Source organism: Periplaneta americana, chromosome 1 (genome assembly GCF_040183065.1).
Source record: "Periplaneta americana isolate PAMFEO1 chromosome 1, P.americana_PAMFEO1_priV1, whole genome shotgun sequence".
Lineage (NCBI taxonomy): Eukaryota > Metazoa > Arthropoda > Insecta > Blattodea > Blattidae > Periplaneta > Periplaneta americana.
In genome coordinates, this window is record NC_091117.1 from 92,736,033 (window position 1) to 92,808,121 (window position 72,089).

A 72,089-nucleotide genomic window follows, 5' to 3' on the forward strand; every position below is an offset into this window, starting at 1 on the left:
CATAATAAATTAATACATAATAGTCACACAAACACAATCAAACTATAATTACGACATTGCGACGCAATCAAGCATCCCATAACTGACTCACATACATAAAAAATCAAGCATCCGTTGCAACACATACACTTAAACATAGTAACCACACTTTTAAAAGTTACAAATATGGCTCCAAGAAGAATAAATAGGACACTGTTACTAATTACTATTCTTCTACAATTTCTTAAATACATCTGTAATAAATCTGTGAAATTCCGATATGAATAATATTCACGTTTTTTATATTGTTATCGTTCTTTAGCGATATAAATAATATTCAAGTTATCATTTATATTGTTTTCCTTCATTAGCATTATAAAATAATATTCAAGTTATTTATATTGTTATTGTTCTTTCGCAATATAAATAATCTGTATTTTATGTAAGTAATTATTATAACACAAATAAACATCTTTCTTTGTAAAATAGGTTATTTTATTTAGATAATTAAATACGTATTATATAATATCTTATATTAATTAAACAAACCGATATTTATCATTTATATTCTGTTATCGTTCTTTAGTGATACTGTATAAATAATATTTAAGTTATTTATATTGTAATCGTTCTTTAACGATATACATAAATAACATAAATTTAATATTAGGTTTGGAAAAATCCAGTTGCATAATACTGGTATTAGTTTTTCTTTTTGTATTATTACATTATACTATCTTGAACCACAATAAAATGAAAAGGAGTAACGAGGAATTGAACCTGAGACGTTAACATCTAAATTCCGACGTTCGTCCGCTGAGCTACGAGGGCAAAAGTGTGGAAACATTTTCGGAAAAATTGGCCCAATCACACTCTAAGATTTTCTGATGATTCGTAGAAGCTAGTCCAGGATGCGGGGGGCAAAGGCTAATTGAGATTTCCCGATCTCTGATAGGGTCAAACATCCTGATAGAATTAATATTTAACCCTTGCCGTGACTTTCGGTGAAGTCCGGAGGGCCCAATTAGTCAAATCCACTCTCCTCATCTCCACGCTTGGGCCCCCTGGAATTTAATAAGATGCGAAAGAGATAGTGGTGTGCGGAAAGCAACGGGATGTTACCGCATTTAGGCCTATCCTTCCCAAGAAAAACTGCAAACATGAACAAAGGAAGCTTTAAATAGAAGAAGAAGGATCATCTGTGGACCTCTGGAAAAAGAACTAAGGAAGAGACTAGTGAAGTGCTTTGTGTGGAGTGTGGCATTGTATGTGGAAGGAACATGGACATTACGTGTAAATGAAGAGAAACGAATTGAAGCATTTGAAATGTGGATGTGGAGAAGAACGGTGCGTGTGAAGTGGACGATAGAATAAGAAATAAAATTGTGTTTGAAAAAGTGAGTGAAGAAAGAATGATGCTGAAACTGATTAGAAAGATAAAAAATAACTGGTTGGGTCTCTGGTTGAAAAGAATAATAGACGACATTAGGATATGTGGATCATATGCGGAGACTAATAGGAAGGCAGAAAATAGGAAAGATTGGAGATTGCTGGGTTTGCAAAGAAAGACCTGCCCATGGACAGAACACTTATGTATGTATGTTCAGAATGCCTGGAATATCGTGTCTAAAAACAGTCGCTATTTGCAAAGACTAGTCAATTCCATGCCCACTCGACTGCAAGATGATCGAGATAAGAGGAAGATAGACTAAATATTGAATTGTGGCTTTTTGTTTTGTTTTTTGAACGCTTAATTGTTTGAATGTTTTAAGGCCGACGCCAGTAAATTTCTTTTATTTATGCCACAAAAGATATTTTTATTGAGAATAAAATATTTTTTCTTTCCATTTGCAGCCACAATATCATAATGATAAAGTCATGGCATAATATATTAATGAACCTGATGTTAATTACTAAAATAATCGTAAAAGAGAAAGGAGCCATTATGTATAGTTTGTCTCTCTCAAAAACAGAACAAAAAGAACATAAAAAGCACGTGGTTGTAGTCGAACGCAGGACCTCATGAATAAGAGGCCTGAACGCTACCATTATGCTATCGATAACACACAGAATACTTCAATTATAACTGTAGATATCAGGCAACGTGGTCCAACAACATGTAACATCGCCTGTCTCCGAATTGTAGCGAAGATACCCGAAGGGAACTTTGTTTCAGGAGAGCGGCCACTTTTTCTTTTGACAGCTGTACATCATGCCATTGATGGTACTTGTTCCTCCAAGAACTTTTCCTCTTGGGAACGAACATCTCTGACCACCGCAGGATCTTTGCTGGGATTCTGCCGTGTAATCCCAGTCAATTGCACTTCCATAAAGATTTATAAAAAATGCTGGTATATCAGCTACGAAAGGTTCTCACCTCCCGCTTCCACGAGCAGAACCGAACAATTCGCTATTTCTGACAGCCTGGAACGTGACATAGAAAGGGAGAAAATCTCCTGACACTTAATCACTTAATGAGGCCCTTTTATATAAGTTATTTTAAACAGTTTTATAATATTACGTACACGTCCAATTCCTAACAGAAATTAATGTTTTCAGAAAAGAGCTAAGACAGCCAGCCACTGGTCTTTACAGAGGAGCAAGCAGAAGCAGGTGGGGGAAACCGGGATGCGACGTAGGCAAACGGACGACAGTACCTGTGCGAAAATATGATTCAATATTGAAAGCTCTTTCGTCACTGGAAAATGCGAACATATTTCTGGGACGTACAGTACTATACTCACTGATTCAGTACTGTTTACTACAACCGTAAGGCGACTTTGACTGCATACGCAGCATTGGTTCTGTGTGGACGGTTGGAAGTTTACTAGTAGAGGGGGTGGGAGTGAAGTACATTAAAAACTCAGGTACAATAAAAATTGAAGTAAAAATAAAATTATGTTCCTGTATAAATGAATTGGTACTGCATACATAGAAAACAAATAAACGCAAGCATGCATAAAATATAACGTCACGGAAATACCTGATATTAAAAAAAATTGTTTATACACTCAAATTATTAAATACATTTTCATGTGACGACAAATTTCAAGCGATAATTACTTTCATGCATTAAAATATATAAACTAAAATATATTTTTGTAAAATATAGGCCACCACACCTGTGGAGTAACGGTCAGCGCGTCTGGCCGCGAAACCAGGTGGCCCGGGTTCGAATTCCGGTCGGGGCAAGTTACCTGGTTGAGGTTTTTTCGGGGTTTTCCCTCAACCCAATACGAGCAAATGCTGGGTAACTTTCGGTGCTGGACCCCGGACTCATTTCACCAGTATTATCACTTTCATTTCATTCAGACGCTAAATAACCTGAGATGTTGATACAGCGTCGTAAAATAATCCAATAAAATTAAAAAAAAAAATCTGCTTATGAACGCATAAAAGTTCGTGGGAATGTTTGCAGTTAGAAGCTGAACTGTTGAAACGTTTATCATTACTACGTTTTTGAGGAAAGTTAAAATTTTGGCGGTAAGTTATTTTATTGAATATACATTGTGTTATTCCTCAATGTTATAAATATTAATGATATATATTCTTAAAGATAAATAATCTACATTTATAATAATGTATGTTTAGTTGATTTCGTTTTTAAATTATGAAATTTTTTGAGGTTATGACTTACAACATCACTGTGTCACAAAAACATGAAATACTAGTATTATTAGTATTTCATCTTTATAGTCTGGTATTCTGTTTCGTTACTAGTGTCGGCACCTGTAAGACGAGGGAAAATCCCACCTTCAAACAACGTAGAAAACAGTGGAATGAAAAGACAATGCAAGAAGCCATGAAACTAGTCCCAGAAAAGACGTGAGAGACGATTCTTCTGAATTCAGTAGGCTATTACAGTTGGGAAAACACCTTCTGATGAAGATGTCGAATGCTTGTTCTGTTAGGTAGAGGCTATTTTGATTTTTCAGTTTTGTTAATCTTGCAACTTTTTAATAGTATTCCATATTTTTATCTCCATTTTTATGAAGGGTATGTGTTAGATTTTGAGAATTTTTTTTTCAAACATTTTATAACATCTTAAGAACTTGTAAGTCCGGTGTACCATTCACAGAGACATTCAGCAATAAACAGGACGATATTTTACATTCAATATTCAAAACATGTAGGTTCCAAAACGAAGAAAAAGCATGGTATTCCATATTAAATTTGTACCTCTTCCTCTTTTCTGTATATTTAGTATGCACGGCGTTGTTATAATCACTACTTCAAGACATTCTGGCATTGAGTATATGAACCATTTGTTCGTTTCTGAGGTAACTTTCGCCCACCTCTCCAAGATCATTCTTTTAAATAAGGGTTTATTTTAAGTATGGAGCTTCTTATCTGTCGATGTGGATAAGCCACCACATTTTCTATATGGTTTAAATCTGGGCTCTGTGATGAAGTAGGCCTAGTAAACCTTATTCAGTCATTGTGAATATTCATACTGTCTATGTGTTATTATGCTCTGTTGAGACTGAATAATCTAACAAATGCTCGAATGATAGTCAGTACGAAACAAATCGTAGTAGCGATCCACATTTTTCAGTGAGGTGCGTGAAGTTATCATGACTAGATGGCAGTAGCTATCTCGACTAGATGATAGTATTATCGATGTACGCAAAAGCAAACAAATAAGCAACAATTGAAAGATGGCGACACCTCTGTACGAGTATACCATTGGCGACCTGATGCGAGCATTCATGCATACTTTTTCTTGGGATGCTAATGATTCACCCAGACATCCATCACCTGTGATTACCCGGGTTACCATATCGTCCCTTTCATCCTGTCTTCCTGAATTAAGTCCCCAACCTGTTGCACATTTGCGTCCGTGGCAATCTCCACTGAACGACCGAATCGGTGTTCGATACGTCTTGTCTACCCTTCAGAGAATTTCTGCACTAAACAATAGACAACTTACAGTGATAGGTAATGCTCACAATACACGAGCAGCATTTATTTATGAATAATTCCTTGATGCCAAACATGTTTTCCTGAAAAATTTCTCAACGAAGCGCTCCTCAACAACGATAAACTCACTCTCAGATTGACCGGTCTCGGAATTTGAACACAGACTCCCCTAATGCGAGTCCGAGAAGTTGTACGCTACACTCCAACCAATTCTCCACTTTCTTCATGAAATGTTAAGTGTGCATATTTCTGTACACATATCTCAAATTTTCCCAGGTAAAATCAAACTAAAATTACATTTTTTGGGTAGGTTTAAATAGCAAAATTGTTCATTTGAGATAGAGAACGAAACTATGTTGGATTCCCTTATAATTCCAAAATAATTTAGCTAATGGAACCTAACATAAATAACTAAAAAAAATACTGAAAATAGTCAAAATAAAAATGTATTTGGACGTATTGGATTGATGCAAAAGTTTATAGGGTTTTTTTTCTTCGCTGTGACATGTTTTTATTTGAGATGAATAGGGGACAGATATTAATCAGTAATATATTCTCCTACATTATGTATGACTCTCTGCCAACGCTGGGGTAGTTATCGAATCCGCGTCTGAAGAAATCTGCTGGTTTGGAGTTAAAGTCGTTGAGCTATGCTTTTTAATTATCTTCGTTATCAAAAGAGTTCCCTTGAAGATTGATAGAGAACGAAAAAGTTGAAATCAGGAGGCGGAAGATCGGGAGAATATGGAGGATGTGGAATCATCTCTCAGCCAGGCTTGTGCACAGCTGCTTTCGTCAAGGTAGCAGAGTGCGGACATGCACTATCGTGTTGAGCAGTACTTGTAGTCTTACCGGTCGCTTTTCATCAATGCGTCTGAGTTGTTGCAATAAATGTCATCAGTTGTGATTAAACACACAATTCCTTCTTTATCCCATAAGAAGCATAATATCATGTTCTGTGGACAGTCGTTAACTTTTGTACGGGGTGTTGCTTTTTTGTTAGGATCTGACATTTTTTTATATTGACATAAAGACGCCATTTTTTATCACTAGTAACAATTTTGGATGGAAATGGTCGATGTTGTTCACGAACTAATTGTCGACGAGCAAGCAGAAAAACACGAACGGCCACTCGCTAATTTCTGTCGCTTTCTCTTAAAGCGTGCGGTGCATATACACCAGATTTTTTAATCTTACCAGTGGAATTTAAATGTCGCACTATGGTTGACAGGTCACAATTCATCACATCTGGATCATGATTGATTAAAGCTTTCAGAAGGCCTTGATCAAAGTCCGATGGTCCTCATGAACGTGGCGAATCACTCAAGTCAAAGTAGCGCTCTTTGAAACGACAGAATCATTTTCTTGCAGTGCTTTCTCCGATGACATTCTCCCCGTAAACGCAATAATATTTAGAGCCATCTCCGCTGCCTTAGCTCCTCTATTAAATTCAAATAGAAGAATATGTCTGAAGAGTTCGTTTTCTTCCACTTGACACGCCATCTCCTTTAGCCCATAAATAGCACAAACGTTCAAATACATAAAATTCAAAGCGTATGTACAAGTCTAACATTCCAAATGAATGAAAAATCACAAACGATAAACAATCTCTTAACAACGCAATGTTGTGATGAAGAACAAAAACGCATCAACCTAATAGTGTGCGTTTATTATATTCGAATAGAGATAATGGCAATATGATTATTCATCGTTATACTATATAGTGTTAAGAAAAAATATAAATCGTGGAAAAAGCAATGCAGTGTGTTGTTTGTTGTCATGCTACTTTACTTGACTTTATTAAATATTAAGTAATTGTTGGTAACATTGTACGCATTGCATTGTATCATTCTGAAACTCCTTCTGAATCTGTAAAGTAATTAAGGAAATTAATATTAAGGAGGATCGAAACCACACATGGAACTTTAATACAATTTTATAGTTACAATTGTTTGTTTTTTTTTTTTTTAATTCTTTGCCTGTAGAATTTACGAAGCTGCTGTTGTTTGAATTTAAGCCCTTAAATGGAAACGATACTTTAATGTTTTTAACTTACGTGTAACCGGTTGCAGCAATCAGTGAACAATATTTTCAAGAGCATTCTCTCGATGATCCCTTTAACCGTAACACAACACTGCTAGCTTATCTCGACCTATATACTTCGTAGGTATGTATCGCTAACAAAGCTGTAACTCAATGGTATTTTATTTTACATTTTCACATAATTGTTATGCACGTCGCAATATATTTTTCAACGAATTGCTTTGTAACAATTTCATAACAACATTTAATTCAAACAACAATAACATTTAACATCTGAAATGGGACAAACAAATCAACCACCTTTGTAACAAATTACGTAAAAATATATTACTTTGTTCAGTTACGAAATTACTTACCAATGAATGTACTACGTACAGTTTACCTTGCCTTATTTTAGTCTACAGGGTTTAAAAAAATGCCGTCCAATAACAGCACTGTAGGATAGATTACATTATACTGATTAATTTAAGTATTAGGAAGCAACATTCCACGAAACATACTTTCGGAGCTATCGCAAAGAATCTGTCGGTCAAATGAGGCACATTGTCAAAACTACTGGAATCAATGAAAGAGATTTAATAGTGATTTTCATTTCTATGATACATACGGTAATACAGTATAGACGACATCAAAACATGCTCAAAATGTCAACATCCATCTTAGGACATCTCCTGTCTCGATGCACAACACCCTGGGTTGCCCTGCGCACCTCATCTCCTCTGATGCAGCCTCATGCAGGCGAGCGATGGGTTCTTCCTCGTCCTGCGATTTACCCTGTACACGAGCTCCTTGAGGTGACCCTAAAGGAAGTAGTCCAGTAAATTCGGGTATGGCGACCTCAGGGGCCAAGATACAGGCCCTCCGCGACCTATCCATCGTCTTGGATATTGCCTATTCAACTCCTCGCGGGACTTATTAGAGTAGTGAGGAGATGCACCATCATGCTGAAACCACATGTCAGATCGTATCGCGTAAGGGTATGTCTTCCAGGAGGACTGCCAGATTTTTCCTCAGAAACAGGGCATAGCTTCTACCATTCAGATATAATACATTCATTACCCCATTTAATCTGGCGTGAAAATTGCTAGTTAGAGATTTGGCTCCTATCCTTATTTTGTCTTGATCCCCTTTATCACGGCCTGTGATTATTGGACGGCATTTTTCGTACAACCTGTACAACCCAATATGGATTTTTTAATTTATTTTTTATTTTAGTAGGCTATTTTACGACGCTATATCAACATCTCTGGTTATTTAGCGTCTGAATGAGATGAAGGTGATAATACCGGTGAAATGAATCCGGGGTCCAACACCGAAAATTACCCAGCATTTGCTCATATTGGGTTGAGGGAAAACCCCGGAAAAACCTCAACCAGGTAACTTGCCTCGATCGGGAATCGAACCCGGGCCACCTGCTTTCTTGGCCAGACGCACTAACCGTTACTCCACAGGTGTGGACTCCAATATGGAATATTAGGATGGGATAGTGCTTATAAAACTAACCTCAATCAACTAGATTTATAACACAAAAATAATTAAAATATACATATTAATTACACAACTTTTAATACTATATCACTTAGGAATGAAAATATGTATATGATTTTCACGTGTTAACTTGAACTAAGTTTAAAAATATCTTAGTTGACTAGTTTCTGGTTGGAAGCATCTTCAAAACTGCATGGTCCTTGCGTCTTCCGGTGTCTTCGCCCCCCAGTGGGGGTGCTTTTGCGTTGTGTAGTGTGGAGTCAAATAGTGTGTGTGTTTTTAAATTCAGTTGTGTTGAGAATTTGTTGTGTGTTTTTGTGTATCTGTACATTTCGTATTGTTCTAGTCCGTTTAGTTTCTGGTTTTTCGATTGGATATGTAGAATTCCCATGTCTGTGTCTATGTTGTTGTAGGTGTGGTTGGCGTTTTTCTATTCCCTGTGTATGTGGAAGTGTTGTGTGATTTGTTTATGGCTGTGATGTGTTCTTTTAACATGCTTGAAAAATGATCTGCCTGTATGCCCGATAGAGAGTTGTTGCAGCTATTTATGTGAGTTTGTAATATACCTGTGAGGTTGTATTTGTTTGTGTTCAGATGCTTTTGTAGAGTGCTCTATGTTCTGTATGCGATGTTATAGTTTAATTTCTTGAATGAAGATGGGATCTTGTGTGTGTTTTTGTTTTCGTATGTTAGTGTGATGTATTGTTTGTGTTCTTGAGTTCGTGTTGTATTATGTGTCTGTTTTTGTTTATTGTGTTCTTTATTACGGTGTGGTAATGTGTTGTGTGGTCTTTTAGAAGTCTGTGATGTTGTACTCTTTAAAGTATGTTTCTATCTTATTCTTCATATTTTGTTTGTATATGATCCTGTGTAATTTGCTTTGTATACTTTGACCAAAGTTAGATTATGCCCTTCTTGTTTTGTTTTTAAGGTGCTTATTGTTTTGTGTCCTTGTTTGTTTATTGTGAGTTTGTTTATTTTCTTTGTGTTTCTTATTATGTCTTGTCTTATGTATTCGTGATGTTGATTTTGTGTATTTTGTATTGTTGTTTCTGTGTTTATGATTGTCTGTGTTCGTTGTCTTGTTCCTGTGTTGTTTTGGTTATGTTGTGTTTCATCCTTTTTCATAGGCATCCAACAAGGAAAACTCAGTGCGCAGAAACCAGCGGGCGTGACTGTCTCGCGCAGATGACATATGCTCCCGTTCCCAGCATGCTTTCCGCCTACTGTAGGGGAGTAAGAGGGATATAGCTTGCGCGTCGCGAGGAGTCCGAGCTGAGTTTTGTTTGTAGGATAGCTATAAGTAGTCTAGTTTCATTATGTTTGATTGTTATGTTGATGGTGTTGAATATTCTCTAGGAGAATGTTCGTTTCGTGCTGTATGTTGTTGTTGTTGTTGTGTCTTTAGCATTGCTAGTTTGTTGTTGTATCTTTTTTTATTTTGTGGATTATGTGTTATTATTCTGTTTGTGTGTGTTATAACCTCTTCAAGTTCCGTCTAGTGTAGTGTACATGCTAATTGTAAATGTAGTTTCTATGTATCTGTTGATTTTTTGTGTATTGTAGATGTTTAATGTTGTTTTGTATGTACGTTTTTTTCTACTATGTGAACGGGTTATTAAATGTTATAGGCTACTTAAAAGTCACACATATTTTAGATCATATACTCACAAACATTAAACCAAAGCTACAGATACAATACGTTTGTTTGAACCTGTTTAACGAGCACTGCTAGTACTAATATCGGCCCTAGAATTTATAACAAATTAATAAAGAAATACCCACATCTAGTCGGCCTAGGTGGCGCATTCGGTATAGCGCTGGCCTTCTGTGCCCGAGGTTGCGGGTTCGATATCGACCCAGGTCGATGATATTTAAGTGTGCTTAAATGAGACAGACTCATGCCAGCAGATTTACTGGCATGCAAAATAACTCCAGCGGGACAAAATTCCGCCACACAGGCGACGCTGATATACCATCGGCAGTTGCGAGCGTCGTTGAATAAAACATACTTTAAATTTAATTTTACCCACATCTATTTACGTCCAACAGTTTGAAATTTAAGGATGTATGTAAGCAATTTGCTATGAGTACTTATTAATTGTTAGATGTTATTTATTGTAATTTATTCATGTAAATGTATTATGTATCGAATCTTCCCCCGAGCACGAGAACAATCTGTTTCAGGGGAATGCTAGACTTTTTATTAATTTACTATTTCTTTGCATTGTTTTTCTGGAAACGCGAGTTGTGTGGATATAAAGGGAAAAGCTGAGACGGTGTCGGGTGGAGTTCCCGGGTAGCTCAGTGGTAGAGCGCTGGTACGTTCAACCAGAGGTCCCGGGATCGATACCCGGCCCCGGAACAATTTTTCCCTTGAAATTATTCAAATTATTCAGGATTATTATTATTATTATTATTATTATTATTATTATTATTACTCATGGGGGAAGAAATTTCCTCATGAAATTTCGGCCAGTATATGGGACCGGTGCCCATCCAGCATCGTGATGCACTTGGGGAGCTACGATTGGTAGCGAAATCCGGTTGCGAATGCCAGTTATAACGGCTGGGGGATCATCGTGCTAAATACACGATACCTCCATTCTGGTTGGATGATCGTCTACCTCTGCTCCGGCATGTGAGCGTGAGGCCGACTGGACAATCTAGGCCCTCCACGGGGTGTAGCGCCACGGATTATATTATTATTATTATTCCCCCCCCCCCGTCACTATGGAGAGCTCCTCAGAAACACCAAGCATCACTTGATATGAAGCGAAATATCTGACCGAGCGAGTCGGCGCAGTTGATAGCAATTTTGACTCGTATTCCGGAGGTCCCGGGTTGAAATCCCGTGGGCGGCCAATCTGACTGGGATTTTTCATAGTTTCCCTCGGTCACGAAGGCAAATACCGGATTGTAAATTTACATACCATGATTCATCACTACCTCAGTCATCAATATCATAAACATTAAACAAAACTAAAAAATCAGTTAGATGAACACAAGCTATCAACAAAACACAAGAGAAATAGGACCTCATCTATAGAGCATATTCCGAATCTGAGCGTTGAATAATGAGATGGCATCACGGTGTTCCGAATTTCAGCGATGACGTCTTTGATGCTCCAGCGTTATCACACCGCGTACTCCGAATCTCAGCGCTGAGCAATCTGATGGCATCACGGGGTTCAGAATTTCAATGATGACGTCACTGATGCTCCACCGGTGTCGCACCGGTGCCTGCGGTGCCATCAGCTTGCAGAGGTGGTGGCATACTCCATCAGCCGCCACCAGTGAATCTGATTGGTCCTTATATAGGGCGGGAATTAGCAGACGAATGACATCGTGCACTGTTGTGTCATGGCGGTGTGTTCTGCTTTGGTTCTGCTGTATTGTTTGTAATGAGCATAACGTAAAAACAATGTGTTAATGGCTTATGACCGAACATGTCAACGGACCAGTTATTACTACTGGTTCAAGAAATAAATTGTTTATGCTCCCTTTCCTTTGAGCGAGATGACAGCATAGAAATTTCATCAAATCTTGTTAGCGTAGTACAAGTTGTACAGCCGCCATAATAGCCATTAAACCTTACAGCACTTTTGTTCCTATTTCCCTTCAGCGTGACGTCATTGATGTCCACCGGTACGGTGAGATTCGGAATACTCTGATAGTAACAATAACTGCCCACTGGTGTACAAATGGATCGTAACACGCGATATGACCACTGATGTTAAAGCATGTATTTTTTTTTAATTTTATTTGGTTATTTCACGATGCTGTATCAACTACGAGGTTATTTGCGTCGATGGGTTTGGTGATAGCGAGATGATATTTGGCGAGATGAGGCCGAGGATTCGCCATAGATTACCTGACATTTGCCTTATGGTTTGGGAAAACTTCGGAAAAAACCCAGGTAATCAGCCCAAGCGGGAATCGAAACCGCTCCCGAACGCAACTCCGAATCGGCAGGCAAGCACCTTAGCCAACTGAGCTACGCCGGTGACTTTAAAGCATGTATAAATATAGGCTACTTTTATCTATTAAAAAAAACATTTTGGATCCCATCATACGATTTGAGGGTAATTATATATATTGTAAGTAGGTACTCGTTTTGGTATATTATGAAATTAATATTTCAAAACCTTACGATCATTATTTCTAATGTGGAAACAAATAGAAATAGTGAGCGGAAAACATTCGTAATTTAGATTTATGATATTTACTCACTTACGGATATCGCCCGATTGGAAGTGGTCCTCAGCCATTTTGTATTTGATGTTTATAACAGGACAGAAACCGTTTGACTCTGGCGCATGCGTTGACCTCTCATGCAATGTGGGCGTGATCCTTAAGTAAATTTATTTTCGTGGGTACTTTCCAGATCAAATCAAGCAGTTCCCTCATCCTCTGATTACACATCTGCATATACGGTTAGGTTTGGTTAGTTTAGGTTTTTATTAACCAAATCCGCGCAAGATCCTGTCGCGATCCGCACGTGTATAAATCGATGTTTGCTGACGTTACATTAATTCGATATTTGATTGTTGTCATTTTGTCTCTCACTTTGAGATTACTTTGAGATTAGTTCTGGTGATGAAAGAAGCGTGTAGTTCTATATCTCATGATGGTGGTTTGTTTGGAGGTTGTATTTACGGATGTCGGATATTTAGCACAGTTCATATTCAAGAAGGTATATCCATATCATCGTGAACGCATGCATTGTTTTTTTCATGGAAGTTGGAAAAATGTAGCCAAATCTTCATTAATGTGAGGTAAGTGATCGTAATTTGCTATTTACTGAAGTGTTTTGTCGTTGACATAAGTTAGTTTACGTTAGACTATATTAGCTTAGAAATGTTAAGTCGATCGTTGCCATAATTTTAAATGTAACTTTGAAGTTGTCTTTATTTAAAGTGTTTCGTTTTTGCAAATGTTTTGTGTTACGAATTTTTGTGCGAAAGTTGAGAGTTTTTAGTTTTTTTCTTGTTGAAGTTATTTCAAATTTTATTGCTTTCCGCTCATTTTTTTCTTACTGTTTTACTTTTGGAGCAAAAAGTGGGAATTTTAGAATGTATTTTTCTCGAAAGGACAGAACCAGTACTTACAGATATTTACCTATTTGAGAACTGCAGTGACCAGCGTTTGGAAATGGACAACGAGAAGAAGCAAATTTATGAACCTGCATCTGACTTCTTTAAAAATTGTTATCATCTGGAGAGAATTGAAATTATGAGCCTTTTCGTTGAAAGTCGGGGTACTATAAGAAATTAGGCTACTTTTTTAAATTTTATCTGTAAAGAAACTCCCTTCTGGCCCTTAATTATTCAACTCTTCAGATTTTGAAATATAATTTGTATAACAACAGCACATAATTTCAGTGCTTTATACTTTTTTATAAGTACTCTAAATTTGTGTTTTTGTTCTTATTGTATTATTTAATAGTATTACATTTTGTTAGGTATACTTTGTCATTTTAGGCAGGTCACTCTACAGTATACGCGTGTTTGGTAAATATTGCTTGTAGCAAAATTAATAGCAATAATAATAGTAATAATAATAATAATGATGATAACGATAATGATAATGATAATAATAAAATATGCTATATATCTATAATTGTATATACAACTATACATGTTTTCGAGATTACAATGCTTAGGACCGTACATATTTTTCCGGAACCCAGATCACAAACATTTTGGATTTTAAAATTTGTTTCCTAAGTTCTCGTCTATCTACCCACAAATTTTCATTAACATTCCATTTTCCCATTGTTGTGTTGTTGTGTTGAGTCGGCCTCGGTAGAGTAGTTGGTATAGCGCTGGCCTTCTATGCTCGAGGTTACGGTTTCGATTCCCGGCCCAGGTCGATGGAATTTAAGTATGTTTAAATTGCGAGAGGCTCATGTCAGTAGATTTACTGGGATTTAAAAGAATTCCTGCGAGACAAAATTCCTGTACACCGGCGACGCTGATATAACCTCTGCAGGTGCGAGCGTCGTTAAGTAAACCATAATTTTAATTTTTGTTGTGCTGATGTTCTGGATCCAAGTAACATGTGGTCTTCCTTTCCTTTGATTTCTATTCCACTATGTTTTCTGATTTCATTTCATTGTCTTCTTTTCAGTGTGTTCGTACCTTTCAAATTGTTTTTGTTTTATGTAATCTAAAATTGAATTCTGAACGTCATTTTTTTAGCCACCGGCTTTGCGCTCGGGCACGGATTCGATCCCCGCTTGAGCTGATTACATGGATGGATTTTTTCCGAGGATTTCCCTGAATGCCAGGTAATCTAAGACGAATTCTCGGCCTCATTTCACCAAATACCATCTCGCTATCACCAATTCCATCGACGATAAATACTCTAGTAGTTGATACGACGTCGTTAAATAACCAAGCACAAAAAGTCACTTTTTTTCTTATAATTTCGCTTTTCATTAAATTTTATCTTTCCATTATTTTGAATTGAGAGTTGGGATCCCATAATTGTGAGCCATCAGTCAGAATCGTAATACTTCGAACTAAGTTTTTAAAACTTTTAGTTTTTGTTTCTTTTGCAACACGCTTATCCTACAAAACCCAATTCAGATAGGTACAATCGATATTCTTGAATTGATTCTTGTTTAATCTCTTTGTCTTGTTCCCACAACTTTCACTGCAAATTATTTACATTCCTCTGCTTGTGCAATCGTACCCATTACTTCTAGTATTAAATCTTGATGAATATTTCCAGGGCCGGGTATTTATGGAGATCGCGAAAATCACGACATAATGGATATACAACAGATTTTTACTAATCGTTCCTAATTAAGTGATTCTGATTAATAATATGCGCATAAAACAATCGCGGCAAATCGCGAAACAGAGTTCTAATAACGAAAGATGAACACATTCGCGAATTATTACTATTGCGTCGTTTTATAGCGAATTTCATATTCTGAGTTTATTTTTCGTTTTTTTTTTCATTTGAATTGTTATATATATATATATATCCAAGTAGGTTACTTTGCATGGTATTTCTGGTGTTATGATTACATTAATGAACTCAAAAGACGGAGAACTCAACATTTTACTAATAATTTGAAAGTGTGAATTTGAGGGCTGCAAGTTTTTTTTTTTTTTTTTTTTTTTTTCGTTTTTAATGAATGTGTTTTAAATACAGTCTCAATCCAACAAATATTACCTATTGGCCATAACGCACCTTTACCAGATTCCAACGAACCTTTAATGTTAATTATTTGGAAAGTAATATTCATACTGAGTTAATAGTCCAATTCCAAAATAAAATTGTATTTTCCAAAATTTGCATTCATCTTCGCCAAAGGTACAAATCAATCTCCATAAATCTCCATAAATACCTGCTCCTGAATATCTCCAATAATATTCAAATAGTTTGTTTTCCGCATGTTCACATTTAGACCCAATTTTTATGCTTCTCTATCAACTTCCTAGTCGTATATTCTGTTCCTTCATATTCTTCAGCTAAAATGAGCTGATAATCAGCAAGTTGTAATGAATAATAAATATGGTTGTATTATCATCAATTTCAAATCCAGAGTTACTAAATTTCTTCTTCAGAATCTCTCAAGTGAATGAATATATTTGTCTTTAAGCAATATACCTTTCGGTGAGGCGGCACTTCACATTATTAGTATACAGTGCTGTCTGCCTGTTTTACAACGCCTCTCGTATAAGTCGTTTAGGTTGTTACTTCTTATAATTTATTGTTGCAATTCTTCCACTAGTCTTTCCTTGTCCGCCATCGATTCTTCCATTAACCTTACTGCTCACCCATTATTATACCAAAAATACTACACTTATAATTCTTGATCCCCGTTCTGTATGGAGCATTTCCCCTCACTCCACATCTCTAACTATTTACTCTTTTCACTGCTAAGTTTTCCACATTGCTACTTTATTTTAGGTCTTAGTTTCCTTTTCTCTCGGTTTATTTCCCCTCCACACCATTTCCTTAAGTCATACTGCTTTTTCACGTTGTTTCCCCTCTCCCTTCATCACTGCTTCCTCAACTATCTCCTACTCTACTTCTCATCAGCTTCGATTTGGATGTTAGTTCCTTCATCCGCTTCGGAATTGCTCCCATCTCATACCCACTATTGACCATCTATTGAACTGAGGTCAAATTGTGTTGTACTTGCTGAATACCAATTCGCGTCACTCTTATTACTTCTTCAGATTACGTCACTTCCTGTTTTCCGGGAATTTTCGCTGAGTTTAACACTTTCACATTTGCCTCGCTACTCTCGTGTACAATCACCATACTGTATCACAAACCTCGCCTTTAGATACAATATTCTTGATTTTTTCTTTCAAAATTTTTCTTTTCTTTCCTTTTCTTCTGAACCTACAATCGGGTCATTTAACGTTGCTAAACATTATTCTACAATAAAAACAAAATTGAATCTCTTAAGTTTCCTCTCTAAACAACATCCCTGGCATAATCCTTTTATGACTTGAAATCCATATTGTAGATATTTTTCGACTTTGATTTTTGGCATACAGTTACTGTAGAAGGAAAATTTTGAATTGTCGTTATTAAAATATGATTTATTCTAACAGATTTTAAATGTATTGCAATGTTTGTTATATACTAAATTGAATATCAGTAATTTCCCATTGAACTTGAATTTTTACGAACATCCTACGAAAAGTTGCAATGATATAAGACTTGATTTATACAGGTACAATACTACACAAAATAATTTTTATTTTATGTCTTTGAAGTTGTATAATAGGTTACCAAATTCAACCAGGAATTTAAATTACGTTTCACAACATCAGTCCAAAGTTCATTTGCTACATTTGACTGACTAGAATGGGGTAATGGGATGAAATTATAGGAGAATGGAGTTACACAACGCAGAACAGCACACACTGTATCCTTCACCTGACATAATTAGGAACATTAAATTCAGACGTTTGAGATGAGCAGGGCTTGTAGCACGTATGGGAGAATGCAGAAATGCATATCGATTGTTAGTTGGGAAGCCGGAGGAAAAAGACCTTTTGGGAGGCCGAGACGTATATGGTAGGATAATATAATCATGGATTTGAGGGTGGTGGAATATGATGCTAGAGACTTGAGTAATCTCGCTTAGAATAGGGAGCGATGGCGGGCTTATGCAAGGGCGGCAATGAACCTCCGGATTCTCTAAAAGTAATTTGTAATGAAGTACGATAATATAATATATAGTGTGTCCCATTTATCTTAACAACCCAAGATAACTTTATACGCAAGCACCAAATTAATAATAATAATAATAATAATAATAATAATAATAATAATAATAATAATAATATTAATAATAACAACAACAACAACAATCGTAATAATAGCAAGACGAAAATGTAGTGTTTAGATATATGTAATTCTATGAGTTAAACAATTACAATTTAGTGTTTAATATGATAATTTAGAACAATGGAATAATCAACAGAATGAAGAAAAATAAAATTGGTAAATAACAAATAAAAATCATATTCCAAGAAGTAATATTTGAAGAAAGGTCATATTCTTGAGACGAAAAGCAGTTTTTTGACAATCGGCTTTTGAAAGTAGTGTGATCAACGTATATATTGTACAGTGTATTTACAAATAAAATGGCTTAAATTCCAATACACAACACTGTACATAATAGCGTAAATATTGTGTGATCAATGTAGGCCTACATTTTTTACGATAGTGTAAATAGTAGAAATAGCATATTCTTGTGTACATAGTGTAAATAATTTAAATATTGTAAATATTAGTGTAAATTGTTAAAGCGGTCTATGTTTTGTTCTGCCCAACTTCACCATATAACAGTGGCGTAAGCAGCAGCTCAGGTGTACTTCGCTTGCATACGCATGCACGTCGTTCACTTAAATATAAAAGCTCCAATAATACTTAACCTTGCAGCCTCGTGGGACAAAATGCGGTTCCTGGTTATTACATTGATGATTTTGTTCACTTATTTAAAGACGCTGCATCAACATATAGGTTATTTAGCGTCGACAGAATTGGTGATAGCGAGATATTTGGCCAGATAAGCCAGGATAAGCCACTGGTGTGGCCGTTACATTATTACAATTTTTTATTCCACCAACGTTCCACGAATTTAACGTCGTTTATGTTATAACGTTTTATTGTGTGTTAATCTTAAGATAAACATAACCATAAGAATCTGAGAAGGAAATGTAACTTTTCTAAACATAAAAATTCTTTAAAATATTATTGCGATGAACCGAAATACGTATGATATTTCCGTGCAGGAATTCTGCGTTATCATATGACGAAGGATAGGTGGAGTGGAGAAAAATTTTCTCCGGCACCGGGATTCGAACCTGAATTTTTAGCTCTACGTGCTTATGTTCTATCCACTAAGCCACACCAGATTCCAATTCAGATTACTGATTGAATCCTCTCAGTTTAAGCTCCACCTCTTAGTTTCCCTTTAATGGCCAACCCTTATGCACAGTGTCACGGATGTGTCACAGTGGCACAATGTCTAACACACTAATGTGCAGAGGTGCACTCATTACGAGTGACTAAGTGACCGGGATCCGACGGAATGAGCGCCGTCTTAAATCACTAAGGGCCGTATTCATAGACATTCTTAGCGCGGGCTTCAGGTGAATGATCCGCGAATTACGTTTTTCATATTCATAAATCGGTGTTAGTGATATGATATGAATTCTGTACAAGTAACCAGTCGATAGCCGAGACTAGTTTAGCACGCTTGTAGCGCGGACTAGCGAAATGTTTATGAATAGCACCCTAAGTGATTATATACGCATATCATATTGTTGCGGTGTACCGAAGTACATACGATATTTCCGTGCAGGAATTCTGTGTTATCATACGATGAAGGATCGGTGGAGTGGAGAAAAATTCTCTCCAGCATCGAGATTCGAACCCGGGTTTTCAACTCTACGTGGTGACGCTCTATCCACTAAGATTAAAGTGAAAGGATTCAATCCGGCATCGGAATTGGAATACGGTGTGGCTTAGTGGTTAGAGCATCAGCACGTAGAGTTGAAAACCCGGGTTCGAATCCCGGTGCCGGAGAGAATTTTTCTCTATTCCACCGATCCTTCATCATTCTTTAACTCTTTGCAGCATAGTAGTTGTTCAGAAGAACCACCGTTTTCTTTCTTTCTAAATTTTATTGCACAGAATATTCCACTAAGGATCCACCTCTTGAGTATACTCGTACATAGAGGTGTCATCCATGTTTTGAAATTGTGTGCATAGCTAAAATGTTGAAAAAAATTGATCGAAGCTTTGTTATGATCCATGAAATGAAAAACATAAAAAATTAATTTGTGCTGCAAAGGGTTAAAAGAAAAGCTGAAAATAATATGTCAGTGATGATTAAATCGGGAAGAGACTCAAGTCTGAAACATTCATAGCATTCCAATGGAAGGTAGGTTTACAACATACAGGAATTGATAAGTTCAAGTTTTACAAAATGTAAAACTTAAAATTTTTAGTACAATACTTAAGAATAGTTCAATTTATTTTGGAAAATTTGCATGTTTTATCAAATTTTCCAATAAAAATGTGAGATCTCTCGCTGTAATACTTCTGCCACATCTGTATATTTTCATTAACCGTACTCAGGCTGCAACTATGTCCATAAATATTGTGAGTTTTCATATACACTTAACGGCAAAAAGAATGGGCCGGCCGACAATTTCTAAGTTCCAGAGACATAACATTGCGCATGCTCGTCTCGTAAAAGCCATAGTTCACTAGGTAACACACAATTAAACCATTTAAATTTGCTGTATTTTGTTTAAGAGTCTAAAATATGTAATAAAATCGAATGGCGGATTTATTCTAGATACATCAGGGCCTCTGAAGAGTAAAATAATAATAAAATTGATAAATATAAAATCAACCGGAGCGAATATGAACAGGAAAACCACGTATTATGCCGGACCGATATTAACAGTCACAGTAGCGTAAGTCGCTACGGCATTGGTCTATTGAACAAGTTGGTAGTTGTAGCTCAAGGTTCGAATCTTTCCTAATCTTTTTTTTTTTCTTTTGTTACACATTTGCCATCATATGTGTCTCGCAAAGCTATAATTATGTGGCGATATCTCTTAGAATATGCCCAAACTCTAATAAATAATAAACCTCCGTCTCTCTTTCAAGCAATACTGCTATCTGTCATTAAGGTTGAAGATGGCACAGAAACAATAACTCATTGCCCTGGTTCGCATAGGTTATTCTGCGTATGCTACTCTCCGACAGGACTTCGATTGGAGAAATGTCATTTTCTCCGACCAGGTAATTCTCTCCAGTAGCATTCTGCGTTTGCTACTCTCCGACAGGACTTCGATTGGAGAAATGTCATTTTCTCCGACTAGGTAATTGTCTCCAATAGCAACGATAGTACTGCTCTAGTTTATTGTATGAATGGTCAACGATACGATGAACGCTTAGTGAGAAATTAAGAAGTCGGATTGCGTATTGGGATGTGGATGTTATACGATGGGGCAGGACTTCTGGAACGCATCCACGGGCGGTTTACGGCAGAAGTCTACGAACACATTATGGCAAATGTAATGATCCCTTCCGCTCGAAAACGATATCCAGAAGGAACACTTTTCTTCCAGCAGGATAATCATCCGATACACACCGCCAACCGGATTCAAAGATGGTTCACGAGGAGGCGTGATGTCGACCCAGTCGACTGGCCTCCAAATTCACCAGATATGAATCCGATTCAAAATTTGTGGGCTGCAGTCAAAAGGATCCTACTCTCTAATTGGGCAGAACAACCACCCGTTCGGACACCTGAGGAATTGTGGGACAGAGTTCTATATGCGTGGGAGGAGATGGCCAAGAATTTAGACCTCTTCCATAATCTTGTGGACTCCACGCCACGCAGAATGAGGGCAGCTGTTGACGCAGGTGGTTTGTGGACGAGATACTAGTCCCCACCACAGGCCTTGTTTTGTTAATATATTAAAAATTGTTTGTTTTTGTTAATTTAAGTATTTATTTGTGTTTGATATGCGTCCGGTTTTTTAGGATGTGAAACAAATATTTTTGTTTATACAGGCCAGGTCCCACCTATTAATAGGCTACAGGTGATGGGCAATAATATTTTTACAAGGCAGGCATAACGAAGTTAACAAATGCCATTTCACATTTAAACAAATAAATTAATTAAAAGTTAAAATAAAAAAATAATTTTACCGTACCGGGAGGCGAACTCACAACCTGTGGTACTGATGTCACACTTCTTACCACTGGGCCACACACTGCTCGTACGGTTTACTACCTTATAGACGGACGACTTTCAGTGAAGAGACACCACAGCAATGCCTTGCAGTGGGTTACGTTTACACGAGTGAACAGCGCGATAGAACTTAGCATTTCTATCGACCAAGAGTCGGCCCATTCTTTTTGCCGCTAAGTGTACATGAGATATAATGTCCGCGCGTAATATAAGTAAAAACCATAATGTATTTTCATCTCAGCTATGCGACTTCTTTATTAAATCTGCTGCTTTCTCTGCTATCATTATGACGCCCGCATTCAAATTCCCGCTAGTGATAGTCGGCATTATTGAAGCATCTACAACCCTCAGATTCGCAATTCCGTACACTTTCAGTTGAGCATCCACAACTGCATCGGGGTCACTGTCCGGGCCCATCTTACACGTTCCACAAGGGTGGCATATTGAGTACATGAATTCTACAGGAGTCTGCTTCCAAAACGGATTACTTCCCGTTTCTATTTGACTCCTGGTCGGCTCGTAGGTTGTATCCAGGACAAGGCCAACTTTCTGGAATGCCGTTGTGTTGGCCAGTTGGTGAGCGACTTTACTGGCTTCAAGAACAGTGTCGATATCTTGAGAAGCGTTGAAGTAGTTGGTGTAGATAATTGGGTGAGAGAACGGATCGGTGGTGTTGATAGTGACTAGTCCACGACTCTTGGGTCGAAGCAAGATGGGTATGAAATTTATAATGTCGTAATAAACGAAAGGGTTCGTTCCTTCTCCGCATGTAGAGTTTGGAAAGAAATTAATTTGGATATCAGGATATTCAATTGACTTATTTACGAACGTTGACTGATAGTTTATATCAATCTGAGATGTTGCAGTACAAGACCAGGGCCCTGTTCTTTTAGGTCTTATGTATTTTAGAGCCCCCGGCAGAATTTCTAATTGAGATTTTGTTATATTTTGTGTATTCGTCATTTTGAAACGAATACCAGGATCTGTATAGTGATCCTGAAGATTGTATCCTACTTTTGAATTCTGTATAACAGGAATTTCTAGTTTTTTTAGAGTTACTTCTGGTCCGATTCCAGATAGCAGAAGGATCTGCGGAGAATTGAAAGCCCCAGCAGAGAGAATAACTTCTCTGCTGGCAAAAACTTTTCCAGTTCTGTTCCGTTGATTCTCAGAGACGTATTGCACGCCATAAGCAGTTTTATTGTGAGCATGGATGAGCAATTTCGTAACTCTTACGCCTGTAGCAATGTGAAGATTCTCCCTCTTGTTTCGAATTGGTTTAAGGAATGCTAAGTTTGTGCTCATGCGTTTGCCATTCTCCTGTGTTGCCTGCAGTCTCATTACTCCAGATACATGGTCGCTGTTGAAATCTACAGGCTTAAACCCTACTTCTGTGCTTGCATCGAATATAGCTTGTGTATATCTGTCCTCGTAAGGAAATTGGCTAACACTCAAATATCCTCCTGTACTATGGAACTTGGTGTCATTGGCGAAAAATGGATCCAAGTTATTTTCGGATTTCTTGAAGTACGGAAGCACGTCCTTATAGCTCCATCCAGGATTACCTAAAAAGATAAAGTCAACTTCTGTTATTCCTGATAAAATACAAACAAATAATTGAATTTTTATGTATCATCACTTATAGGAAAATACAGTCAAAGTTTATGCACAAAGAAATCATTCCCAGACATTAATCCTGCAGTGATATTCCGAATGCTGAATATTTACAAATATTTATCTTCCGAAGGCAATTTCCGAGTGTCTATTTTGCGTAAAATCCAAATTTTGTAAATCAAATCCTAAAATAATTTTGCCACGTTTATTATTATCGGAGAATATGCTTGAACGTAGGCGAAAATGGAACCTTCTTCATTCTGAGAAACAGTTTATAAATAATTTATTCATAACGTGTCCTATTATTCTGAGGTAATATGATGTCGGAGCTACATATCGGCTGCATTTTCAGAGAAGGCAGGGGAATGAGGCGGAGAATATATCTGTTGGATCCCTTACAAAGAACTGTCCCTTTTTTCATGTCTTCTGTAGTGATGGAACCAACATATAGCTCGGAAACGTTGGATGTTTTTAAACCTATGGCATGTTCAAATACCCAAAAAGCTCGCAACATGTTGATCACAGTGGAAGTCTCAAAACATACATGCATATTTTCTTCTACTACACTAATTCTTTCCATTTTTAGTATCTAAAGCCAATTTAGCTAGAGTGATGTTCATGTAATACAGTAATATAATAATAGTAATAATAATAATAATAGTAATAATAATAATAATAATAATAATAACTGCAATATATTTTGAGGAATTAAGGCCATCAGGCCTTCTTTTTCAAACCAACAGAAATGTAATACAACTGCAAGAAAAACTGTACATTATAATACAGCTTGGAATTTAATTGACTATAACTTTTTAATTGGTAGATAGAGTTTCATGAATTAACGTTTTATTAATTCATAATGAATCATTCCATCATAATATGAAAAAAGAAAGATAAAAAATGAGAGCAGTAATATGTTTTCAAATTACCAAACAGGTATCGCGCTGTGTTGCATCTATCTACCATTCAACACTGAGGCACGCCATACTACTATGATTTTATTTAACCTGATTCCACCCCATCCAAACTCAGAGGCGAGATAGTGCACCGTAGCGAGCCTTACTGGCCTCCGCATAAAACATTTTTCCGGCTGTGGGACAGTAGTTGTCTAATGCAGGGACCAATAGTCTCAACTCAGCTAGGAACTAAAGGTCACGTTCTTGTATACTTACTTACTATTAGCGCCTAAAAAGGACCTGCAGGAATTAATAATACGCAAAACCTTAAGTACCGGTATAGTATGCGGGAAAAAAAAGACACTGAAATTTTATTATTGCTCATCTGCTGTCCAAGTTTCTTTAGCAACAAAGTATTTATTTATTGTATATAAAAGAGTGGCATATTGTGAATTCAGTGTTGTGTTGATTTCTGTAGGCCTAATTATAATTGTCACAAAAAAGCAGAAGGTGTTTATCGTGGAAAATTATTTCCGGTCATACGGAGCAAGACTTCAGAATGGACCAAGTTTGCTTCATGTTATAGAATAGTATCAGAATCCATATGCAACATATGGTTTTCAGATGAAAGCCATATTCACCTTGATAGCTACATCAACCGTCAAACATCTCGTTTTTTAGGGTTTGAACGTCCTGTTGTCGTTATACAGAAACCACTGCACAGTGAGCGGGTTACCATTTGGTGAGCAATGTCCGGTCATGAAATATTAAGCACAAAATCCAAAAACAGTAAACCAGGTACTCTCCAGAGACATCACTATTACCTCATTCTTGCGGGATTTGCACCGTTTTTGTCGCGCCAGAAACTTATCCCTCTAACGGCAGTGCGTTAGTTAGTTATAGTTATAGTTAGTTAGTTAGTTAGTTAGTTAGTTAGTTAGTTAGTTAGTTAGTTAGTTAGTTAGTTAGTTAGTTAGTTAGTTAGTCAGTCAGTCAGTTAAGTTAATTAGTGGGGTTTATAAATGGCGCGTCAGTTACTATGGCTATTTGCACCCTTATATAAAATTCTTCACAAAACAGAAACACAATACAAATATCAGAATGCTTAAAAAAACTGAAGGCGTTGTCACTAACGGGAATGAATGCAGCAAGATGGAGCTACAGAACAAACTGCGGGAGAGTCACTTGCCCTTCTGCAACAACACTTTAGAGATCGCCTAATTTCTCGTGGAACTCCATTTCCGTACCCTTCCTAGTCCCCGGATCTCACGGCCCCAGATGCCTCCATATGGGGTATGTTGAAAGAATCGGTTTTCAAGACAGATGATCTACCTACAAATATTTCCGAATTACGGGAGAATATAACGTCATTTTTGTGTCCTTACAGCAATCTTCGTTATCAGCATGGTTCAATAATTTCCAGAAACGGTATGAACAATGTGTGGCACGTGATGGTACATATTTTGAACGCATACTGTACCAACGCAATTAAATACAATTTCAGTGTATTATTCCGCATATTGTATTGTCTTTAACGTATACTGAGAAATGATAGTGTATGGTTATGTCAGAGTAATCTTTGCCAGTCTATAATTAAACCACTGAGCTCTAATGGGCTAATTGCGATGAATCCACAAAGCAACTATGGATAAATGTATTCCTGCATGATGAGAGAGGGCGGTACTTTGATGATGACAACATTCAGTGTGACCAACATTCTGCAACTTATCCTTTGGAATAAATTATGCTGACTGAGAGTTATTAAATATTGATGTTTCTAATAATACATATTGGTATGTTTCTATCTTCTATGTGCATTAAATTTATTTCTTAATTTTGCAGAATTAGCTACAGTTCCCTTGTATGACTTTATGACTTTGATCTTTAATATTGTTTACATTATGAGAGAGATTTGACTAACCCTGAATTTGGTACATTGTGTAATTAAGACAATACTGGGATTACAAGAAGACAACATAAACTATACCGAACATACCGTACAAGATTCGTGTTAATTAAATACATTTATGGAAAAACTATTGATTCTCTTGATGAAGACAATCTGTCAAAACAAATTATTTTAACACCAAAAAATAAACACCCACTCCTTTTAAACAGTTATTCCATAGTTATACTTCCTAGTTGATTTTTCTTTTTAGTTGTCCGGTTGGGACAAATTACCTGGTTGAGGTTTTTTTCCGCGGTCTTCCCTCAACAAATTGAAGCAGAATTGCCGGGTAATTTTCCGCGTTGGACCTCGGACTCATTTCGCCGTCATTAATCCACATATCATCATCATCCAGCTCGGGCGCGGGTTCGATCCCCGCTTGAGCTGATTACCTGATTGGGTTTTTCCGAGGTTTTCCCCAACCGTAAGGTGAATGCCAGGTAATCTATGGCGAATCCTCGGCCTCATCTCGCCAAATACCATCTCGCTATCACCAACCTCATCGACGCTAAATAACCTCGTAGTTGATACAGCGTCGTTAAATAATCAACTAAAAAAATCATCATCCATACCATAGCCCGAGTTAAGTTTGCGGTGCGGCGTGCTGTATTTGTACAGAGATACCCAGCCATTTACAGAATAGGAGTGGTAAGCACAATAAGCTTCAGGCTGCAGTGTAAGCCTTCGGGTTCCTCTTCGTACAAGAGAAAAAAATACAACTTCACAAAGACCCCCCAGACAACTATAGAGCAGGAACTCCAGTCGTCCTAGGCGAACAACAGATTTGTATTTTAGTACAAACAGTAATAGCTAGACAGTGGATGCGGGATGACTTAAGGAAAAGTGAAGTTGTTTCGGATCAGAGTATATGGCAAGTGCCGTGCCGTGCCGCCGTCTTTTGTGTACCTAGCGAGTACAGCAGCGTACAAAACGAATGAACCCCGATCTGTTCATAGTAACATTGCAACGCAATGTGTGCAGTTGTGTTATCCTGCTCAAGTATTTAGTAAGCGTTGAATATGTTGTGCTGATCCATTCATAATGGCAAAACGTTAAATTCGCTCAGAGATACGAAATGCAATTAAGAAGTATGGGAGTGACATTTTATGTATTAACGAAGACAATATCGTGTGTAATGTATGTAAAATTGAAATAAAAACCAGAACAACTCAGGCTATAGAGAAACATTGCAACAGTACATCGCACAGGAAATGAGTTGAAATGAAATCTGAGGAACCATCTACGTCATCATCATCACCATCATCAACATCAACATCATCATCATCATCATCATCATCATTATCATTATCATTATCATCATCATCATTTAGTTGTGCGGATGCTCAGTACAAATATTCTTCTAAAGAAATTGAGTCATTCCCATTTTAGAGGTTTTCTTCAGAAATTCTCTCGATACAAAAACTGTTTAAGCGGTAGGCGAAGACGATTCAGCTTCGACAACTTACGAGAATATATCGTCGTTTACTGCAACGCTGATAATTGCATCAATCATGACGAGGACTTAACTTGCAAGGTATGTACTACAGTACGTTATTTTTCTTTTCCTTCTGACTGTACGGAGATACAGTAGCATGTTGACGTCGTCTGTTTACGTTTAAAACCTGTTCATTCAATGGTCTGAATGATAAAAAATGTACCATATAGTAAATGTGCACCGACGTTCAACGATAAGTCATCCCGCATCCACTGTCTAGTAATAGCACAGTATAATACCTGAGATGGCTGAGTGCTCAAACCTTCAGCCTGTCACGAATGTGGTCCAGGTTCGAGTCTCGGTCAGGCCTGGGATTTTTCAATAAAAAATCCTTAGTGACACTTGTTGCAGTTTGGGTTTTCCTTGGGGTTCTCCCCTATCGCCATTTTAGGCATCTAAATCATTTCGTTAACGTTGTTTTGTCCATTTCATCATTCCATAGCATTCCCCGATCGCAGGCTGGCGATGCAGGAGGGAGCTAACCTAGAGACGGGTGGGTCGTAGTGTCCCTCCTCCAGAAATTTCGTTCCATTCTAATAGCACAGTATGAGTACACTCATAATACGGTCTATTATCAACTGAACTTCAATTCATTGACTGATACGTTTCCTGCTTCGTCTGAGAAACGGATCGAATTATTAGTCTACTATTAATTATTTTTTTTGTAGACAGCTTTTATTATCCCATTTAAAATTATGTGCATAAAGATAAGGGTTAAGGCTGAAGGTATGGAAAAGAAAATTCAATCAGCAGTGGTTTTGAGTTTCTGCATCGAAAACTAAATCGACGTGTTTTTCCCCCAAAATTGTGTCCCCTACACATTAAAAATGATTCGATATGGGACATTTTAAAATGAACACACGGTATGTATAAATTTATATTCAACACGCGGATTACTAGTCTGTGAAAAATAACCACAAAATTGTCATTTTTAATTCTAATACATTTCTACATATATTTTTTATATACGATGAGATGTAAAATGCAAAGGTAGAGTCTATATAGACTACCTCCAAAGTGTAAGAAATATTATGAAATAAATTAGAACATATACATAGGCGATTATCTGCTTAGATAAGAGGTGTGTGTTAACTCACGAGTACACGTGTAACCGTTGACTTTGACGAAGTGCTGAAATTAACTAGAAAGTAGAGCAATTTGTATGCAATGATAAAATCTGACCACGCGTTTAGTAAGGGTGACGAATTATTGTGGCAGTTAGCGTCAGTACGATAACATTTGGCTTTAAAATTGTCAACTCCACGAAAAAGTGGCACGTGTATAATTTCATTCATGATGTATTTCAGGAGTTGGTGGTAATGACACTAATGACAAAATAAATTTTGCCTCAAGTTTTTTATTTACTATTGGATTAAGGATAATATCTTTGTGTCATAAGCCCAAAATATTTGTGGTTCTTGAATATTTATTTTAGGTTTCACCTGTCGTAATTCCTAACTCATAGTCAAATGGAAATAAGTGCGTGAATTTAATTTAGAGACACATATCTAGCTTCTTCTTACGTTAAAACGTTTGATAAAGTCTTAAAAAATTATGGGATATAATGTTAAGAGGGTACCCTTTTCATTTAATACAACTTATATAAAGACTTCATGAAAACATATAGGCCTACAATTTTTTTAAATAGAAAATAGAATAGATTAGAAAGTTCCAGGTATATTATTATTAATCAAGGAGCGAGACAAGATTGTCTTCTCTCGCTTACCCTTTTTAATATCCATGTTGATGCAGGAACTGAGGCTTTGCAAGGAATTAAAAGTACATTTCTGTAGTGCTGGGGAAAAGTGACACAAGTCAGTTTCCACAAACCTTTTTTGATAATTTATTGACAACTTACGGAACATCTGGTCGCTTGGAAAAAAATACATAGGTATTCCTCCCATTACAATAATTCATACAGAAAAAAATCAAATTGACATAAACCAGTGCAAGTTGTCAATAAATTATCAAAAAAGGTTTATGAAAACTGACTTATGTCACTTTTTTCAAGCACTGCAGATTTTAGGCTTGACATCTCAAATTTAAATACAGTAATGTTTGCAGATGACGAAATTATTTTATAAAATTCAAAAATCAAATTCAATTAGCCACTCAGCAATTGTATTTTATAACATCCATGTACAATATATTTTTTTATTTTGTTGGGTTATTTTACGACGCTGTATCAACATCTCAGGTTATTTAGCGTCTGAATGAAATGAAAGTGATAATGCCGGTGAAATGAGTCCGGGGTCCAGCACCGAAAGTTACCCAGCATTTGCTCGTATTGGGTTGAGGGAAAATCCCGGAAAAACCTCAACCAGGTAACTTGCCCCGACCGGGATTCGAACCCGGGCCACCTGGTTTCGCGGCCAGACGCGCTGACCGTTACTACACAGGTGTGGACATGTACAATATAGAAAACTGAATTAAAAAGTCGAAATTCATGCCATTTATGGGCAAAAATTACAGATTTAAAATACAGTAATAATAACTAACATGAGTGTAGAGAAAGTTTTACATACTTACTTACAAATGGCTTTTAAGGAACCCGAAGGTTCATTCCCGCCCTCACATGAGCCCGACATCGGTCCCTATCCTGCGCAAGAGTAATTCACTCTCTGTCATCATATCCCACCTCCCTCAAATCCATTTTAATATTATCCTACGTCTCGGCCTCCCCAAAAGGTCTTTTTCCCTCCGGTCTCTATATGCATTTCTGGATTCGCCAATACGTGCTACATGCCCTGCCCATCTTAAACGTCTGGATTTAATGTTCCTAATTATGTCAGGTGAAGAAAAAAAATGCTTGCAGTTCTGTGTTGCGTAACTTTCTCCATTCTCCTGTAATTTCATCTCTCTTAGTCCCAAATATTTGCCTAGGAATCTTATTCTCAAACACCCTTAATCTCTGTTCCTCTCTCAAAGTGAGAGTCCAAGTTTCACAACCATACAGAACAACCGGTAATGTAACTGTTTTATAAATTCCAACTTCCAGCTTTTTTGAAAGCAGACTGGATGACAAAATCTTGTCAACCGGATAATAACAGGCATTTCCTATATTTATTCTTCGTTTAATTTCTTCCCGAGTGTGATTTATATTTGTTACTGTTGCTCCAAGATATTTGAATTTTTCCACCTCTTCGAAGGATAAATCTTCAATTTTTATATTTCCATTCTAAGATATGTAGCAAGATGATATCGACGAGACGGGATAAGCAATCTCACAATTTTATTAGATACCGGTACTGGAAATGAAATAACATTTAATTTAAATGATAAATTTAAGAAGGAATATTTGCATGAACACATCTTGCGGATGCACAATCGGCGATTAACTAAGGAGATTTTACTGTACATACCCATCGACGTAGATATGGGACTCCTAAGAGAAGATGGGAAGACGAATTTCCTTGTGATTGGAACTGATCGATAGATCCACCATGATGTGTGTTGTGGTGGTGGTGGTGGTGGTAGTGATGTTCAATAATTTAAATAAGTAAAGGAATGAATAAAGACTATCGTTACTGTTCCTCCAAAATCCGCTCTGTGTTTTTAAAAATACTTTGCAGGAGAAAATAAAGCATTTTCACTTTAATTCCCTTTATTTTCAAAGCTACTTTCGATATAATTTCAATCTATACAATGCTAATGATGAAATTATACCAAAAGCAGCTTTGAAAATCATAGGAATTAAAAGCGGCAATGTTTTTTTTCTTCCTCCTGCAAAGCCTTTTTAAAGACATAGAAAATTTTGGAAGCACAGCGACGATATGTTCTCCCAACTTGTTCATATAGAAGCGCATTTATATTAGTATACAGATTCCTGTGGCTAATTAGGGCCTATGTGCTCTGAAACTGTGTGCGGATTTACAATTCTCTGACGATGAATGAAGCCCGTTCAGACGAGGTCACTTAGCAGCGCCACTTAGTGGCTTGTTGATGGCGCTCCTCGTGTGCAGTTCGGTGGCTCCTTTGAACACCCACAAATTTATGACTTCCTACACAAACACCTCTGACTATTCCATCCCGTCCCCCAATTCCAAGATGCAAAGACAATCTCTTGCTAATTGACGCGATTGTTGGAATTCGGAACTCTCCTTCTACGTAGAGATAAAGTGAAGCTGCCAGTTTTTCTAAACAAGGGTTTTGATTGGTAACTAAGACGCGAAAAGGAGATTCATTTCACAGTAAAGAATACATTTATTTATGATAACCAATTAGTAGTGGAGGGAGGTAGAACGTCCAGATTTAACATAAATATATTTTTATATTAGTAATATATATTCTAATAATTTAGATTTATTCCTTTCTATGAAAATGCACTCGAGGGTATGAAATAAACTATACGCTGGATTTTTGTAGAGAATTTTTCGATCTTCCAGTAAACATGGACATAGATGAAGATATACTTTTGGCGACTCTTCACATACGGAGAAAAAAAATCGACGTAGGAATAGAACAAGCACCTGAGTCCGTCCATTGATTTTATAATGGCTGAATCGAGAACTGTTTCACACTATATTTGATGATTTACATCAGAACTTTAAAAAGCTACTTTCGTATTCTTACATGTCTAAGAAGTCATTTCAAGAGTTTCTAGTTAGAATTACCAATTAAATTATAAAAAGAGACAGTGGCATAATAAATAGCCTGTATGCTGTCGGGTGGTGGTGGAAATTGATTGCTCAACATTCGTCTGTTAGTAGCGCTACCGTTGCGCCAAGTACGCGCCATTGAACTGGTGTTGTGGCTAGTGTGTGTGAACTTACAATTTAATTCTTGGTATCGCGACGGGAAGCATCAATTTTAGTGGTATCCACCAGCGACAAAACCAACTATGTACTTAGAAGTCTACAGCGCCACTGTTCTATGGCCGTGGCTGTGTATGAAGGCCCTCATTTATATCCATTATTCACAAGCGGCAGAAGCGCTGCTAAGTGGCCTCGTCTGAAGGGCACTTAGATCACCATGACTTAGGCCTACAAGCTGACTGAATGCTTTACATATCAAGTTAAATCACATTTTACGTCTAAAATAGCTCGTGCTGTCTTACAATAAATCTAGATGTTTTTTTTTTCTTCCATGGAGGAAGGACCCGAAGGCTTATTCTACTTACCACCCCTATTCTGTGAATGATTGGGTAGCCGAACGGCCACGCTCTTGTACAAGTACAGCACGCCGCACCGTGTACTTAACCCGGACTATTATATGGATGATGATATTTGAATTAATGATGGCAAAATGAGTCCGAAGTCCAATGCCGAAAGTTACCCAGCAATTCTGCTTCAATTAGTTGAGGGAAAAACCCGGAAAAATCCCAACCAGGTAAGTTGTCCTAACCAGTATTCGAACTCGGACTCGTTCATTTCACGATCAGACGCGCTGACAGTTATTCCCCAGCGGTGGACTAAATGTAGATATTTCTTTGGTCCAATCGCAATTAGTTCAGGAGAGACCCTTCCTTCAACTGATGCATTAAGTCTATTACCAGGTAAGCACATAAACTGTTCAATAGCTAGTTCTTTTTCATATTAAAAAGAGGCACAGGGTTTTCTGATCAACACACAGAAATAAATAAACCAGTGGGTCTCAAACGGGGGTCCGCGGACCCCCGGAGTCATCGAAGTTCGTTCTGGGGGTCCGCAAATATTCTGGATTGGGACATTCCTCAGACATGACATTTGCACCGTACACCTCAACAAGCTGACAGTGAATTTCTGTTTCCGTGCGTGCAGCCACCTTACAACAGATATTGCGAGTGTCTGATGAACAGGGAGCGAAACTTGTTGCCCGATGGGAGAGAGGCAAGTGGTTTCAGGTTAACTGTGTTCTAGAGTCCCTCTACTGTGTACAAAGAAGGCGGCGTGGATCGTGCTCCGTTTAACTACTGTGCCTTAGTTGTTTGCTGTTTACTTGCTTTGTGTTGCAGTCGACGAGTAACATTTTTAATTGGTTATTTTACGACGCTTTATCAATTGCGACGACTAACTTACATCATGGCTAGAGACCATAGAATGTCGTATTAATTTCGAAAAAATCACGATAAAATATTATATTTCGCGTTTTATCGCTAATTAGTTGCAAGATAATCGCAATAATTTCGTATAAATTGGAAAGAGATGTTTACGTGCAAAATAACCCTATATTACGTATTAGACGTCAAAATAAGAATAAAAAAGCTTTCGCACATCAATTTATTCAACAGATGCACAAGGAACCCAGACGCATTTCAATACAGCAGGTGTCAATTCAGGGTAATTCAACATGAGAACTCGTAATGCTTCAATCGCGTCAACTTTAACATTTAAAGTGTGGGATGATTGTTTCAAAACTATTTCTTTCAAAGTGAGAAATGCTACACTGCAATCAGTAGGCTACTTTTATATTCTTGAAGTAACTCATTGCTTACTTGGGCGCCATAATCGATTACAACTGCGATATGAGCGTAAATGTTAAGGACAGAATACTGGCAGGTAATAGACCATACTCTGCGAATGTTAAATTGCTTAGTAGTCGGCTAATTACGAGAACAACTAAACTAAACATATACCACACTTTAGTTCGACCGGTAATAACATATGGATCTGAGACATGGACACTAACTAAAGTAGAAGATCTCCTATGGTGTTTTGAGAGAAAAATTATAAGAAGACTATACGGACCAGTATATAAAAACAACGAATGGCGGATACGTTATAAAGAAGAAATCAATCAACTGATTGGAGGACAAGATATTGTTAAATTTATAAAATCCCAAAGGTTGAGATGGCTGGGACACATATAGAGAATGGACGAAAACAGAATTTCCAAGAGAATATTACAAGGGAAAGTCCACAACAGAAGAAGGAAAGGAAGACCTGAGAAGAGATGGCTGGATGGGGTCATCAGCGACCTAGAAATAATGGGAGTGAGGGGTTGGAGAAAGAAGACTGAAGATAGGACAGAATGGAGGACTGTTGTACGAGCGGCCAAAACCGACCCAGGGTTGTAGGGCCAAAAGATGATGAAGATGATAACTCATTGTTTTAATCCTTCTCAGAGTGCATTAACTTCATTAACATTTATCTGTACAATATTTTCTGGATTGAATAAGTCATTTAAATTTAAAAACAATGACTATGAATCCTGCAACCCGTATTTTAAATTTCCTAAATCACTAGTTTACTAATATGCTTAAATAATTCTTGTATTTCAATCTTTAAGTCGAAACTAAAATGGTTAATTAATTTGCCTACCGACTTCCCATCATTATTATAAATTACTACCTATATTCATTCTATCCTTCATGTCACTATATGGAAATCTTTTGCATCTGCCTATTCCTCTCCACCGCTGAACATGGCTATTCACGCGCATGCAAACAAACCCATATCTGTAGTCAAGGAACAGCTAACCTGTTTCATCGGGCAAAAAGTTTCGCTCCCTGCTGATAAAACATATGCGCCATCTAATGGTTGCGTGATAATGCTGTGGTCTGTTGCTGCGGCCCTGGAGAAAATTTCAAAGAAGAGGGGGGAGTATGTCACCCGTGAGAGCTCTTGTTACCTTAATTTTTTTATCGCCCTCGAGTCTTTAGCCATAACAACAGTGTCAAAGTCCAAATAAATTGCTTAAAACACAAAATTGTACCTTGTTTTTCCCAGGCATCGTAGTCCAGTGGGTTGCCGCGATTGTAAACCAAGGAATTGATGGAACTCGTTCCTCCAAGAGTTTTTCCCCTTGCAAATGGACATCTCTGTCCGCCACAAGCTCTTATCTGTGGTTCTGCCGTGTAATTCCAATCAATTGCACTTCCAAACAGGTTAAATACGAATGCCGGTACGTTCGTTTCGTAAGGTTCTTCGCCTCCCGCTTCAATGAGCAGAACAGAATAATCTGCCACCTCAGACAGTCTGAAACATATCGCAGATTACAGAATAAGACATATGTCTTTTTTACCTGTCAGTATTCACCTATGATTGCTTACCTATCTGAGACACGTAAGTCTTTTATATCATATCTTCTATGTTAGGGTGTCCAGATTGCCAAAATAAAACGAGAGGACACTTATTGCAAGCTAGCATGATTCGACATTTTATATACGTGCATTCACTACACGGTTCTTTTCATTGCCAGACAGGAATTTATTATAGTAATTGATAGTCAGCTTTACATACTTTTTAATATACTCCAGGCTCAGGACAATAACTATCTGCACCACGAATATCATACTTCTGTGTTGACTAGATTTCCTCAAAAAGTTGTGAAATTTCCTTCAGAAAACTGTAGAACTTCATGCAAGGAATATCGTTAAAATGACATTTTGCAAATATTATTGCATTTACAGTCTTAAGAGAAAGCCGATTCCTCTCATCAGTCTAAATAGAGTTCATTAACGAAATAACCCTTTTCTGAAAATGCGTTGGTACCAGGAATTTGTTAATGATAAAACCCACGATCCGGATAATGTTCTTAAAACAATGCTTTCATTTTGCATCATTTTCAATATTACACTCTATCTTTCAATAGCTTTTACACTACCGTACTTAAAATAATTTTAGAACAAATCGTGGAATGTATGGAAACGTAAAACAAATATCTTTAAGGTGAAAAATTAGAAAAAAAAATCGACGTTTAAGGAAAGAGGCTTTTAGCGTCCAGTTCCCATTTTTATCGGGACACCGGATAAGAGGCTGAGAAAAGGGAGAATCCCGATAATAGTGGAGCACCTGGTCACATATTCTTTGCACACCTTGTCCTGGTTAAAAACCAATAAAATAAACGTTCATAGCAAGTTTGTAGGTGTCAGAAAATGTTAGCAGTTTTAATTTAAACGTTTCTTATTACACCTATGAGCATATCCATTAGAACATTCACAACGGCTATCTAATTCAACAGTCTCTTCTATCGCATTTAATCCCTGTCATATTACCTTGCTGGTTCCTCCTTCAACTGATCCTCTGCTTTAATTCCTGTCGTATTAACTTGCTGGTTCCTCGTTTAACTGATCCTCTGCTTTAATTCCTGTCGTATTAACTTGCTGGTTCGTCATTTAACTGATCACCTGCTTTAACTCCTGTCGTATTAACTTGCTGGTTCCTCATTTAACTGATCCTCTGCTTTAATTCCTGTCGTACTAACTTGCTGGTTCGTCATTTAACTGATCACCTGCTTTAACTCCTGTCGTATTAACTTGCTGGTTTCTCATTTAATTGATCCTCTGCTTTAACTCCTGTCGTATTAACTTCCTGGTTTCTCATTTCACTGATCCTCTGCTTTAACTCCTGTCGTATTAACTTGCTGGTTTCTCATTTAACTGATCCTCTGCTTTAACTCCTGTCGTATTAACTTGCTGGTTTCTCATTTAACTGATCCTCTGCTTTAACTCCTGTCGTATTAACTTGCTGGTTTCTCATTTAACTGATCCTCTGCTTTAACTCCTGTCGTATTAACTTGCTGGTTCCTCATTTAACTGATCCTCTGCTTTAACTCCTGTTGTATTAACTTGCTGGTTTCTCATTTAACTGATCCTCTCCTTTAACTCCTGTCGTATTAACTTGCTGGTTTCTCATTTAACTGATCCTCTGCTTTAACTCCTGTTGTATTAACTTGCTGGTTTCTCATTTAATTGATCCTCTGCTTTAACTCCTGTCGTATTAACTTGCAGGTTTCTCATTTCACTGATCCTCTGCTTTAACTCCTGTCGTATTAACTTGCTGGTTTCTTATTTAATTGAGACTCTGCTTTAATTACTGTAATACTGACTTGCTTATTTCTCATTTAACTGATTCTCTACTTCAACTCCTATCGTATTATCTGACTGGTTTCTCCTATAACTTATAATCTGCTCCACACTCACAAATATTTCATAAAGCATGGCTATAGCCTACTGTACCTGATCGTTCAATGCTTCATATGCATGATTTCCAGATTCGTTTGAAATATCTGTGATTTTGCTGTGAGTTAAAACTCTACAAGCTTTTAAATACACCTCCATGGTATTTTCACTATTGACCATTATACTGTACTTATTTTTCTTTATTTTAAGTTTCTCGCTCTATGGATGGCACAACTTTGTTTGTAGCAGTGTTGCCAAATTTTTTTACGAATAATTTCATTCATCGCTATTGTTATATTATAAATTGACGGTTTAGTAATGTCATTGGCGCTTATGATATAATTTATAAACAATAATAATAATTGGTTCAAATGCTACCCAACGTGTAATATTTGCGCGAAATTCTGAATATCAACGCCAGTTAGGAGCGTTACTGTTTATCACTGCACACATCACTCATGTCACTAACCTGTTAGCCAGCACGCATCCCGCTGACCCTGCTCCAACGATTATAAAATCGTACGTAGCTCCATCGTTTAAATTTGGAACCGACGAGATGCCGTCTGTTGCATCTTTACTGATGTATGTTAATACCAGTGAGTAAAATGCTTGCAGAACGCTGGTATACGGACAAGAACCCATTATTATTTACTATTTCCTCCTGTAAAAATAAAATTTCAGTCTAAATTCTCCAATCCTTTAATTTTCCACATCTAACTACAGTACTGTGAAGTAAATTCATAGATATAAAGCGTGGAAGGGGACTGAATTAAGTCTTTTTGTGATAAGAATCAGGGAGGAAAGTTAAACATAAAATCAGTATAGTCCTTTGTGAATGGGTTTTGATATATTCATACAAGTATGAGCGAAAAGATGACAAATTTCGCGTAACAGTAGCGGTTGTCGCAAAATTATGTACAGTATGTAACTGCACGAAAGGTTCAGTACCCTAACGCGTCACAGAGTGACATTACTGTTCTCTCCTCTAGACTTGCTTCTAACGGTACTGAATGCACGGTTGCCACGTCTTTCTATCACATACTTTGTTACCAATCATGAATGAAATTACAGCCAAACAGTCACTATTACACAACAAACCAATAAAGAACACATTTGCTGGTATTTGATCTGCAGAATCCCTCAACATCACGCCTCCGATGTCTTCAATTGTCGTGGAATACGCATTCCAAAATTCAACTATAATAATACTTTCCTCAGAACACATTCATAAAAGACTTATGTTTAACACACACACTGCCTTGATTTCTCTCTCGAAAGGACCCTGTATACTCCTTTATACTCTGTACACACATGCATACGTACATACGTACGTTCATGCATATATACATACATACATTACTGTACATTACCATACATACATGCATGCATACATACATACTGTACATACATACAGTTCCCTCGTTTTCCCATATTAGACATCTACATCATTCAGTCAACATTTCTCCATTCCGTCATCATTTCATAGCATTCTCGAACGCTATATGGGGCTGACCTAGGGATGAGGAAGGTTGCCTGTGCGAAACCTGGATACCCAGCGAACCTTAGCGTTGTCAGCTGGTTTGGGAATGCGCATAGCTTAAGAGTTAGCGCAATAGATCTATAAAGTCTCAGTGATGGGTTGTAGTGTTCCCTCCCTTAAGTTCAAATTCAATTCAATTCAATTCAATTCAAGGTTGGTGCGATATTCTAACTTCACTGAGCTGACAATCCTGGCGGCTCTGCCGCTCGCATGCTACACCGTGTTTACTGAATGTTGATATGTGCCGCGTTCGCTGAAAGTTGACTCTTGTGGAGTCACTTTTTTTTTTACTACTCTTTTCACTTTTACTTTTCCAATTTTTGCTACGATAACCTTTACTCTTTTTATTATCTCGCGGCACACCAGCGTATCATTCTCGGTACAAGCTCGATTCAGCGTTAATGGCACCTGTCCTTGCTTGTTTTGCTAGTGAGCGAGCTGTGTGTTGCGTCATAAGAAAGAAATTTAATGACAAATGTGCATAGGAGGGGAAGAGGAAAGATGAAGAATTAAAATACCTATGCTCGAAGCTGAGTGACACACATGTCAAGAAAATAATATAAGTCACCATGAAGAATATTGCGTTTCAAGACGGTGTGTACCGCGACATGATAAGAAGGAAGTGTTAGGTGTTATGACTGCGCCATCTGACCTGTGTGACCCAGCCCGACAGTAGTGATGAGTAACTCGCTCTTAGTCTATCTTCTTGCTTTTTGCAGGGGCCAAAATCCCTGAATCAAGCTGTACACTAGTGTGCCAAGCATTTAAATACGAATATGATAGGCCAACTAGGTATATTACAAAGTCACTAAAGAACATTCACATTATTATTCACCTGAAAAATCTGTATTAAAGCCGGTTTTCAAATATTCCAACTTCTACAGCAATACACTGTCGGCCTCGGTAGCGTAGTCGGTATAGCGGTGGCCTTCTGTACTCGAGGTAGCGGGTTCGATCCCGGCCCAGGTCGATTTAAGTGTGTTTAAATGCGAAACGCTCATATCGGTAGATTTACTGGCATGTAAAAGAACTCCTGCGGGACAAAATTCCGGCACACCGGCTACGCTGATATAACGTCCGCAGTTGCGAGCGTCGTTAAATAAACCGTAATTAAAAAAAAAACTACAGCAATACAGTACATGAAGTTGGCCGAGCGTGAACTGCTAGGGTCGTCGCCACGAATCTCCTCGGATGCTAGGTAGATACGTTGTACTAACTCTTCACTTTCACACTGTACACAATGTCTTTAAACCATCTCACAAACAGTAGTTTAATTGCTATCGCAGCACTGGGGACTGAACCAGTATCCTCAGTGACTGAAATGTACGAACGAAAGCTCCACGTGAAGGTATTCTACGATCTGGAAATCTCCTTCGATATTCGTCCACAGCTTTTCTAGCATTCCTGTCACAAAAGCGATACACATAAATCATACCTTCGTGGTCAATATTGGAAAACTGGAATGGCATTTTTGCTACCACAAACGTACTAAATGAGAGACAATGACACTACTACGGTGAAGTTGCTTTGTATTACCGGTGGTGCGTTATCTCTAACCTTGACCCTGATATTACGAGACTTTGTGCCGCTGCTATCAGCTGTCTACTGTAAGCACATAGCTCGAGACGTCCAGAGAGAGGGAGAGGGTTGTTCATAAGGACGCGTGTTACGGAAGATAGAACTGTGATTAAATAGAAAAGTATTCAAAATCGGACACTTATATATACACATGTTTTGCGTCAGATGATGTCAGGAATCAGATCCTAGAGTATGTCACAATCTTCGTGAATCACTCTGTATATTATATTTACTGGCTTTTAAGAAACCCGGAGGTTCATTGCCGCCATTGATCCCTATCTTGAGCAAGATTAATCCAGTCTCTATCATCATATCCCACCTCCCTCAAATCCATTTTAATATTATCTTCCCACCTACGTCTCGGCCTCCCCAAAGGTCTTTTTCCCTCCGGCCTCCCAACTAACACTCTATATGCATTTCTGGATTCGCCCATATGTGCTACATGCCCTGCCCATCTCAAACGTCTGGATTTAATGTTCCTAATTATGTCAGGTGAAGAATACAATGCGTGCAGTTCTGTGTTTTGTAACTTTCTCCATTCTCCTGTAACTTCATCCCTCCTAGCCCCAAATATTTTCCTGAGCACCTTATTCTCAACCACCCTTATGGATAAATTTTGAAATACCTTCGCTGGTTCTCAATAGGTGACACTGTTTTCATACACTTCCATATGAAGAAAATTAACACATTCTTTAAATAATATATTTGTGTGTCCCCTAAATCTTTAAATATCTATATAAAATAATAGTGGCAGCAATAACATAAAATTGTATTTGTTTATTTATTCATCCATTCGTTCGTCGTCCGTCCGTTCGTTTTCTTGCTTGTGTATTTATTTACTCGTATGTATGTATGTATGTATGTATGTATGTATGTATGTATGTATGTATGTATGTATGTATGTATGTATGTATGTATGTATGTATGTATGTATGTATGTATGTATGTATGTATGTATGTATTTATTTATTCATTCATAACACAATCTATATTTCGTGAATATGTATACAGCATATACATATTTCTCACCTTTAGCCTGATGTACATAAGTAGGCAAGAACGTTTGAAACTTCACGTACATATACCTCTTGAGATTTGTGAAACTACACCGAAACTTAAATTAAGATAATATAACTTTTAACATCTAACGCTCTACTTCACAAAAACATCCATCTTCAGGTTCGTGACGCTGCAGTGAACCTTGACTTGAAATATTAGTTTTAACATCTAACACCCTATTTCACAAAACAGGCAACTCTTCAGGTTCGTAAAAATGCAGCGAACCTTGACCTGAAATATTAGTTTGAAGACCTAACGACTTGCTTCACAAAAATAACTACCTCTTCAGGTTCTTAAATACCTCTTCAGGTTCGTAAATACCTCTTCAGGTTCATGAAACTGCAACGAATTTTGAGTTCTAATATTAGTTATAATACCTAATGACGTGCTTCACAAAAATAAATACCTCTCCAGGTTCGTAAAATTGCATCGATCCGTAATGTGAAATACTAGTTTTAACACCTAAAGAACTACTGGCATAGTTCGCATTTGCCTGCTGATCAGAAATTGCGCTCCGGCCTGGGTTTTATTTCCGCTTGGACTAATCACCTGGATGGATTTTTTCCTAGATTTTCCCAATGCGTAATGTGAATGTCAGGTATCTATGGCGAATACTCGACCTCATCGCCAAATACCATCTCGAAATTACCAATTCCATCTACGCTAAATAACCCAGTAGCTATGATTCAGCGTCATTAAACAGCCAAGTAAAAAAATACACCTAATGACCTCCTTCAGAAAAACAGATACCTCTTCAGGTTCGTAAAACTACATAGAATCTTGACTTGAAACAGTAATTTTAACACTTTGACGACCTGCTTTAAAAAACCGATACCTCTTCAGGTTCGTAAAGCTGCATAGAACCTTGACTTGGAAGTGTAATTTTAACACTTTGGCGACCTGCTTTACAGAAACAGATACCTCCTCAGGTTCGTAAAACTGCATAGAACCTTGACTTGAAATAGTAGGTAATTTTATCACTTTGAGGACATGTTTTAGAAAAACAGATACCTCTTCAGGTTCCTGAAGCTGCAGCGAAGCTTTACCTGAAATATTAGCTTTAACACCTAACGACCTCATTCACAAAGATCGATAACTTTTCAGGAGTGCAGCGAACCTTGACCTTAAATTAATAGGAATATTAACACTTAAGTGCCTTACTTCACACAAACAGATAGGCTACTTCTTGGAGTTCATGAAACTGCAGCGGACCTTGATCTGAAATGAATAGAAATGTTATGATCTTATGATCTTTATGGCCCGCTTCGCACAGACTTAACGTAGATGCTGGTTCACAAAACTACTGCGATTCCTGATGCTTCAGACAGAAAAATATAAACCTGATATTGCTATATTTTAGATAGTTCAGAATATTTACACAGGATCGTCAAAAGTCGCAGAAGACACGGAACTAGTTTAAGATTGTTAAATATCCAAGACCGTACCGGAACCATCCAACATACATGTATGTATGTATGTCCATAGGGTTCTATCCCTGACCCGCAAAAATGAATTAAGTTTAAATTATGATTAGTTTTAAGCATTTAAAGTTAAAAATTCTCACTTGTGCTATTAAACTTTTACATGTACCTTAATTAATGTCACGTTATCTAAAGTCTTCTTGAGCGTCGAATTTTACGGTGTTAGCTAGACGTCGGTTTATTTACGCTTCTGTCCATGTGCGCTTACTGCCCTCCTTAGACTGAAAATGTTATAAATTACTAAAACTTGTGTAATAAAGGAAGCGTTAAGTCACACGAGTTTCGGTTTGTTATTCATTTCACTTTTGAAGATTAAAATATACCAAAAGTAGAGTCAGCGTGACAAAACCTATATAAGTTCCGTCTTGTTTACTTCTTTTCTTGTTTTTCCATAGCTTCAATCACATTCTTCTTCTCTTTAATTTCTTTCCTGATCATGTTATATGTCGTTGCATAAACATTTAAAGGCCTTACATGGTACAAAGTCTTTTCTGGAATTTTAGATACAATATATCGAATTTTCTTTGCTTTAATTTTAAACAGTTTTATAGCGAACTCCATATCCATTTGATTCATAGTTAACAGGCTAAATGATATTGAAATATGTAAACTGTGGCGAGCACTTCATCGCCGACTCCTTTCGTGGTAGAGTATTTACTTACTACTTACAAATCGCTTTTAAAGAACCCGGAGGTTCATTGCCGCCCTCACATAAGCTCGCCATCGGTTCCTATCCCGAGCAAGATTAATCCAGTCCCTAGCATCTTATCTACATCTCTCAAATCCATTTTAATATTATCCTCGCATCTATGTCTCTGCCTCCACAAAGGTCTTTTTTCCCTCAGATCTTCCAATGAACACTCTATATCAGGGCTGGCTATTGGCTCCCCATATGAGCGTTTTACCCGTACGGGCAAATGAAAACAGGTTTGTTCCTTCGTGGGAAAGACTGCTATCCCTCTGTGAGGGGAGGAAGTTCGTTTCGTACAGATCAGAGGTGAAGTATCTACTACGTTACATGGAGATGTCGCAAAGCAGAAACCTGGAACTGAGTTTAACAATGACTGGAAATTGTTATTCTTTTTTAAAAAATCATAATAGAGAGATGGATAGTATCTTATTTGTAAAAATATGTCAGGTGCAGAAAATATCATTTAAAGCGGCATTATGATGTGTTCCATGCTGAAAAATATAAATGCATTGTTAGTGATGAAAGGATGAATTTACTCACTGTACTAAGCGAGGACGTAAGGCTAAGTTCGATCCAGAAGCATAACATCGAGAACGAAAAGAATGAAGACAAGTTAAGAACAAGTGTGACGTATTGCACTTCGTAGGTTAAGACCTGTAGAGAGGCTTGCTGTATCAAAGCATTGAGAATATCATCAAAAGACAGAGGAAAAACGATATCTGAAACCTTTGTAAATCTTTTTTTTTTTTTTTTTTTTTTGCAACAATATATATTTATTATTATTTTGTATTCTGATTTTCAAAATTGTTGCCGTGTATGAAATTCATGTATTCGTTTCTGTTGCGTTAATTATTTTCACTATAATGGGCTGTTTGCTAGGTACGTTTATGTTGTTTATAAAGTTTTAGATTTACAAACTGTGATGTTTTCTTTGTCAAGAAATTTAACGTAAAAACTGTGACGTGTATACTATAATTTTACTACTACTACTGCTGCTACTGCTACTATTCAAGCATAGTAAAGAGTATTATAATTTAACACGAGTAGAATAAACATGTTTAGTTACTGTTCATTTAGTTTTTTCTCTAGTTATTGCTTATTTTATTAGTTACGTACAGTTTATTTACAATCACACAAGCAGTGGTATAGGTCTCGCAAGCACGGAATACCGACGGAAGGAATGCGAATGAAACACTGCGATAAGGAAGAGCGGGCGATAGGAAAGGTCACGAGATAACTTGAATATTATTCAAGAGTACAGTCGGAAGAGAAATGACATCGATAGAATCAGTCTTGCGTTATGACAGTTACATTACGACTTTAGTTTGTTCCATTGCATGTGAGTACGTGTCTTGTATCGTACGGTATTATTATTTCATTAGTAAACATATGTTGCGCGTTTAACTAGCTTCGAATTTTTCTCTTGCTACGTTCTTTATTTCCACAGCGATGTCCTCATTTGTCCATCTTCTTGGAAGAGACAGTACTTCCATCGGCTCGCACCTCTCCTCCCTCGGCGTGCCTACATATACACGTCAAAACAGACAGCAACGCCATTGTTTTTCGGTAATCGTTCCTTGCGCGAGCTTTACTACTGATGAGATATAAGCATGACCTTCCACGACCGCGCCACTAATATACAGTACAAGAATCTATTCTGCGCTTCTATTGTTAGATTAAATTGACATTTGGACATTATAAACATACTTAGCAGAAAGAAAAAAACACAGTTATTTTCAGTGTCTATATTTGACAATAATTGAATCGGTGAGTTGGAAAAGGGGTCAAGTCCATTATTTTTCAAAATGGCGTTTATTGGCGATACCTGACTGCTATGTCTGTACCCATCGTTTGGTATAACAAGGGGTCATGTCCCGTACACAGAAGTGTGCGTTAGATTAGTATTGAGTTGGAGAAGGGGTCATGTCCGGAGATGACCCTTTTTCGAAGTATTCCATGGTAAGATATTAGGTGTCACACATGTCACGGAATTGTGTAGGCCTATAGTCAGAATTTCCTTTTTGTTTTAAACTGTTTTTGGCGTCTGTTGTGTTAAGTTCAGTGAGTGAAACTTCTCTGGTGCAGAGTTTATTAGTCGATAACAATGAGTAGTGACAATGATACATCCAGCAGTAGTGGAAATGTGTTACGGCGAAAACGTCGACGTCGCGATGTGATAAACTATTCACCGTACAAGAAGAAAATTTCACAAGTTAAAGGACAACCTTTCACAATATCTAGGGGGAAACATATCCCACCTCGCAAGACTGGGTCTGACTGTTCGTAAATACTTGTTTATGCTATTGACGCGTAACACTAGCGGATTGTTTACTTTATTAGTTATCACACGTACCACTTATCCACTAGAGATTATGTTTGTGTACGTGTCGTGTTTTACTTACAGGTGTCAAATGAGATGCTTTGATGCATTTTCCAGTGAACAAAAAACGCAGATAATTAGCAGAATCAATGAATGTGACAACAAAAATGATCAAGACTCGTATTTACATTGCCTCATTCAATATCACGCTGTTGAAAGACACAGAAGCCGGAATAAAACAACGGAATCTACCCCAAAACCCAAGACATATTCGTATCAATATTATGTGAAGGTGAGCGGTGAAACAGTGAAAGTATGTAAAGCAGCATACATAAACTTACACGGTATTTCAAAGAAACGAGTGGAGCGTTTGCAAAAGCTGCTGGTTCAAGATAAATTGCCGAAAGATCAACGAGGTAGTAGTGCCAGTTCCCGACATAATGTCATACCAGGAGACATTTTCCTCTCAATCCATAACTTCATAAAGTCGATTCCTGTGCTTGATGTGCATTACAGTGACACAAAGTAGTACTATTTTTCAAGCAATTTGAATATGAAAATTCTGCACAACATGTTTATCACGAAAAATCCTCAGAGTGGGGTGAAATATGACTTCTTTGTGAGGTACATGCATGAAAATTTCAACATCGGGTTTGGGCAACCGCAAGTTGATGTTTGTGGTTACTGTGAAGAAAGGAAGACAAAATTGCGGAATCCTGCATTATGTGATGCAGTGAAAAGGGTTGCTGCTGGTGAACCGAGTATTCATAATCGTAGGGCAAAGAAATTCTACCACAAATTGCAGGAAGTTCAGCAATTGTGCAAAGAAAGAGACGATGTGGCAGGCTTTGTCTTTGATTCTTCTGCTACCACACATTCCTGTCCAAGAGATTTTCTACTATCGGCAGCTGAGGGTGTACGAATTTTGTGTTCATAATTTGAAATCGGGCGAAGCATACATTTATTCCTACCATGAGGGTCTTGCTAAAAAAGGGACCAAATGAAGTACGGTATGTACTTGTTTGTTGCACTGCATAATGGAAAACCTAACTTCTGATGTGAAGCAGTTGTATTTGCTTGCTGATAACTGCCCTGGCCAAAACAAGAATCATACCGTTCTTAGATTCTTGCTAACAATGACGCATCTTATTCCAGAGATACATTATTGCTTTCCCGTGCATGGTCACTCATTCAATGCATGTGATCGCGACCTTAGTGTCGCAAAAAGTAAAATAAAACGAGAGGACAGGATATATACTCCAGAGGAGTATGAAACTTTGATACGTTCATCGGGTCAGAAGAATAACTTCAGAGTCATAAACCTGGAAACAGAAGATATTCTGAACTTCAAGTCGTGGTAGCCAAACCACTACAAAAGAAATGTTACCTCAGTTTGCTCTTATGGTAGCAAAACAAAAGTAAAGTTTCAGATATCTATGTACAGCCACTTCACTTTCCGTTGCGATTGTCCCGGAATCATTGAAGCCAGCACATCCATTGATGACCTCTCTACAGTACAGTTTTCACTGCTCAAAGGAGAATGTAACGCAGATCTTCCAGATCAAGAAGCATATAGTGAACCTGTTCCAATATACAGGAAGAAACTAGATAATGTAAAGGAAATTCTGCAATACATGCCTGACGAGCACAAACCATTTTATGACAGTATCTACCAGTGGCCAGCAAAAGATGAAGATAAAGATGACTGAAATATACCTACCATTGTCTGCATTTGTGACTGTATTTTGGGTACATTATGAATAAACTTGTATGCACAAAACACTCTTTCATTCATATCTAACGTACGAAACATATAGCCTTGCATAACATGATCATTCCCCTGCAAACAGATGGCTAGTGGCGTCATCAATGTCATAAAGTTCGAAAAGGGGTCATCTCCAGCACGTTTAAACTGGATTACTGATCACACTCAATGTCTAAATTATCTTGTAATAGTGTATATTGTTTCACCCTGGAACCCATTGCTTCGTAGCAACTCCACGACATCATGCTTAAACCCTTTGTGTAGTAAAACAGTTTTTTGTCTCTTCTGAACAATTTACTTTTCAGGACATGACCCCTTTTCCAACTCAACGATTCGATTGTAACACAAGAAACAATAGACTTACTCAGTTACAATTCACAAAGCAGTCGTTTGTAAAGAATCATTTATTTACATGATTTGTGTACAGTATTTGAAGAAAATATAAATATTGCAGTAATTTCGAAACAACAAAAAACGAGAACAGTATTTCATTTTACGTAGTAGGTACTGATTATTTCAAAGTAATACTCTTTCATTGTTCCTCAAGCATTATTGGGACCATTGGTGCACAAATGTTAAAGAAAATATTTTACTCCCAATTACATGCAATAGGACATTGTGAGGCTTTTACACTGGAATCATTTCCTTGCTGCATATTAATATAAATTCACTTTCTTATTAATAAATTGGATAAATTAAGCTTGAATTTAAATTTATATACAACTTAGTTTATTTGGAAAACGTTGAGAGCAAGTATCAGCAAGTTGGGAGCGTTACTGAATTGAGTTAAAAGAGTACTTCACAAGCTGTGAAGCGAGGACATTTTATTTATGTCAGGTTTAAAGATTTATTAACGTAAGTATATTAAGAAAATATAGTAACGTGAGATGGAAAATTCGCCATTGTGTATTATTTTTCCAGAAAATTTTTCCGCCTTACAAATAGTTGCTTTCTTCCTTCCCTTACAACCTCAAGACCCTCACATGTATTCTTCACTCATTATTCTCATCACTTATCAGCTTATCAAATAAAAGTTGTAAGTCGTCTAACTATTGATGGCTGTGTCAGTACAGACTTCAAAACAACATCATTGTCATGTTTGTTTTGCCGTGAGAGTACTAATTAAGAAATAAGAGCTGGCGAATATCATATTTTGAGAACTTTAGTAATCTGATTTAAATTCTCACTATTGGGTCCACATGATATGATGAAAGTCTTTCATTTTAAAATAATTACTGTTGGCTGAGGAAAACATCATAACAGTTATGTTATATGATTCGTGATTTCTCTTCTTCGTTATATCTGTGGACTCCTCACTTTATTTTTCATAACGCATTCACAATACAGCTCAATGAGCACACCCGTACTGATCTGTGTTACTGAAACCAAAGCTGTTCTGCTACGGCAGGTAATGTACAGCCCTGTCGCGTTCCCCTCCAAGCCGATTCGCTCCCTCCAGGTAGGGGAATAGGAACTGCACATCGCACAGAGACAAGTGCACAATATGCGCGACTGCACAATGTGCAGGGTTTTGACATGCCTGCTGTATAGCACTTCATTTCGATACAATTTTACTCATGTTGTTTATGCCACTATCGATTCAGCTTTACAAGTAAGTGAGAAACCAGACATATAACCATTATAATATATTATGCTAGTCGGAGGAGGTCGAATATGTAAGCGAATATGTTTTGGAATTTCGAAATAAGAAACCGAATGAAGATAAACGAAAAGTTTCAGTCATTTCCGTATCTACGTATAACTCCAGGTGTCAAGCTGGGAGGAAAGAAAAATCAGGATCGATCCTGCTCCAAGAGTACAGTAGCCTACTCTACTGAAGCACAATCCTAACAGTTGTTTAGACGTGCGAAATGGTAGAGTGAACAGAATAGCATCTTGCTGTATTACGAAGTACAATAAAATTCTACCTCAATTTTCACAACTCAGAATACAAGTAATTTTATTTTCTTATTAGTCAAACACATTTCTTAATTGGTCCGTAATAATTTCATTTTTTTAGATATTACAGAAATTCTAGTTACTTCTACGCTGTTCAACATTTCTTCCCACACAAAACAATGGTGGTTGCGTACTGTATGTAATTAGCAGGGAACGGATTTATATGGACTAAAAATATATGAAATATGTAAATATATATGTAGTTATTTTTACCAAAATATGGAATTAAATATGGATTTTTACCAAAATATGGAATTAAATATGGACTTAAAATTATAAAAAAATGACTATGTACGTTAAATATTGGTACATTTTAATCAAACTAAACAAAAAATATAATGGACGTACCTTATCTTCCAATGTAGTTTGAACAAAACACAATTTTTATTGTCTGTTACCATAACAATAGGTTACAAACATTTCTTTCAAGTGCTGAAAAGTGAATCTTCTTCTATTGTCTCTGAGGATAGATTTATACTGACTAAAAGAGCGTTCGACGTCACAAGAAGTAACTGGTACATAATTCAATGTCACAATGTCTGCTGGGGATAAGTCCAAGTTAATCTTCACTGTTGATTCACCACTCATCACAGCAACAACCTTTTGTAGTTCTTCATATCCAGGGTTTTTTGAAAGTACAGTGTCCACCTTAGCTCTTACTGCATCTGCAACTTTACCTCTACCACGATTCAGTTGTTCCACAGTACTATTTATAATTTCAAAACTTTCAGATAGTGAAAAGTGCCTATTTTGGAGACTTTTGAGCGTTTTTATGATGCATGAAAATGTATGCTGAATGTGAGCTAAGTCATTCTTCACACTTATGTCACAGGTAACTGTTTTCGCAGTATCAATTGAGACTGCATCTTCAGAGTCCAATGCAAGGAGAACATTGTTAATAGAGTCTATATGTTCGGCATAATATTCAACTGCTTCTAGCCATGTACCCCATCTAGTTAAAATTGGCTTTGGTGGCAATGGAATTTCAGGGTACATTTCTTTCAACACGTTAACTCTACTGGGAGCTTTGAGAAATACTTTTTTCACTGATGAAATCAACAAATCTACTTTAGGGAAATTGTCTCTGACCACTTCTGCCACACGATGAAATGCATGCGCCACACAAGTAAAATGAGTCAATTTAGGATATACAACAGATAATGCTTGTCCAGCTTTGACCATATAAGGGGCAGCATCGCTAATAAAGAATAACACATTATCGTACATAATACCCTTTGGCCACAGGATACCCATAGCTTCGTTGAACAGTTTAACTATAGTTTTGTTATTGCACTTTTCTAGAACATCACAATGTAAAAGAATTCGTTCAGAATATTGTTCACTTAACAAACCGATAACTACATTACCAACAAGTCTACCTTCTTTGTCGGGAGTCTCATCAATGGAAACCCAAATTGAACTATCTTTAATTTCATCTCTTATCTTCTGTATTGTCTCATCGTAGATGGATGGAGCATACGTCTTCCTAAGTGTTGACTCATCCGGGATTGTATGTTGAGTATATTTTTCAAGGAATTCCCTGAAGACCTTATTCTTTAGTTTGTAGAGAGGAATATCAGCAGAGATGAGAGAACGGCACAGGTCGATGTTAAACTCAGATCTTACATTCGATGTTGTTGGTTGTGTTAAAAACAATTGTCTCTGCTTGGAATTTAGTTGTTTGTTGGCCTGATGTTTACTAGTTGTAATGTGTTGTTGCACCAGGAACTTTTGTGTAGATGATACTGCACACTGACACAAATTACAAAATAATATTTTATTGTCAGTTGATAAACCATCTTCTTTAAATTCTGAAATGTAACTTGTTAGTTTTGATTTTAAATTGACTGAATGACGTACTTTTGGCATATTTACCGTCTTTATAGTATGATTTACAAAACTGAACCTATGTGTACTCTGACTGGCATTTAACTGTTGAGCTGCACAACTGAAGTCTGTTAAAAATTTTAAATTAAATTAATACAGTTTTGTAACTTACTTTCCCATTGTTGATAGGACTGCTAATTTTCAAATAACTCTGATGTTAAAGGGATTACTGAACATGTGTTTAAATCTCTATTGTTGAAATGTATTTTTAAAAGTTAATGGAATTTTGTTTTGTTTTATTGTTAAACCTAATATAATATGGACTGTTTTATATGAAATATGGAAAATATATGGAAATTAACGAAAATATGTACTAAACTCTAAAATATGGAAAAATATGGAAAATAAAAGTAGGATTTTTCAACCCTACACATTGTGAAACATAAAGATAATGCAAAATATAAATTATATTAGCTTTATAAGTAAATATGTATTTACATATAAATCCTTTCCCTGGTAATTAGTAATTACATTTCTGACCTGAAACAGAAGACGTGAGGGAATATTCTTATATTATGTAGTTCTGTGAAAGCCATAATTAAAAAGTTCTTAATTTTTTGTAGATAAAAAAATAATTTTGGTCAATTAACTATTTAGCTTCAAGAAAATTTAAACAAATATTCTAATGGCATAAATTATAACCATATGTAATTCACTGAGTTACAACACACAGGTATGTTTTAATTTCTTATCAAGTTTAAAATCTTTATGCAACTCTGGCTTTCAGGCAGAAGCTCCCTGTGAATCAGGCTTGAATAATTTCAAATGGAAAAATTGTTCCGGGACCGGGTATTGATTCCGGGACCCTTCGCTTAGCGCACGAATTCTCTACCATCTTGTCAGCCCATTTGAGTTGTGTGAATGTACAGTAAAGGGAAGAATTGTGACGGTGTAGCGAAGGGTCCCGGGATCAATACCCGGCCCCGGAACAATTTTTCCCTTGAAATTATTAAAATCTTTAATTTGGAACTCCACTTACGTTGACACTCTAGTTCAATCTCACTTGCCGAATACCTCGAGAAGCGCAGCGTCTGCTGCTGAAGTAGCTGTGAAGAAAAAAGTCAGTAAATATGCACATCTTTTAGACAATTAAATCTTTATCCCCTTTGCTGTGGAGACCTTCGGTCCTTGGAGTCATAACGCATCTCAAATCGGCCAAATTTTGATCTCCATTACTGGTGATCGCCGTTGCACTAATTATTATTTGCGTCAACGCTTAAGTATAGCTTTTCAGCGCGGAAATACAGTGAGCGTTTTAGGTACTCTTCCTGAATCCAGCCCTTTGGACGAACTCTTCCTTCTTTAAAGTTTTTTAAGTATTCTGTATGCGTAAGTTTATTTAATAATAATAATAATAATAATAATAATAATAATAATAATAATAATGATTTATTTAACCTGGCAGAGTTAAGGCCATACGGCCTTCTCTAACATTCAACACTCAAATTGTTCTAACGAAATGTTTAGCGTTATCCCTGATCACAAAAAGTTAACAAGAATTTAATTAGAAAAAAATGTCAAATTCATACTGCAATCAATGGTTATCACCTAAGAATCTAGTATATGGAACATATTTAATTATATTGTTGTTTATATTAATCTGTGGAAGTTCCTTATCATTACTGGTATTTGAAATGTCAAAGAATATACAATGAGATTTTGACTTTAATTTATTTAGAGATAACCATTACACGAGCTTTTCTAGTCCTTATTGTACACTGCATTCTGTTTTAGTTTATTAATACAGTCTCCTTTAAATGACACATACGGCCTGTTCCATTATGACATCGGAAAAAACTTCAGAAAATTTGACCCCGCATTTAAAAAAAGAAAGGTGCTTCTGTCATTGAAAGGCCTTCACTGAACAAGCCTAATGGTGGGTTAAAATATCCCCAACTAGTATTACTTATCATTTTATAGAGCATCAAATTTATCGCACTTTCGTAAAGTTCTTAGTTTTGGAAGAACATTGCTCAGAAACATTTAGTGGTAGGATTTCCAACGGCATCTCTTTTTAAAGCAGACTCAGAGAGTAATGTAATGACCTTGGAGATGGTTTTTTTTTAATTCTTATTCACTTGACTAGGCAGATTTATTTATATTTCTTTTTTTCTTGTCGAAATAGCTAAAAAATAAACATACGACAATATGGGTGACTTAATATAGAATAAAACACAGTTTATAGAGCCAACATTTTCTTTGGGTAAGGGTGGAAAATAGAATAAATAAAGAATTCTCATTGTGGATTTCTTCGCCGCACGGCTCCATCCCACAACAAGCTGAGAGTGTGCGTAGTTGGCCAACGCTCGTAAGTTCCGTCATTCGAGTAGGTCATGCATTCGAAAACAACTCGAAATGAAAGACTGATGTATTTGTCTGAATACTAAAATAATTTTATGCAGATAATAAATAATCACTACAATAACCTGTTACTGTTTACTGATGGTTACGATTGGTATAATTCTTGCTTTTTAAGACAATACGTAATCACTATCTTACCTTAATGTAGCAGTTTTTTGATTTGCTGCAACACAATAAAGGAAAACTCTCAAACATTGTAATTGAATAACCACTGTCACCTTGTAATAATACACACAGAAGATCGGCTGGTGGGTCACGTATTCGTCTCATTTCTTGGATTGTGACAACACACCAGCCGTTTCAAGACTATTCAAGGCCAGCTGATAATATTCTGGCTCCTCTCACATCTCCGCATGACGCTGCAGGGAGCGCGTATTTTTATAGCGAGATTTGAAATATTTATTTTAAAGCTTTTCATTTAAAATAGCTTTTTTAAAAAATTGTATGGTTTTTGTCTCTACAATAACTAATATTATAGTATTTTATATCCACACTTTGTTGGTGGTAACATGTTATAAATCACAAAAAACTACATATCTATAATTCCCACAAACAATAAAATAGATGTGTTATACCCCATTAATACACTTAAGTGTGCACTACAAAATTAGCTGTAGCTGAAATGTTTATTTCGAAGTCAGACGTAGTAGTACGCGTTGAAAGTAAGAATAAAATATAAAATACGCTGAATTTTAAGGAATTTTATCGAAAAAACTACTGAGCTAAAGAAAGTCAAAATTTGTACATTTACTAGTTTCCACATACTAAACTTCTGTACGAATTTTCAGACAAATCTGACATGTCATGATATTTCGTTGTCCGAATTCATATTATGGAATAGCCGATACATCTCTTCATATGTACGCTTACTGCTTATATGAAACGATTAGGCCTAATATATTACAAAGACCAGTGTGAAACATGTTGAGCATTTTTTAATGCAAAGAATGCCTGGAATTAATTTAGGATGAAATGAATTTATCATATATACATCAGCCTATAGTAGGAAACACACTGACCTAATTTACTGAAATAAATAATGTGACCCTGAGTCTGTCAATGTGTCGAGCAACAGAAAATTAACATTCAACACTGGAGGAAAGTAATTGACAATATGGAATATATGATATTGTAAAATGTCGAGTCAAGGTTTGTATGTGTAATATTTTATTAATTTTATTAAGTTTTGTATTACCATATTAGGTATTACTACAGAATACAATAATTCTACATATCACGAGGTCTAATATCCACACCGAATTTTCGTAAAGGCAACAATACAAACTGCACTTTCCTGTCATAGAATGATTGTGTAGGTATATTAAATCTGATAGTCGGAGTTGGAAGCTATAGTTCTGTTTCAATATAATTAAATATCTTTGTACGTACCGGTAAATATAGAATATACAGATATAAATATTATGCATTTTCTTTTCTTGATATATTATTCCCTTACTGAAATTACAGTTTAGATCAGGGCTGGGCACCAAGAGCGAATTCTACTCTCTCACGGGGAGCCATATGTCTTCTCTTCAACTCCTTTCTTCCCCGCCGAACAACGCGCAGCGTTGATGCTGTAACGGATGAATATTAAGCGTCCGTTAGAGTTTGGATTCGCTCCCGGTGCCCAGCCCTGGTTTAGATATATTCCCATACTGGTACAAGTGTCTGCTCACTAATTCTTTTTAATTGTGGAATGGATGAGAAGATTGAAAATATTCTTAATGCAAGCCTCTAATTTCAATAAGATAGCCACCGACGTAGCTCAGTAGGCTAAGGCGCTTGCCTGCCGATCCGAAATTGCGTTCGAGCGCGGGTTCGATTCCCGCTTGGGCTGATTTCCTGGTTGGGGTTTTTCCGAGGTTTTCCGCAATCATAAGGCAAATGTCAGGTAATCTATGGCGAATCCTCGGCCTCATCTCGCCAGATATCACCTCGCTATCACTAATTCCATTGACGTTAAATAACCTCGTAGTTGATACAGCGTCGTTAAATAACCAAGTAAAAAAATCAAAATGAAGGTCAGTGAAATGAAAGTAATAGGTCTAACTCGTAACAGAACTTCGAACCTTCCCCATGCTCATGCATCAGAAATAGAAAAGGTGTATTTTATATAACTTACATAATTTTTAGTTGCACAAAAAATAATTATGTTCGTAGTGTACAAGATTATAATTTATTTTCAGAAATTGTGGTTGTTTTTATTTCAAGTAAAATATTAAGTCTGCGTAGACTAAGACGTCATGCCTTGGACTTGTCTTTTGGAAAGAGCACTGGTTTGATGGTTCGAGTCTTCATGAGGGAAGAAATTTTCTCTTGAAAACTTTTGCCAGTGTATGGGACCGGTACTTAGCCAGCATCGTGATGAATTTGGAGAACTGCAGCAAGAAGCAAAATTCGATTTCGCAACACGGCAGAAATAGCTGAAACATTAATTAAAATCTTTACAAAGTATGAGACATTTTCAAAAGTAATTAATTAATTAACCAATTCAGCATCTTGGCAGTTTTATAATTTTCCTAGCGAAACACATCCTATTAATTATAGTTCATTATTTTATGTATATAAAAGTTTTATAAGCAAAGTTGAGCACTACGGGTACCTTAATTCTCTCCTTTAATATCATGTTCCGTTCGTAATTCAGTTTGTTAGATATTATTTATTACCTCTCTTGAAACCATTATACTTATTTCACAAATTGAATACCTCACTCGATCTTGTGCTAGACCAGAGAACTGCAGAACAACGCTGTAAACCGATTATATTCGACCGGTCGCAGCACAACCGGCGGGCGAGCTTGAGCATCCAACAGAATATCCGACCTTCAGCGGTTGCGCCTGATGTCTTGCTGGCTAGACAGAACCACAGATATAGAGGACAGAATACCAAGCGCATTTCACCATACACAAATTCTGATGGCATTTTTTAACTACAGAAATGGAGCGACAATTGAAGGAAATTTACTTTTCCCAATTAAAAAAAGTGTTAGCTTGAAATAGGAAATTGATTGGGTACTTTGGTACTTTGATCTTCATAACTAATATATAAATCAACGAAATAAGCGTAATGCGTAGATGAAATCTGACATATAAACAAATACAGGAATAAAAAAAAATTACAATTACTTACAAAATAGAAGAGCAAATAAGTAGGCCTACACACTTACTATTGTAACTTTCATACTTTAAACTCAAAACACATAGGCTACCTCTAAAAGTGTAGTTGTTAATATAGCCTATGTTTTTTAATTATTCTGAGTGGGTGTATTATTATTTCAATAATAAATCATTTTAAGGAAATAAAAAAGTTATTAAAAAAATTAAGAATTTTGCAATTCATTATGCGTAATTTTCAGAAAAGTCTATGAGTATGTTGAAGATTTATTTTTCAGTCGTTGACTTTACTATTTTGTATAATGTTATTAGGTGTTAACCTTTACATAATAAATTATATGACGTATGAACGTTTTCGTTGAGCCTGTCAACATCATCAGATACAAACTGTCATTTTACAATATCATTATTCTCAGTATTATCTACACAATCTACAAATACATTTCATGTTTTTTATCACATGGGGATGAAATCTATTAAAAGTATATGAATTAGTTTTCTAATGTTCAATTGTGGATACCCCAAATGTCAACATTTAAAATATAATTATACTATTTTTGCAAGTCATCACATGAGAACAATATTATAAACGATATAATGATATAAGCTAAAAGTAAGATTAAAATATAAAATAGAAGATGAGCTAACTCTCTTCCATGTTATGCTATGCATGTGAGGATTTGCAAATTACAATGTTTTGTTACAAATTATTCATATTTCCATATTATAGTATATGATTCCTAGCCTGTCATGACTGCCTATGCTTTGCGAGCCTTGGTGTTGGTCTTTCCGCCAATGTATTGTATTAGACACAGTCTCTATATTACTGTAGATAGTACACGACCAACATCGACAGAAAACACCTCTACAGCAACGTAACACGAGCAACAACAGAAAAACGTCCACCATCTAATTAACTATAAACAATTAAACCCAATACATTGGCGGAAAGACCAACACCAAGGCTCGCAAAGCATAGGCAGTCATGACAGGCTAGGAATCATATACTATAATATGGAAATATGAATAATTTGTAACAAAACATTGTAATTTGCAAATCCTCACATGCATAGCATAACATGGAAGAGAGTTAGCTCATCTTTTATTTTATATTTTAATCTCACTTTTAGCTTATATCATTATATCGTTTATAATATTGTTCTCATGTGATGACTTGCAAAAATAGTATAATTATATTTTAAATGTTGACATTTGGGGTATCCACAATTGAACATTAGAAAACTAATTCATATACTTTTAATAGATTTCATCCCCATGTGATAAAAAAACATGAAATGTATTTGTAGATTGTGTAGATAATACTGAGAATAATGATATTGTAAAATGACAGTTTGTATCTGATGATGTTGACAGGCTCAACGAAAACGTTCATACGTCATATAATTTATTATGTAAAGGTTAACACCTAATAACATTATACAAAATAGTAAAGTCAACGACTGAAAAATAAATCTTCAACAAAAATTAAGAAGCTCTAATGATTACAGCTTCATGATGCGTGCTGTTGTAATACTGGATTGCTGAATGAATGAATGAATGAATGAATGAATGAATGAATGAATGAATGAATCAATCAATCAATCAATCAATCAATCAATCAATCGGGAGAGAGGAGGAAATATCAATTGAAAGGTTGGCCTACATGATGATAATCGCGTCCTTGCAACGATTCTTGGAACTTCTGGATGGCTCAATATTATGTATTTCACGATCCAGAGCCGTCCGCCAGAGAAAGACTCGGACATTCGTTAAACCGAACGTTGGGCTACTCCGCGAGACAGAAGGGCTTCGCATACTGTCTATAGCGTCAGGCGTTCAGTAGCAATATATTCTTTCTATTTTTCGTAACCGATTGTGCACGACTTTAACATAGATCCATAACTTTGTCTTGGGGTGGAAACATTCAGCACGCACGCAGTCTGAAGTACTGGTGGTACACATTAACATGTACGTGTTTGAAGAGATATCGCTGATGTACACAGACTCAATTTTACTGATACAAAAAGTAATAAGACAAGTTAATCCTGGAGGATGACTCTCTTAAAAACCAACGGAGAGATTCCTCCTCAATCGGCCGGCATTTACTTATAATGGAACGAAACCTTTTAATTTTGTACATTGTATTAATCAGAAAATACGAAGTTGAACTTAGAAAAATTTTAAAATAATAATATTAATGTTATGTTTTATTTAACGACGCTCGCAACTGCAGAGGTTTATCAGCATCGCCGGATATGCCGGAATTTTGTCCCACAGGAGATCTTTTACATGCCAGTAAATCTACTGACATGAGCCTGTCGCATTTAAGCACACTTAAAGGCCATCGACCTGGCCCGGGATCGAACCCACAACCTTGGGCATAGAAGGCCACCGCTATACCAACTCGCCAACCAGCCCGACTTAAAATAATAATAATAATAATAATAATAATAATAATAATAATAATAATAATAATAATAATTAGACTTCGTGGAATTGCCACTTGAATCGCAAGGTTTACTACGCACGCGGTATAGACTGTATGAGAAGGGGGCGTGCAAAGGATAGAGTATACCTTTACTGTAAACACTGAGAAGTATACTGCGGTTACAATAAAACCTATATCCTGCATTCAAGATATAGTATAATGAATGATCATTGAAGTAGGAAATGTCTAAACATGTAAATACACAATTATTTTATAGTGAGATATATTAACTCTTAAAATTTAATGTAAGATTCTCACATCATCCTTGAATATGTGCATTGCAGTGAAGAGTTACATACATTTTGAGCGACTGCAAAGTTAACCTCCTCCGATGGTCACTTAAACAGTTTTTATATTTGGAAAATGTACGTTCAACACCATACGATGTAATACGTGAATATTTTAAGAACTGAAAGTCACTACTTTTTAGTACACCAACTTCAGACATCTTGTCGTGACCTGATAGTACATAATTTATAATACGAAGTTGTGAATAGGCAGAATTTTTAGCAATAATATTTCTCAACTTACATTTCACTTTTTCTGAAATTAGTGGATTTTTATTTCTGATAACGGTTTGTGATACTTTATCCACCACATTAAGGGCTTCTGAGAGTTGTAGTTTAGACGATTCTAATAAGATGATGCTTTTGGACACGATTTTAAAATTAGAATCAATGAACAGATGAACAGAATATCTTCCAATAGCTGTTCAGAAAGCAAAGATTTTACAGCTGCAACAGCGGAACTGTCTGTGCTATCCAATGCATCAATTACCTCCATTATTTTTCCGTAATGTTCTGCATAATAATTAACAGAATCCAACCACGTTTTCCAACGGGTTAAGACTGGCTGCGGGGGTAAGGGTATTCCCGGGGCAATTGTTTGGAACAGCAACAGTCTCATTGTAGTATGTTTGATTGAATTCTTGTCTGCACTGAACAAATGTTAAACTTTGACTATTCCAACCACAATAATGCAAAAACAAGTGCTTACATAGGTATACGTTAGCTGTAGCTGCTCTATCTATTTGGACTGGTCACAATGCTTAACATGAACTGCTGCTACTACGAGACCGGGCGGTCGCTCATCTCCTCTATACTACCGTACATCGGCAACCTGATTGCATGCTGCGTGTGGCAATTCAACGAAGTCTAATAATAATAATAATAATAATAATAATAATAATAATAATAATAATAATAATAATAATAATGCTATCATAGAAAAATGTTCAAATAGTAATGCTATCAATAGGCAAAATAGAATACATACGGTTATGAAAACTGAAGAAAGCAAATGTTCTTCTCCTGGATTAAGTTAGGGATGCTAGGCTGGATGGTTCCCCTTTCTGGATGAGTCCGCATCTCCGGCTGCACAGCTGTCTGATTATACTAAGATAGCGTACAATTAAATGGATCACACGTAATATCTATATGCGTTCTGATCTAAGGTGTAAATGTTCCTTCCCATTCAATAAAAGGATAATAAATAACGTTAGGAAGTTTTACATTGAAATATGGAAAGATATATGAAAATAATTATATTATTGATATACTATTATGAAGTACAGAGATGAATTACTAGGACACGAGCAAGTGTTGGATAAGATATAAATTATAACTTAAACATTAGTCAAGGTAGCTTAATAACTCCAATCATAATCTAGCAGATAAAATAAATAATACAATAAAGATATAAAGAATACCAGCTCAAGAATTACTATAACACATTTAATAGGTCTACATCTTTTCCTAAGAAAAATCAGTGATAAAAGTATAGGATCACAGTACCTATCGCAATGGACTACCGGCAGTAAACAGGTATTGATTAACCTAAGTGATATAGTAAACAACGCAACAGTTTGATAACTACATCCAGGACTTGGTATTGCAAAACAAGCGTCGGAAACACAAATTCAGTATTGCTCATTATGTTATTAAGGAAAGTATTTTCAGAGAGTGGAAGAGCACCTTCCGGAACGATAGTGAAATAATATTAAGAGACGAAACCCACCGTCTTGGCATCTTCTCTTGCTACGAAGCTGGATGCTCCTGGTCTTCAGAATGGTTGTCAAATCTTCTGATAAACTGCTGCTACTGCTGCTGCTGATGCTGCTGCTGCTGCTGCCGCCAAGTTGCCCGACAGGTTCACTGGCTGGCTGCCCGGTTGCCCGGCTGACTCACTGGCTGGCGGCCCGGTTGCCCGGCTGGCTGACTGGCTGGCTGCCCTGTTGCCCGACTGGTTCACTGGCTGACTGCCCGGTTGCCCGGTTGGTTGACTGGCTGGCTGCCCTGTTGCCCGGCTGGCTGACTGGCTGGCGGCCCTATATCCCGCTGGCTGACAGGCTAGTTGCCCGGTTGCCCGGCTAGTTAACTGGCTGGCTGCCCGGTTGCCCGGCTGGCTGACTGGCTTGCTGCCCGGTGGCCCAGCTGGCCGATCGGCTCTCTGGCCGACCGATTGCTCTGCTGGACGACTGGCTGGCGGCCCGGTTGCCCGGCTGGCTGACTGGCTGGCGGCCCGGCTAACCGGCTGGCTGACTGGCTGACTATCCTGTTGCCCGGCCGGCTTGATGGCTCGCTGCCCTGTTGCCCGGCTGGCTGACTGGCTGGCTGCCCGGTTTCCCCAACTGGCTGACTGGCCGGCTGCTTTCGTGACCAGCTGGCTGACTGGCTGACTGCCCTGTTGCCCGGCTGGCTGACTGGCTGGCTGCCCGGCGGCACAGCTGGCTGACTGGCTGACTGCCCGGGTTCCCTGCTGGCTGACTTGGCTCGATGTCCGGTCACACGCCTGGTAGGACTCCATCTTCAGGTCTGGAGAAAAGGAAACATGGAAATTAATTTCGTCGTCGTCGTTCTCCTAACAAGTATTAGGCCAAGTGTCCTGTTACGGTCTCAAACTAGAATATTCATTCCATCTCTTTTTCGGACGACCTGGAGATCTTTTGTCATGCGGAAGGTAATGAAACTTTGCAATACTTTCTGTTAGGGTCCATATCCTTTGTACTATTTGTAATATAGCCACAGATATTTTCTTCCCACCCCAAAATATATCATGCTTTGGGAAAATTTCTTTTCTTAATAGGCTATGTTAATGTTTCTTTTTTTCCACACAATATTAGAATTACAAAACCAGATATACTTCGGATTGCCGGGTTTTGTGATTTGATTATATCCGTGACATTTTCTGTCATTGTTGTTGATTTGAGGTAAATGGTGTCGTTGTACTTTACTAAATTTTTATGTGAACGAACCTTCTTATTTTTAATAGTAGAAAATTTTGAAATCGATAATTTCTTTGCCGATAATTCATATTTCTGGCGTGAAAGAATTTTATAAATAATTTCCTGCGTATACATGAATGCCTCTAAACAATTTTATATCTGCAATGCTTCACAACAATTCAACAATTAAGATATATTTGTTTATAAAAGTGATATACATTAGATCTACAAAAATTTCAAAGAACTAATCTGAAAAACTGATTATGGTTTGCAAGAACGCATTTATTCCTTCGTTAGCCGCCAACGGACCAATAAGTTCGAAATATGCGTTGCAAGAAAGATCTTTAGTCTTAATTGATCCGTTAAAGGATTCACTAACTCAGAGATCTGATTTCCCTCCTATAATAATATTTATTATGCAGTCGTGTTCTATTTTTAATAACAAATAGGCATATTTATCGTTCTCACTGAAACTTCTGTTCCTGATTTCTTTCTGGTTCATATTAGTATAAATTTATTGCAAATTTTGACAACAATAAAAGTAATTTCTCACATGAGTTAAGCAGCCGATGTTCACTTTTTATTCATTCACGTACTATTGCGTCACTTGTGAAATCCAAAAATTCTTGATTAAAGATCCAATAACTAGTGTCACGCTGAATTGCTCCTCTGCAACCCGACAGTCCAACAAATTTAAAGGTCCACTACCTAATGGAGGAATACATGTCATTATTTAACTTATAGGTCTGTTTTCTTGAAACCCAGCACGAGCCTTTATATTGACTGTGATTTCACAAAATTTTTTTCATCGTCATAATTGTAGAATATTTTAAACACAAATCGCAAGCTCAAAATGCAATTCTACTCTCTTCATATATATCGACAAAATATTGGTAGAAATAGTTTTCTTCACCTTTATAGCGCCCCTGATAGAGTTTAAAAAATTTTCACTTTGTTAAAAATGTGTTCTCCTGCCAACAGGCGAAAGGACTGTTTAGTCAGGTGTCCGGAGACAGGTCTGCACTTCACAAGTGATAACAACAAAGAACCTCTTATGAGGCAACTAGGCGAGAAGATAATAGGGTAGGATGGCCAGTTCCTTTCCCCCTCCATTGCACTATACGTCGCCGACTAGCTACGTATTATTACACTAGTCAGACTTCATAATTATGTATATAAACACTTGCTTTTTCTCTGAGACATATCAAGTGACATATATTACCTGATTATAGGTGTACTTATCAGCCAGAAATTCAATCAGAGATGTGAACGTACTAAGTGAAACTTATTAATCATACTTTATAATTACCTTTTTATACCACCATATTCCAGAAATGTTACGCAATTGAATACTTCCTTACCTAATACAAATTTATGATAAAGTGAAAGATTACAGTATCGAATGGATTTCCGATCATGAACAGATATACATAGATTAACTTAAGTAGGATAGTAAAAGTAGCGAGACGACGAAGCAACATGTTTAGTAGACTACATGTAGTACTTGTCGGAGAAAAACAAGCTTAGGAGAGACAAATTTTGTATCCTTCGTCAAGTCATTATGAAAGGTATTTACAGAGAGCGGAAGAACAGTTTTAGGACCGATAGTAAGATAAAATTAAAAGACGAAACCCACCGTCTTGCGTCTTCTCTAGCTGCGAAGCTGGATGCTCCCGGTCTTCCGAATGGTTGTCAAATCTTCTGGTAAACTGCTGCTACTGCTGCTGCTGCTGCCAAGTTGCCCGGCAGGTTCACTGGCTGGCTGCCCGGTTGCCCGGCTGACTCACTGGCTGGCGGCCCGGTTGCCCGGCTGGCTGACTGGCTGGCTGCCCTGTTGCCCGACTGGTTCACTGGCTGACTGCCCGGTTGGTTGACTGGCTGGCTGCCCTGTTGCCCGGCTGGCTGACTGGCTGGCGGCCCTATATCCCGCTGGCTGACAGGCTAGTTGCCCGGTTGCCCGGCTAGTTAACTGGCTGGCTGCCCGGTTGCCCGGCTGGCTGACTGGCTTGCTGCCCGGTGGCCCAGCTGGCCGATCGGCTCTCTGGCCGACCGATTGCTCTGCTGGACGACTGGCTGGCGGCCCGGTTGCCCGGCTGGCTGACTGGCTGGCGGCCCGGCTAACCGGCTGGCTGACTGGCTGACTATCCTGTTGCCCGGCCGGCTTGATGGCTCGCTGCCCTGTTGCCCGGCTGGCTGACTGGCTGGCTGCCCGGTTTCCCCAACTGGCTGACTGGCCGGCTGCCTTCGTGACCAGCTGGCTGACTGACTGACTGCCCTGTTGCCCGGCTGGCTGACTGGCTGGCTGCCCGGCGGCACAGCTGGCTGACTGGCTGACTGCCCGGGTTCCCTGCTGGCTGACTTGGCTCGATGTCCGGTCACACGCCTGGTAGGACTCCATCTTCAGGTCTGGAGAAAAGGAAACATGGAAATTAATTTCAATTCTTGAAACTATGCAATACCTTCTGTTAGGGTCCACATTCTTTGTACCATTTGTAATATAGGCACAAATATTTTCTTCCCACCCCAAATATATCTTGTATTAGGGTAAAAATATTTTCATAATATCTAGTTAAACTTTCATTTTTTCACACAATATTATAATTATAAAACCAAATATACTTCGGATTGTCGGGTTTTGTGATTTGATAAAATCCGTGATATTTCCTGTCATTGCTGTTGTTTTGAGGTAAGTGACTTGTCGTCGTACTTTATTAAATTTTTATATCAAGCAACCTTCTTATGTTTTAAAGAAGATAATTTTGAAATTGATAATTTCTTTGCCGATAATTCAAATTCCCCGAGTGAAAAGTTTTTAGAAATAATATTCTGCTTATGCATGGATGCCTCTAAACAATTTTACATGTGCACCGCTTAACAATTTTTAGGCATTTAAGATATAGGCTACTTGTTTATAAATGTGACATACATTACGTCTACAAACATTTCAAAGAACTAATCTGAAAGACTGAGCCTTTATCTTAATTGTGATTATATAAAATTACTTCATCGTCATGATTGTGGAATATTTTAAACACAAATAGCGAGCTTAAAAATGCTATTCTACTCTCTTAATATATCCACACAATAATGGTTGACATAGTTTTCTTCACCTTCATAGTGTGCCCTGACAGAGTTTAAAAAATTTTCACAGAGTTGAAAATGCGCTCTCCATTCGACAGGCGAAAGGACTGTTTAGTCAGCTGTCCGGAGAAAGGTCTTAAGTTCACAAGTGATACCAACAAGGCACCTCGTATGAGGCAACTAGGTCAGAAAGTAATGGGGTAAGATGGCAAGTTCCTTTCCCCCTCTATTGCACAATACACGCCGACTAGCTACATATTATTACAGTAATCAGACTTCATAATTATGTGTACAAACAGTTGCTGTTTCTGTGATACATATCGTCAAGTGAGATGTACGGTACTATTTGATAATAGGTGTACATATCAACCTGAACCTCAATCAGAGATGTGAAAGCACTAAGTTAAAATTATTAACCATAGGCTACAGTAAAATTACCCTTTCATACCACCATAATCCAGATACAGTATGTTACACAATTTACTACTTCCTTACTTAAGACATATTTATGGTAAAGTGAAAGATTACAGTACGCCTACGTAACGAATGGATTTCCGACAATGAAAGATATTGATTAACCTAAGTAGGGTAGTAAAAGTAGCGAGACTATGCAACAACAAGCTTAGGAGATACAAATTTAATATCGTTCGTCAAGTATTATGAAAGGTACAGGGACATCATTTTATTTTTATTAACATTTTTAATATTAACCTAGCTATACCTTTGGATTAACGGTTGACAACCGGAAACACAGTTTGCTACCCCCTTCCAAGACTGGAGTTCGATGATACCGGCGTAAAATACAAACAAATCACTTTACTAGGTATAGCAGGGAAGAAAATTAATTCAAACTAGAAAATAACGCAATTTTGAGTTTTATAATTTTCTTTAGGTGTTTGTTTACTCAAAATACAGTGCAGTATTAAAAATAAGTGTTTTTACTCACGAACTGAGTTATCCATGCGAACGTATTCATTATGCAGTGTATATTATTGGCACCGTGCAAGCTCCTCTGGTGGCGACTGTTGTTACTAACTGCAGGACAGCAGAGATAGAGTTGTGCTTGACGCATAGGAATATACTTATCATCTGAGATTAAACGATGAGAAATAGTGATGACTCTAAAAAGCGGAAAGGTAACGCAAATTGCTGTGTTCTTGGGTGCAGTAATGCTTATAGGAACACACCAACCGATATTATTCTTATTCATTCCAAAACAGAAAACTGAAGCGGAACGACGTTAATTGTGGACCCAAGCAGTACCCAGACGAAATTAAGTAGGCCTATACTGCTTGTAATAATAGTATTATTATATAATAATGTAAAAATATAATGTACATATTATATTATATTTATAAACAACCATTAAGGTAACGACGGGAATTTATAATTTAAATTTCAGTGCTGTATATGCCGTTATATTTAAAAGTAAAAACATAGTACATAATTACTGAGTTCTTTATATATACAGTATATTAGCTATAATATTAGCAACAAGTAATAATAATAATAATAATAATAATAATAATAATAATAATAATGTATTTATTTTTAAACGTATTCATATCGATATTTAATTCTTGATTTCAAGTGTTGATGGTTCACCTTGGGAACCAACACCCTCAACAAGAATTTGCGGTAGGCTATTCATTTTATTGAGAATGAGATCAGGACATCTCCAAAACCAGCATACCGTTCTCAGTATTTTCCCAAAAGATTACAAGAAAAAGGCTACCTTATCTCAACTAGCTTCGAAAAGGTACGAAAGAGACGCAAAATGAAGAAGAATAGGTGAAAATTTAAGTATTATGGAAGGTGAATGTTTAACAAGTGTCATTTCGGAAAATGAAGTTAGCCATACAGGCAGAAGTAAATGAAACCATTCTCAGTGATTTTGTTTTTTCGTTCACAATTAAATTGTGTAAATTGTCTACTCAAACGTCTATTCCATTACATGCCGAACTGAAGTCACATAAGAAATGTTATGACAAGAGTTTAGGAACAAATGGTATGTTTAATGAAATGCAAAGTTTCCAAGACTATTCTTCAATAAGAGATGAGACAGAATTACGAGACTTACCGGGAGTGGCATTTGTGGTTTTCAATCTATTGTTAAAATTGCTGCCAATTGAAACAAAATCATACATTAATATTAGTAAAGAAAATCGTCTACTCATATTTCTAATTAAAATGAAAACTGGATTGTCGTATCCTGCTATGAGGGAGATGTTCGAAGTTCATCGTACAACCAGTGGCGGCTCGCATTAAGGGGCACATGGCACGTGCCCCCCCCCCATTCGTTTTATTTTCCCACAACAAAATAAAGCAATTTTTGTTTAAAAATATCTGCTCAAAACGTAAAGACTTAAGAGGTATAAACATACTGTGAAATGTGAATGATTTCAGCTCTCGGGCATCGTAGTTCTAGTGCCCATCCTTTGCACATGCGCACAGATAACTCGAGTTTCAAGTGCGTGGAGAGCGGTGTGATGTGATGGATACGGGGCGAGAGAAGATGAGAGGGGAAGCGTCGCCCAGGGCACAGAAATTCGCGTGGTCATCCTTTGCACATGCGCAAATGGTTTTAACAACTTGTAGAACACTATGCGGACGAGAAGGAAGCTACCGTTACATATAGAATTATGGTGGTAACACTGCCATGGCCCGAAGAACCAATTGAGTTGCCATCTTAGCTATTCTGTAGCTAGATCTATCTTTTTTAGATTAGTTAGTATAATTGCTATACTTCATATCAGAGGCAATGCTTAACTATGTTTTCTGATTAATTTAGCTACTAAAATTAAATTGTTTAACATTGTTAATATAGTAGTTTATCTATATTCAAAATTATGGTAGGCTGCTTTTTTATTAAGAGTGTTGGCAACATTGATAATCGTACGAAATACATGTCTCGATTATCGCGTTTGTATTCGTAGCGGCAATAATAACATTCTGAGTGGTGTTAATAATTCTCTTTCTTTTATTTTAAGTGTGAAGTAGTGAAGTTAGTTAGTGAAGCTGTTATTTCCGGCGTGACTCCGCCTCTTTGCTTACGTCTTGCAAAGTGAAGGCTCTATAAAGTCTAGGTAGGTAGTATCGTTCGCTATTTTTTGTTCTTACGTTGCCGAGCTACCATACGAGGAATCTATTTGCCACACCGTTAAACATTATCATATCGTAGCTCCTATGATAATAAATCAAACGCAATGTAATTCAGCAAATAATTGAGCGGCAAATAACGTCTTCGTGTGCTTTCTGCGAACACCAACGAAAGAGCTAATATGGTGGGCGATTATATTAAGTATTTATCGAGCCTTAAGAAATGAATCAGCGAATCACAAGACGCACACGTTTAAATGTAGCCGACCTGCAACGCGATTGGCTGCCGGAAATAAGAGCGACGGGATTTTAGTTACATTAGTGTTCGTTGTGTGCTTGTTCATTTCATTATGAATAAAGTTAATGAACTAATTGGAAAGCAATTAGATTTCGACAGCAGAGTTCGCGCCAAGAATTTAGGCCCACCCCGGCCTGACATGGTCATTATACAGCAGACGGAAGGCAAAAACAGAAATTCCAACATAAAATTTAATAGCTCTATGTATGATAAAGCGAAATGGTTGTGTGGATGCGAAGATAAGAATGCATTTTTCTGTTTTCCATGCATTCTTTTTGGTGGTGACGACGCGTGGAGCACAACAGGTGTTAAAGACTTAAAACATTTCAATGAAAAAGTTAAGAAGCATAATGTGTCCAAGAAACATTTAAATAATGAAATGGATGTCGCGCTTCTGGTCAAGTAGACATCAGGTTGCAACTTGACAGTGGGCATAGATAGACTTTCCCTTCGCAAACAGCATGAACAGGTAGACAAAAATAGACATATTTTATCCCGTCTGATCGACTGTGTGAAATTTTGTGGTGCGTTTTAACTTGCGCTGCGTGCACATGATGAAACCGTTGATTCAGACAATCCTGGTATATTTCGCGGTTTAGTTGATTTTGTAGCTAACTTAGACAACGCGATGAAGGAACATTTAGAGTCTGCAAGTGTTTTTAAAGGTACGTCAAAGACTATCCAGAATGATATACTTGATGCCATACTCGCAGTATGTCATGATTTTATAATAAATGAAATTCACTCTGCTGACTTCCTTGCTATTCAAGCAGACGAAACAACAGACACTGGTACAAAAATGCAGGTGGTACTAATATTTCGCTATCATGTAAATGGTGAAATACATGAGCGGTCTTGGGGTTTCTTTCAAGCGCCTAACCACACAGCTGAAGGTATAAGTTCCGTGATTTTAAATGAATTAAGTAATTTAGGTATCGATAGAACCCCCGATAAATTACTCTGTCAAACATTCGATGGAGCAAGCGTAATGAGTGGTGCGCAGACAGGTGTGCAAGCTCGCATAAAGGAAAAATACACTGAAGCTAATATTGTTCACTGTTACGCTCATCAAGGAAATCTGATCATGCAAAATGCCACATCGAATGTAACACCAGCGAAAATATTTTTCAGTAATATCCAGGGCATTTCCTCCTCTTTCAGCCGCTCTAGTAAGCGCACCGAAGTATTGGATACAATTGTAATGTGGCGTTTATCTAAAGCAGCTCCGACGCGTTGCAATTTTCAGATCTGCATTGCCAATACAGTATTTGAAAACAGAGACGCGCTAATTGAATGTTTCCAAACCATATGTGAAACAGAAAACGATCAGAACACAGTAATGCAAGCTTCCGGTTTCATCAGATTACTTAGAGATTCTGATTTCTTGTATTGGCTGAACTTTTTCCATGAAGTGATGCCTCATGTGGACATACTGTTCTCCCAAATTCAGAAGCGGAATATTGATCCTGTCCAAGTCTCCGAATTTTTATCGAACTTTGTTCGCAACATCAGAAGGATTCGTTCTGATTTTGGAGAAGATAATGATGACGACAATCCGGTCCCTACTAAACGACATCGAAATGTCGATCAACAAAAACGAGTTAGTGCATTGGAAACGTGTGATATTGTGTCGCAAGCAGAAGAACGATTTCGTTTCACAGGCCACTTGGCGGCTACCAAACTTTTCCGTGTATCTAGTTTTCAAGAATATTGTAATCGGTTCCCAGAGAAAGATTTTGCGGCAACTGTCGACACATATTCAAAAGTGAACAAATCTACGCTCAGAACCGAGCTTGAAGTGTTATATTCCAGGGTAGACTTGCGTGCGGCCGAAGGAGCTGCAGCACTTTTGCAACTCTTTTTGCGCAACAATATGCAAGAAACATTTCACGAATGTGTTCGATTACTAAGCATCATTGTTACAATACCTATGTCTACTGTGGAAAGTGAAAGGTGCTTCTCTACTTTAAATCGAATAAAAACCTTCCTCAGGAACGCAATGAGCCAAGAAAGACTGACAGCATTAGCGATCCTTTCAATTGAGAGTAAAATGGTGCGTTTGATACCAAACTTCAATCAGCGAGTTATCGAAGTATTTGTTCGAGCTAAGGATCGAAGAATGGACATTATCTATAAATAGAAAGGTTAGTTTATAATGCATTCTTTATATTTACATTTTGCTATTGAAATTTTCAGCAATTATTCCGTATGACAGACCTATGTTCGTGTAGTGAGGAACCTATGGGTTCAATTAATTAAATATTAGTGTTATAAGTTGCGCCCCACTAAATAATTTGGTCACGAGCCGCCACTGCGTACAACTACTATATGATGTATTTTTACCACCACGTTAGTGTTCTTGACATCCACAATGGTTAATTTTGTGTTTTGGCTTAGCAGAGAAAGTATTCAGGAAACAATACCTGTAATATTAGAAAAAAAAGTACCCAAAATGCAGAGTAACAATTAATTGTACTGAAGTTAAAGAGGAGCAGTCACCTAACGCGGATCAGCTGGTGGCCTTCAAATCTAAATGCTACTTGGCAGATCGAGTGACACATTCATAACTGATTGCGTTTTATTGACTCTATTAGAAGGTGGTTTGCCCGAAATAAAAACAAACCTCTCCGATAAAGAGGTCATTGTTGTTACCTTATCTGCATGATGACATGGTAAACTAAC

The 72,089-nt window shown here is 37.2% G+C and overlaps 1 protein-coding gene across 2 annotated transcripts; it reads right to left on the reverse strand.

Annotated features, from left to right (window-relative positions):
* Positions 1–15,478: 15,478 nt before the first annotated feature.
* Positions 15,479–43,360, reverse strand: LOC138698358 (glucose dehydrogenase [FAD, quinone]-like). Of its 2 annotated transcripts, XM_069824223.1 has the most exons (5): positions 43,232–43,329; positions 42,803–42,859; positions 37,934–38,125; positions 35,277–35,539; positions 15,479–23,256 (listed from the first exon to the last, which is right to left on the reverse strand). In XM_069824223.1, the coding sequence occupies exons 3-5, from the start codon at positions 38,104–38,106 to the stop codon at positions 21,929–21,931; spliced, it is 1,764 nt and encodes a 587-aa protein (XP_069680324.1). In that variant the 5' UTR covers positions 38,107–38,125; positions 42,803–42,859; positions 43,232–43,329; the 3' UTR covers positions 15,479–21,928. The 2 variants fall into 2 exon arrangements, with proteins under 2 accessions (XP_069680324.1, XP_069680316.1); XM_069824215.1 differs by lacking the exon at positions 42,803–42,859 and having other exon boundaries at positions 43,232–43,360.
* Positions 43,361–72,089: the final 28,729 nt, after the last annotated feature.

Bases quoted from the DNA above. Each gene is read 5' to 3' on its own strand.
- LOC138698358 (XM_069824215.1), bottom strand. From the start codon at position 38,106: ATGGGTTCTTGTCCGTATACCAGCGTTCTGCAAGCATTTTACTCACTG. The intron at 35,540-37,933 runs GTTAGTGACATG...GATATGTTTCAG, and splicing joins GGATGCGTGCTGGCTAACAG to ACTGTCTGAGGTGGCAGATT. The intron at 23,257-35,276 runs GTACAATTTTGT...TTATCTTTTTAG, and splicing joins CGATGCCTGGGAAAAACAAG to GTAATCCTGGATGGAGCTAT.